At 35.5% G+C, this 72,089-nt stretch overlaps 2 protein-coding genes and 2 pseudogenes across 2 annotated transcripts; 3 read left to right on the top strand and 1 right to left on the bottom strand.

Moving 5' to 3' along the window:
- Positions 1 to 1,032: 1,032 nt before the first annotated feature.
- LOC142636913 (G-type lectin S-receptor-like serine/threonine-protein kinase RKS1) lies at positions 1,033 to 8,220 on the top strand. Its single transcript, XM_075811208.1, has 7 exons — positions 1,033 to 2,342; positions 4,037 to 4,165; positions 6,350 to 6,549; positions 6,733 to 6,943; positions 7,066 to 7,303; positions 7,558 to 7,708; positions 7,787 to 8,220. Exons 1-7 carry the CDS (start codon positions 1,064 to 1,066, stop codon positions 8,087 to 8,089), a joined length of 2,511 nt encoding a protein of 836 aa, XP_075667323.1. The 5' UTR covers positions 1,033 to 1,063; the 3' UTR covers positions 8,090 to 8,220.
- Positions 8,221 to 11,050: 2,830 nt separating this feature from the next.
- On the bottom strand, positions 11,051 to 11,746 carry LOC142635742 (RING-H2 finger protein ATL47-like; annotated as a pseudogene).
- A 16,681-nt stretch (positions 11,747 to 28,427) lies between these two features.
- Positions 28,428 to 30,305, top strand: LOC142635740 (G-type lectin S-receptor-like serine/threonine-protein kinase At1g11300; annotated as a pseudogene).
- A 10,667-nt stretch (positions 30,306 to 40,972) lies between these two features.
- Positions 40,973 to 42,474, top strand: LOC142633562 (U-box domain-containing protein 8). Its single transcript, XM_075807809.1, has one exon. The coding sequence runs from the start codon at positions 41,136 to 41,138 to the stop codon at positions 42,243 to 42,245; it is 1,110 nt and encodes a 369-aa protein (XP_075663924.1). The 5' UTR covers positions 40,973 to 41,135; the 3' UTR covers positions 42,246 to 42,474.
- Positions 42,475 to 72,089: the final 29,615 nt, after the last annotated feature.

Genomic DNA, 72,089 nt, shown 5'->3' with positions numbered 1-72,089 from the left:
GTAAATGAAAGGTTGAACAAAGTGAAACTGTAGAATTTAAGAAGATATAAAGGAAAAAAAATTAAAAATCTAAAAGGAACCAAATGAGAATTAAAAACACATTATTGGAGGGGATGAAAGATTGAACTAACAAGACAATGGTTGAAGAAGATGAAAAGTTGAACAAATTAAGAATTGCAAAAAAAAAAAAAAAAAAAAAAAAAAAAAAAAAAAAAAAAAAAAAAAAAAAACCTAAAAATAAGAAAAGATGCTAAAGATTTAATGCATAAAGAGCTTTATAAAATTTATTACAAAACTTCCATTATTATCTATGGTATAGATATGTATAGATATTGTTTTGTTTTTGGTTTTTTAGTTACAAAACTTTCATTATTTAGTTATAAACATCTAAATAAAGTAGATGAATATGTAAAAGCAAAATTATATGTAATATTAAAACCACCCAATATGAATGTGTAAAGTCAATAATCTATTTATATTTTTTTGTAAAAAAAAAAGAATAAAAAAAAATTCTAAATTAAAATAGATGAATATGTAAAGACAAAATTATAAGTAATGATAAATTTGCTTAAGATGAATGTGTAAAATCAATACTCTCTCTCTCTCTCTCTCTCTCTCTCTCTCTCTCTCTCTCTCTCTCTCTCTCTCTCTCTATATATATATATATATATATATATTTAAATATATTAATAAAAGATAAATAAAAATAATAATAATTATGTGCTCAATGACGTAGTGAGGAGGCGGTGCAATAAAAGCATAACAGTAATAAATGTTACACCTCAGCCTTTTGATATATATGTAAGGAGTTATGCTAGTGTCACATAGTGTGGCATAACTTGTGCGACAACTCGCCCACGTGGCGAGTTATGGTACAAGTAGTGCCACTTTATGTGGCACACGTATTATTCATATATAAATGAATATAAATATAGGAGTGGATCCCGATGGCGTGCCAGAATTCTATTAAACTAATAAATTGAAGTCACTCACATGAATAATTCATGACATGCCCCTCCTTTTGGACTTTCATGACTCCTGTAGTCTTCATTGGAAAAACCACATGAATCCTGCTAAACTGTTCTTGAATATAGTATTACTATTACTTTTCTCACTTGTTTTCCCAATTTGCATTTCCTTTAAAAACATTACTCAAAACCAACCCCTCAAGGATGGTCAAATTCTTGTCTCAGACCAAAAAACCTTTGCACTAGGGTTTTTCACTCCTGAAAATTCCAATCGCCGCTACGTTGGGATTTGGTATCACCAAATTATTGAAAAAACTATTGTGTGGGTTGCAAATAGAGACAATCCTCTTTATGATAAGTCCGGGGTCCTTTCCATCAACGGTCAAGGAAACCTTGTACTCCACACTCAAAACCAATCCATTCCCATTTGGTCCACTAATGTTTCTACTTTAACCTCACCAACAAACAATTCCATGGCTATGCTCTTAGAAGTAGGAAATCTTGTTTTGCTCCAACAAGACAATCAAAAGGTATGGCAAAGCTTTGATTATCCCACAGATACTATGCTTCCATTTATGAAGCTCGGGTTGGACCTGCGGACCGGGTTAAACCGGTACCTAACATCTTGGAAGTCCAAAGATGACCCGGGAACCGGCAACTACTCATATAGAGTTGTTACAACTGGGTATCCACAGTTGATCTTATACATGGGTCAAACTCCATTATGGCGTGCTGGATCTTGGACTGGCCTAAGATGGAGTGGTGTACCCAAAATGACACCAAATTACATCTTCAATGGTAGTTATGTGAGTAATCAAGAAGAAATCACCATTTCATACGGTTTAATTGACCACAAAGTATTCTCTAAAATGGTGGATGAATCAGGAACCATGCAACTATCTATATGGCACGAGACAGGATGGGACGAATACTGGTTTGCCCCACAAGAGACATGCGATAAATATTTGCGTTGTGGTCCAAATAGTTATTGTGACCCGTATAATGGGGACACGTTTGAGTGCACATGCTTACCCGGGTTAGAACCCAAGTCACCCCGCGATTGGTACTTGAGAGACGCATCGGGTGGGTGCGTGAGTAAGCAAGGAATGTCTACATGCAATAATGGAGAAGGGTTCGTGAAATTGGCACATGTGAAGGTACCAGATACTTCAATAGCACATGCAGATATGAGTTTGAGTCTGACAGAGTGTGAGCAACAATGTTTGAGGAATTGCTCTTGTATGGCTTATGCTAGTGCCAATGAGAGTGAGGGAGGGATTGGATGTTTGACATGGCTTGGGAACTTGGTGGACACAAGAACGTATTCTGATACAGGGCAAGATTTATACATACGTGTGGATGCAGTTGTACTAGGTACCCCCTTTGTCTTTTACAAAGTTTTATGTACTTATCTTTTACAAAGTTTTAACTTATACCATGCAATGAAAATTTCATCTACTTGTCTTTTTAACATATTATGTAATGTCTAATGCATAAGACAAAATATTTGTCCTTTGGAAATCAATTGTATATATGTTTCCCTATTTTTTTAACCAAAAACTCACATGTAATGAAGAATATATACAACCCATATTGTAAGTTATATTATTTGTGCTACAGAAATAGTTGAAACCCAAACCTATTGTGTTATCTTGGTCAAAGCTCAACCCTGTTGTATTATTCTACTCCAAATTATATTAGGAATCCTATTCCTAATTCAGCATGTTATTTTTGTTATAATACTAATTTTAATTTTGGTTTAGAGTCATATATTGTTAGAGAAATGATTCTTTGCATTCGAAATACATTAATATAGTTTTATAAACTTAAAGAAATATCTCATTCCATACATTTAAAATTTTAAATTACCTGGTCACTACAGAAACTAGAATAAAATATTAATCATAAAATCTCTCTCTCTCTCTCTCTCTCTCTCTCTCTCTCTCTCTCTCTCTCTCTCTCTCTCTCTCTCTCTCTCTCTCTCTCTCTCTCTCTCTCTCTCTCTCTCTCTCTCTCTGATATTATCTTATTCTAACATGGTACCAAAATTATGTATCAATATCTTTACTAAAATGGTATAAAATTACACCCTCATGACCTTTAATAGTCCAGAGAGTAATCCTTACCAATAGTGGCGGAGCCAAGAAGTTGTCATTGGGGGCTGAATAAAAATTATAATTTCCCTGAAGAACCCAAGCCTATTATATTATCTTGCACAAAATCCAAGTCCATTGTGTTATCATAGTCCAAATGTTATTGTGAATTCTAATCATAATTGTAATAGAAATCTTAACTTAATTGGGGTTAGTCTAACATATATACCATTCAATGGGTTTTATTGTAATACACGAAGTTCTATGGTAAAGATATAGGCATTTAGGGTATGTTTGTAGACTGTAGGCATTATAATGTAATAATTATTCCTTTGGTTTAGCTATTCAGTAGTTTGGTTATATTTTTATTACAGGGAATAGTCATTCCTTATGAATAGCCATTATTTAAAATAAAGAATAACTATTCACCTCTAAAAGGGTTATAATAATTATTCCTTACTAGGTGTATAAATTTCTAAAATTAATATATTTTCAAATAAAAAAACTTTTCAAATGCTCATAACAATTATCAAAATAAAAAATTATTAAAAAATAATTAATCTCTCTTTCAAATTTGAAAAATATTATTATTTAGGAAATATAATTATATGAGTAAGATATTTCCTAAAATACATCTTAGGTTTGATTTATAATGCTTTCATTCAATTGTCTTTAGAGTTCTATTATTGTATTACCACCAAATAAATGAATAGTAATAAGTATTACATTATAACGTATTGTATTCCTTGTAATACATATTTCTATTCCTATATAATTACCATTACAATCTACCAAATATGTCCTAAAAGTTTTCAATTGCGAACATAAGGTGTGCTAAGTTTCAACTGCATCTCTCTCTCTCTCTCTCTTAATATGTTTTTCTTTTTTAAATGTGATATCATAGATATGTCTCGCATTCTCTAAACTTAGTAATAGTTTAGCACATAACTTAGTAATACTTCTTTTTTACCTTAGCTCAATATGCTCAGAAAAATGGTCTTACTCGGAAAAAGAGGATGTTGACAATTCTGGGAGTTTTTGTTGCGGTAATGTTTCTTCTTGTGGTCTTGGTTGTATATTGGTTGGTAAGGAGAAAGAAAAAAGGTAAGCAAATATTTACTCACTCTTTTGTTTAAAGCAGCTTCTTTTTAACTTATTTCTTTATTTCTAAGGTTGGTGAACAAACGATATGTTTGAGAGTTGTTAACTTGTTCGAGGTATGAGAAATACCAACTTCAATTATGGTATTAATTTAGACCCCACATTTTAAATACAACTTAGTTAATTTCAGGCTAGTCTAATAATTAAGTCCAAATTTAAGTGATAACCCAATTAACATGAGCATGGATGATCAATAAGCATGGATAAACATATAAAATGAACAACCTACAAAAAATCGAAAGGAGAATAATACAGCCATAACACATGAATGTGTTATTGAAGAAGAAAACTCAAGTGTCAAGCATAAAAACCTCTTTGCAACCTCACCGCTGAAAACGATCCATTAGAGTAGATAGCTGTGATACATAATACATACAAAAGCCTCCAAGTATAGTAGTATCTATGTACTCAATCATGTTGGGTTGTAGATTGACCTCGGTTAATTAATTCAATTACCGAAATTAATTAAGTTGGTCAAATTACATGAAAATCATGGAGGCACACACAAATCACCAAATAAACTAAAGTACAACGGAAATTAAATTGACATGATGATTTGTTAACTAATGAGGAAAACCTCTCGCAAGGCAAAAACCCCCACCGAGTGATTTTTAAGTTACCATTCCCAAAAAAATCACTAATCACTAATCAATAATCAAGCGGTTACAAGTATAAGAAATCTTACTACTATCCTGACCTATACCAAAATATCAACCTATAATTGAACCTTCACTCTAATACTCAAATGGAATTAATCTTGTAGAGACTTCTTCCTTTTTGCACGGATCCTAGTGTCTAACTTCTCAAAAACTATTGTTTGTTTGTTGGATGCAAAGTTCTTCACTTTAAAACACGTTGAGAATCTAGAAGCACTTAGTTACAAAACTCTAAGGTGCATAAAAACGCAATAGCTTTTTTAAGAATATATGAGTTTTCTAATTTGAGTCTTTGTGTCATTGATAACTTTAAAATAAAGTTTTTATATCCTCTAGGAGTTTAGTGAATGAAACCCTAGCAATTTAAGTCATCATGGCTGAAATTCTAAATTGAGAATTCTGGATTTGTATAACTCGATAGATCGAGAGGTGTTGAGCTAGTGTCGAGATTTCTTCATTAAGTCTCGATAGATGCTAGTGTCGAGCTTATGTCAAGACTAGTGTCGAACTTCACTATTCTAGCTTTTCTTTACTTGTTTCTTGGTTCAATCTTCATGTCTTCATTGATTTCACTTGTCTGTACTTATCAACACACTTCTTGATATCCTAAACACATCTTAGATCTACCCAATTACAAGTAAAATGCATTTTGTTAAAGGATATGCCAACACATAACAAATATGACCCTAACAAATCCCTCCAAACTCCTATTCGCAACCGACTCCACGAGTCCTATGTCCACGCTAACTCTGATCTGCAATTGTCCTCCAATAGCAATCTTCAAGTTGGATGTACTGTGGTGGCCCCAATGCTTCCCAAATTTTCAAACAACACAAATTCTTTGAAGGATACTTATGTATGAAGGATTCAATCTCCTCTCATAGTGTTTGAATTTGTAGAGAGGGAGAAGGTAGAGAGAAATGGGTATATGAACTTGGGCTTATCTTGGCTCACTAACACTTCAATTTGGAATTTCTGGGTGTCAAATTTCGCGAAAAATGAAGCTTAAATAAATGGACAAAAGGTTGGCACAGTATAATTAAAATAAATAAATAAATAAAGAGAGTAACAAATTTCTCTCAAGTTTTGGCATTTTTGCTTGACAAAGTGTCAAGTTGTAGCATGCACTTTCAAGTTCAGCTTGAAGCCTCTTGGTCCTAATACAAAATACATCCCATTTCAGGTATTGACATACAAAACAAATGTTCAAAAAATACATGGAGAATTGTCATAGAATCAACCAACTATCTAAAGATCTTGACAAGGTCAATAAAAGAAACCCAAAGGGATTTTCTGTCAATGATAAGCTGAAAATTATAAACTCAAATTTTCCTCTTATATTCCTTTGTTTCTTTCTTTTATATTAGTGTATTTTCTCAGTTTTATTAACTTGGACTTTTGTGTGAGAATTCTTGAATCTTGGTTGGACAAATAAGTTAACTAGCATTATTTGTTACTTGCTTTATGATAGATAAGAGGCAAAACGCATATTCAAATAGTGTTGCCTCCAATTCACCATACTTTGAAGACTCCCCAAGTAGAAGGGACCTTGATGGAACTACAAGAAATTCAAATTCACCATTATTTGATCTAAGAACTATTATTGCAGCCACAAATAACTTCTCTGTTGCTAACAAGCTTGGTAAAGGTGGTTTTGGCTCAGTTTATAAGGTAGTCTCCTTGAACAAGCCTCAGAATTTGCATAAAAAATTCCGTCACAACTGGTTAAGAAAAGAAAATTCATTGAGCATAACTTTGTTAGATGAAATTGAGCTTGTCCAAATAATTCTCTAAGTTGACTTTCTCTCAACAATTGGGCACTATGACAAAATGAAATTTGGACTATAATTGCAGGGTTTGCTACAAAATGGAATGGAAATTGCTATAAAAAGACTATCAAAATGCTCTGGACAAGGAATAGAACAGTTCAAAAATGAAGTTGCACTAATTGCTAAGCTCCAACATAGGAATCTTGTGAAAATTTTAGGTTGTTGCATTCATGGAGAAGAGAAGATGTTGATCTATGAGTACTTGCCAAATAAAAGCTTGGACTCTTTCATTTTTGGTATATCTTCTTTTCACATCCTCCAATTACAAACATATCATATCCTAGAAGTGAGATTATATTATATACGTAGTGCAAGTAAGTAGAAATGCAATCTAATCCAAGTTCCCATTTCTTTTTAGATGAAACAAAAAGGTTAAGTTTAGATTGGGGAAAGCGATTTGAGATAATTTGTGGAATTGCTCGAGGACTCTTATATCTTCATCAAGACTCAAGATTAAGAATTATTCATAGAGATTTAAAGGCCAGCAATGTTCTACTTGACAATACATTAAATCCAAAAATTTCAGATTTTGGTATGGCTAGAATTGTTGGAGAGGACCAAATTGAAGCAAATACAAATTGCGTTGTTGGAACATAGTAAGTGTGCTAGAAAAAAAGTAGATATATTTATACTTTTCAACTGATTACTTGACTACCATTTTTTTTATCTAAGAAGAGGGTACAAGCTTCAAACTTTTGTAAGAAAAAATATTAAGGATATTTTCGTAATTTTCTCCCTATTGTGCTATTTCAATTGTTACATGCTATGTTAGTGCCCTAAGGCTATCTTTGATCATTTTTTTTTTAATAATGAAAGGCTTAATAGTTTCTTTTTCATTGTGCTATGACAGTGGTTATATGTCACCAGAGTATGCAATGCAAGGACTATTTTCAATAAAGTCTGATGTATATAGCTTCGGGGTCTTGCTACTAGAGATAATTATTGGTAAAAAGAACAGTGCTTATCATCATGATGGTCCTTCCTCAAATTTGATTGGACATGTAAGTACATGTGCAAACAATGACTTCAATATTAGGCCTATATTGCTGGGCCTGCTATGATGACTATGTTGTTTGCAGGTTTGGGACCTATGGAGAGAAGGCAATGCCACGAATATAGTCGACTTGTTACTAGGTGAGACATACCCTGCTAGTGAAGTTTCAAGATGCATTCAAATTGGGCTTTTATGTGTGCAAGAACATGCAATAGACCGACCTACCATGTCAACAATTGTTTTCATGTTGGGTAATGACACACCTCTTCCTTCTCCAAAACAACCTGCATTTATTTTGCAGGGTTCTTACAATAGTACAAATAGATCAACTAGCGAAGCATCTAATTCTGTAAATGAAATAACAATTTCTACACTTGATGGTCGCTAAAACCCCATACTATTTTCAGTGGTGTATTAATATTTGTTATAGACCATTACAACATAGGAATGAATTCCATAAGTCTACTCTACACAATTATTTTTCTTGTATAACATAGTATGTATAATGTAAAGTTGATTTTTAAAAATAAAAAATGCGTAATACCACTGCTATTAAAATGGTATAGTACAAAACTTGTAATGAAATCACCACTTTCTCAATAATGCTTAATGTGTGCTTTCATAAAATTTTGTAAACCAAGAGTTAAGTGCTTATGGTCAGTGATGATAACTTCATTGGTTTGCCAACTGAGATGTCCAAGTTTAAGTGCAACCAAGGAATCTGGAAAAAAGTAAAGGAATCTATAAATCTAATACACTGCTGGTAACTTTTAGTATCATTTTATAATGTCAGGGTATTATTTCCAAATGGAAAGTACACTTGAACTGTTGAACATAAACAAGAGTAATAAATAAGGTGGGAGATAAATATAGAACTTCAGGGTAGATATTATCTTCCTATAGCAAGGGAAAGTGAGACAGAACTCTGTCATAAAAACTAACAAAATTTTCTCCCTTTTGCCTGAAAGGTTGACAAACATTGTTCTTGTTTCTTATGCATGGTGAACAATGCTAATGCATTACATTACAACAACATGGCGTAGTCTAGCTTTTATGCTGCTTCTTATACACATGAACAAAATCTGCTTATTAGACCAGTTCTCTTGTTATAAAATGTGATTTTGGCAGACCCTAATGATTTTTATCAAGTTTTGGCGATCATAATTTCTGTACTCAGCCTTGTCATGCGGTTCCCTCTATTGTTTTGGTGGCCATAACTTGTAACATTTTGTTGTAAAATAGCATCCTTTGTTGTTCACAGATCTTTCCATTTCCTACAAAACTGCTATAGGTTGAATTTCTCTGATCTTAATGTAATATTTGCAAGAAATGTAAATAGGAGGGGGAATTAGGATTTCTGGACTTTCTTGCTTGCTAGATGTAACAACTCCTGTCTATCAAAAAAAAAAACTCCTACACTCGGATACTCATTGTGATATAGTTGAACAAAGAGAACCAAGGATGAGAAATAGAAGAATACTGGAAAAACCTCCTATAGTTACTGTTTGAAGCAGAGGCCCAGCATGAGAGAGAGAGAGAGAACAAAGCTATCATGACCATAAATCTTTCTTACCACTTTCAAGATCTCCCCCTCCCATATCTAGTACTAAAAGGAGGACTTTAGTTCAAAGGATGGGTTTTTTAGTCACAACGAAAAGGGAAAGAACTCCAAGCCTCAAAAGCATGATGGAAAAACAATTATCAATCATGATTTTTTTTTTTAGCACTTTCACCAAAAGGAAAAACTTTATACACACAACACAACAATACAAACATAATTCTGGCCTCCCTAAATAATTAACCATACCCAAATTTCAACCAATCTATATCTTCATGTTGCATTAGATTTTTATCATAAACGTATGAAAAAAGAAAACATTTAGGAAGGCATAGAAAGTTGCAGGTGCTAATAGTAAATAAGCCTGCTTTCAAAGGACTTCCTTGACTTTTCATTCTCGAAAAGTGAAAGTCTATGTTTAATTAATTGACAGGTTGCAATTAACACCATCTTAGCTAATCTGATTCATAGAATTGTCTTCGACTGAATGCTGCCTAGCAAGAAAAGACCACGGTAGAGTGGAGAGAAGTAATTATTCAGGTGAAGATCCAAAATGCTCGTCTCTTTTTGAGGGTCCAAAGACAATTCTAGCTTTAAGAAGGTCCAACGACATCCGAAATGTTAGTCCCCAGTTCCTACCAACCAACCTCTTGTGTGTAATTGACATGTTGTTAGCTTTAATAAAAGTAGGCCATATCTTTCGCAAGCTCATTTTTTTACATGCCCCAAAAAAATTTACATGAAAAAAAATCCGTCTTGTATGGGTCAAAATTTTTTTTAAGGAAGTATTACTTAAATTACCGACACAATTAATATATTATGGGCCAAGTGCTTAATCAAGTAAAAGATCCCAAAGGATTGAGACAACGCACATAACAGAACGAAGAACTTGATTAAGATCTGATTAACGAATATGTCCTTTGGATCCCAAGGATTGGTATGATAAATACAGCTTTTCACTCTCAATTGCTATTACACTTTGACACTTTTATCACTTGAATTTTTCTGGATCCCTTCTCGTGGGGGATTAGTCCCTATTTATATTGGAGGTTCTTCCTTCACCGTCCACTTCTAGGGTGGATGGTGAGCAGAGGAAATACTTGTCCCATCTCCTATTTCTCCCTTTTTTTTGAGATGAAAGTGGGTGGAAAAAATGATGTTGGATACTGTTTTAATTTTAATGGGCCATTCAGCAATAAATGCAGCACTGTTAGTGAGTGGATGTCATTAAAGGTGAAAGTAATGGTTACTTCACTAAGACGTTTCCTCCTTTGGACAGTCCTTGTCTAACTTCAAATGTAGCCGAGGACGAAGGGCTCCTCTAAAACTTGACGAGGAGGTGTTGGCCCTCAGATGGTTCCATAGAGTCATTGACGATCATGCTTCCTCCCTTTTCCTCCCCGGCTCCTTGGTATACCTTCGGGATATTTCAAGGTTGGGCTAGCTTTGCCTGAGTGGACAATACTTTCTTTCTCTGACTCTTCCTTTGTATCTTTGGGCTTACTATCACAGGCCCTTTTGTTACAATTGGGCCTTTCCCCCCACACTTCTCTAACAATCTTGAATTTCATTACTGCAACATAATGCACGCTATGGACCTATTAAAAAAAAAAATGCAGGCTATGGAACTTGTCCTTGAAACTTTTGGCAAAACATGAGAAATTTTTTAATAAGGGGTATATCTTCCCAATAAAACTAGAAATAAGAAAAACAGGACACAAAATTACTAGCTTATATGTGTGTGACTGATTAATCAAGAAAAAAATAAATAAAACCTTAGTCATACACCTTTTACAAAGCATGAGTTTCATCGTTATTAATCGGGATGCTTGCATTAAGGAAAGGTAACAAATCCATATGATTGTTCGAAGTACTTCGAAATCCGCTCTTCTTTGACCAAAGCCAGATCTTGGATACAGAGAAGCTCTCACCCTTTCGGCCACTGATTTTCTTTCCCTCCACATCCCCACTATCTGAAAAAATTGCAAGGTATCCTGTCTCATTGACATGCTTCACATTACTTCATCCATCACCAATACCACTACCATCAGACAATGCCACTTATAGATTTGAATCATCAACCACATACTGAAATGTACCCATTGAGATTGAATAACATCTTGTAGCATCCAAATTACAGCTACTTGTTTCCCCTTCTATCCTTCCACAACCTACTCCATCATGTAAGCTTCTGAACTTCCCAAGTCTCACAGAAAATCAAAATACTCTTTTTTCGCCAACAGCTTCCTCTATATTTATTGGCTTCTAACTACTAGAAGACCTATTCTCTCCATCATTAAAAAACCTACTTGATTGCTCCCTGGAAACAGCTAAATTAAGTGCTGGAATTTCCATAGGATTGCCAAAGCCCAATAGAGTCCCTCTACCTAGTGGGCATGTTGAGTTTGCAAGAAGCCATATATCTGTACACTCTATAGGAAAAGCATGACTACACGTAGGAAGCATCCCATCTTTATGAAAGACCATAGATGAAGAAGAGTTCTGCTAGAATACTATAAGCACAAGTACTGGACTAATTCTCTTGAAAGATCATGTAGGAGTTGCTTTGGTCTCATAGTTAGAACTAAAATATGGAGCACAGAGAGATGACTGAGAAGGTGGGTATACCATGAAGGGAATTAACACAAAATTCCCAAACATGTGAGAAAAAAAATAGAGAAAACACACACCAAAGAAAAATAATCACACGCACAAGATAATATTTACGTGGTTTGGCAATTTGCCTACATCCACAGAATTGCAGGGATTTCACTATTATCAGGAAAAAATACAAAATGTAGTAGTACAGTTTTTCACTCTCGAAAACAACAACAACAACAACAAGAAATTCTAATCACCAATCACCAAAACAGCGGTTTCTATATCCTACACACAGAATTCACAATGGGCTACAAAACATGCCAAAAATATCAGCCCAAGCTTCTGCTCCATGAACTATGCCTCAGAAAATCTCCCATTAAAAATTGCACTCTGACTGTCTCTATGTAGAATGCCCATCTCTTGCTTCTTACCTAATTCATCTGAGATGTCATGTAGCCAAATCATCTTCTTTCTAGCTTCAATTGCTATAACATACTCAGCTTCTGTAGTAGACAAAGTAACAATCTTTTGTAAATTTGAAGCCCAAGATATAGCTATACCACCCAGAGTAAATACAAACCCAGTAGTACTCTTTCTACTATCAATATCACCAGCAAAATCAGCATCTACATAACCCTGTAGTTTCAAACTTGCACCTGTGAAGCAAAGATATGTATTTGATGAACCTCTCAAATATCTCAGAATCCACTTGACTACCTCCCACTACTGCTTTCCTAGCCTATTCGTGTATCTGCTCACAACTCCCACTACATGTGCAATGTCTGGCCTTGTACACACCATAGCATACATCAAGCTACCAATAGCTGAGGCATAGGGCACCCTGCTCATATAGTCCCTTTCTTCTTCTGTTTTCGGTGACTGTTCTTTGCTTAGTTTGAAATGACTACCTAAGGGTGTGCTCACTGGTTTAGCTTCATTCATGTTGAATCCGCTGAGAATTTTCTTCACAAAATCTGACTGTGAAAGCTTCAATGTACCATTAGCCTTGTCTCTAATGATTCTCATACCAAGGATTTACTTTGCAGCTCCCAAATCCTTCATTGCAAACTATTTTGACAATTGCTACTTCAGATTATTAATTTCATCAATGCTAGACCCTACAATAAGCATATCATCCACATACAACAGTAAAATGATGTAAGAATTGTCAAAAGACTTAACATAGCAATAGTGATCAGCTTCACATCTTTTGAACCAAATTCTATGCATAAGACTGTCAAATTTCTTGTACCACTGTCTAGGAGCTTGTTTTAGGCCATACAAACTCTTTCTCAGTTTGCAGACTAGATTCTCTTGTCCCTGAACAATGACCATTTTGGCTAAATCATGTAAATGTCTTCCTCCAAGTCACCATGAACAAATGCCGTCTTCACATCTAATTGCTCAAGATGTAAGTTTTCCAGTAGCCACCATTCCCAATACTAGTCTAATTGTTGACATCTTCACAATTGGAGAAAATATCTCTAAGTAGTCAATGCTCTTCTTCTGCAAGAACCCTTTAACAACTAATCTGGCCTTGTAATGTTTGCTACCATCATACTCATTATTTATACCCACTTGTTGTACAAAGCCTTCTTTCCTACTGGCAATTTAGTCAGTTACCATGTTTGATTCCCCAACAAAGAATCCATCTCATCCTTCATGGCTAACTCCCACTTGCTTGAATTATCATCTTGCAAGGCTTCATCATAACACTCTAGCTCACCACCATCAGTTAACAGGAGATAATTTAAAGCGGGTAAATAACGCTGTGGAGATCTAATGGTCCTAGAAGATCTACACACTTCAACTACAGGTGTACTTTGATCTACCTGTGAATCTACATTCTCTTTATCTTCTTCACCTATTTTCTGGACAATACTTTAAGTCAATTCATCTAAGTTGACAAACTCAGATTTATTTTGATCTATCTCTATAACGTCTAGCACTACAGTTGACCTGCCCTTATACATAACCTGTTCATTAAATATCATGTTTCTATTTCTGATGATTTTCCAGTTTTATTCAACCTAAAACCTATAGCCAAATATCTCATCACCATAGCCAATGGAAAAACATATTTTAGACTTTGTATCGAGTTTACCACAAGCATCAAAATCAAAATGAACATAACAAACACAACCAAAAACTTTTAAATGGGAAAACTTTACCTCTTTACCACTCCAAACCTCATCAGGAAGTCTGAACTCCATGAAAACTGATGGTCCTCGGTTTATCAAGTACGCTACAGTGCTAACAGTATCAGCCCAGAAAGTTTTTGGTAGTTCAGCATGCAGCCTCATACTCTTAGCACGCTCATTAAGAGTTTTGTTTATGCGCTCAGCCACTCCATTCTGCTGTGGTGTTCTAGGAATGGTTTTCTCCATTCTAATTCCTTGTGCAACACAATATTCACTGAACTCTCTATCTATATACTCTCCTCCATTATCTGACCTCAAACATTTTACTTTCAAACATGTTTCTGTCTCAACCATGGCCTTCCACTTCTTAAAAGTTTCAAATACATCAAATTTATTTTTCAGAAAATAAACTCATACCTTTCTGCTTGAGTCATCAATGAAAGTGATGTAGTACCTTGAACCTCCAAGGGATGCAACCGGAGAAGGCCCCTACAAATCATTGTGTCTAACTCCAATTTTTTGACCTTCGGTGTTCTGCTAGTTTTCAAGAAGCTCACCCTTTTTTTGCTTTCCTAAGATGCAGCTTTCACACATGTCAAAATCAATGGACTTCAATTCTGACAATTTTCCTCTTGACGGCAACATCTTCATCCCTTTCTCACTCCTGTGACCAAGTCTGCGGTGACATAGGCTTGTATCAGTACTTGCTTTAGCAACTGCAATTGTGTCTCTTGGACTTGAGGCCATATATAGAGTACTAGTCTTCTTTCCACGAGCCAATACTCTAGCTCCCTTTGTAACCTTCCAAGTACCACCAAAAAATAGTATTGCATTCCTTTCATCATCAAGTTGTCTAACAGAAATCAAATTCCTCCTCAGGTCAGGAATATGTCAAACTTTCTCTAGTAACCAAGTAGACCCATTAGGCAACAATATCCAGACGTCTCCCATACCCACAACATCCAAGGCTGCACAATCAGCCAAATACACCTTACCAAAATCACCTGCAACATAATTCTGTATGATTTCTTGGTGTGGAGTGATATAAAATGTAGCTCCTGAGTCCAAAACTCAATCATCAAGTGGACTGTCTAATGCAAGAAGTAATGCATCATGTACCTCTTCTGTTACAGCATTAGTAAAATCATCTTCATTCTTTTTCTTAGGACTTTTGCATTGCCTTAAAAAATGACTTGTTTTTCCACAGTTCCAACATTGTACTTGTTGGCCTGATCTAGATTTACTTCTGTTTCGATTAGAATTTCTAAATTTTGAACAGCCTCGATTTTGAATTTCTATCATTACCTCTGCCTCTTGTCTCTTGTCTCAAGGTTTAGGGCAGAACCAGATCTGAGGTTTCACCTATATCGTACTTCAGCTTTTCTTTTCCTGTAGAATTGCTTATTGCTATCCTCATTGCCTCCCAACTGTTTGGCAAAGAGGCCAAAATGATCACTGCATGGATTTCATCATCAAAATCAATTTCTACAGACGACAATTGATTTGTGATAGTGTTAAATTCACTCAGATATTGTGCTACTAATGCGTTCTTTGCCATCTTCAGATAGAACAGTTTCTTCATCAAATGCACCATGTTGTTTGCCAACGGCTTTTCATACATACCAGACAAAGTTGTCATCAGATCTGCTATGGTTTTCTCCTTTACAACATTGTGTGCAACAGACCTAGACAGAGTTAACCTGATAACTCTCAGTACTTGTCTGTTAAGAAAAGCCTATTCCTCTTCTTTCATAGTCGCAGGTTTTTCCCCTAGAAGCCGTAGATGCAACTTCTTCCCATAAAGATAATCCTCAATTTGCATCCTCTAGAATCCAAAGTCTGTTCCATCAAACTTTTTTATTCCAGACGCCTTTCCTGCTTCCTCTGTCCTTACTCCCACTCAAACCTAACCCTAGGCTCTAATACCAGTTGAAGGGAATTAACATGAAATTCCCAAACCTATGAGAAAAAAAATAGAGAAAACACACGCCAAAGAAAAATAATCACACACACAAGATAGTATTTACATGATTTGGCAATTTGCCTACGTCCATGGAGTTGTAGGGATTTCACTATTATTAGGGAAAAATACAAAGAGCGGCCGTATAGTTTTTCACTCTCTCAAAAACAACAACAACAACAACAACAACAACAAGAAATCCTAAACACCAAAATAGCGGTTTCTATATCCTGCAAACAGGATTCACAATGGGTTATGGCTTAGGCCTATCGGTCCAAGCCTCCACTCCATGAACTAAGCCTCAAAAAATCTCTCATTAAAAACCATGCAACATTATTTTGGGTCTGGTCGGGTCGAGTCGTTAACCGAATCAAACACAACTAGGCTCCACAAAGCCCAACATACCAAACTACCATCTTTTTGCTTGGTTTCATATGATATTTTAAACATGTTTTTTTACAGATGGGTATGTCAAAATCAATTCTTTGTCATAAGTTTCTTGATCTTAGTCACTTAATATTTGAAAAGCACATTGCTTTCAACTCCAAGAGACATTCTTTCCAGCATTGAGATCATAGAAGAAAAAAGGGTGTGCAGGCTAGAAGATATTATAAGTCTAGAATTATGCTATGCTATTGATAACCATCAAATTCTCTCAGTTTTGTGACTAAAATAAATGCTTTCAGATGGGATTTTGTTGCTATTACAAGAAGTCTGAATGATGACGTTATCGATGTTGTTGTTAAGTATACAAAATCTAGGTTAATTTCAAATCACCTTGATCCATTGATGCAAAGATTCAGTGAATAGTAATTTTTTGTAGGATTGGTTTCTCTTTTTTGACCCTTTTGCTGTATAAGTTCAATTCCGTCAGATTCAGTTTTCGGGATGGAAAAAACTAAATACAAGACCAGTTTCCTAGTTCAATTCCTCAAGAGCCTTCATTCATGGTCATAATAGGTCCCCACACCCCAATCACGTGTAGCTTAGCTCTATTACTAGTTGAGTTTGTTGAAATATAGTTAGCAAAGTCTAGTCTTCTTACGCAACTTAATGAAAAATCAGTCCAAAAATCTCATGATAGTCAATAACGGGAAAACGCAACTATCAATACATCCAAGAGCTAGCACAATCAAGATTGCAACTTAGACCTCTTTTCTAAATAATTGAGTGAAAGAGTGGATAGCCTACTAGAATTCCCGAGACTACTTAAATATTTAACTAATACCTTGAAGCTACACACACGCATTCACATATCCTTCTTTCAGATTTCAAATGTAATATGTTCATTTGAAAAACCATGAATCCTGCTAAACACTTATTGAATACAGTATTACTATTACTTCTCTCCCTTGTTTTCCAAATTTGGATTTCTATTGACACCATAAAACTAAACCAAACCCTCAAGGATGAGTCTCAAACTAAAAGACCTTTGCACTTGGGTTTTTCAGCGTTGGAAATTCCAACAGTCGCTACCTTGGAATTTGGTATAACCAAATTATCGACCATAAAGTTGTGTGGGTTGCAAACAAAGACAATCCTCTCAATGATACCTTCGAAGTCCTCTCCATCAACCGTCAAGGAAACCTCGTACTCCACACCCAAAACAAAACCATTCTTATTTGGTCCACCAATGTTTCTGCTTCAATCAATTCTATGGCTCAACTATTGGATATAGGTGTCGGACAGTGAGTTGTGCCATTTCACCTCAAAACTAATTGGTGATGAGGAAGACATACACAAATCCTTTATGGCTTTCGACATCATACCACACGGGCCTGTTTTTAGAGTGGTTATAGGGAGTCAAATTGTGGTCCCCCCAACAATCCCTCCCTCACAATGACATTCCCGTGACTTGAACTCATAACGTTGGCTCTGATACCATTTTTCGGACCTTGAGTTGTGTCATTCCACCTTAAAACCAATTGGTAATGAGGAAGACATATTCAAATCTTTTATGGCTTTCGACATCACACCACGCGGGCCTGTTTTTAGAATGGCTATAAGGAGTCAAATTATGGTCCCCCCAACAATAGGAAATCTTGTTTCGGTTCAATAAGACAGCCAACGTGTTACATGGCAAAGTTTTGAAACTTGGGCTGATGTTGTGCTTCCGTTTATAAAACTTGGGCTGGACCGACGGATTGGGTTGAACCGGTTCCTAACATCTTGGAAGTCCAAAGATGACCCGAGAACCGAAAATTGCTCATTTGGGTTGGGCCCAAATGGGTATCCGCAATTTTTCTTGTACATGGGTTAGGTTCCATTATGGCGGACCAGACCTTGGAGTGGCCAATGATTGAGTGATGTACCTGAAATGAAATATAATTTCGTCTTCAATGTTAGTTTTGTGAATAATCAAGATGAGCCCACCATCATGTATGGTATAATTGACCCCCCAAGTTTTCTCTAGAAATAGATTGGTGCTAGATTAATCAAGAGTACTTGAAAGGTCCACGTGGCACAAGAGTAAATGGGTCGAGTTCCGATCTACCCCAAAAGAGTGATGTGGTAAGTATTTAGAGTGTGGTCCAAATAGTTACAGTGACTTGTACAATGCGGATAAGTTCAAATGCACATGCTTACTTAGGTTCAAACCCAAGTCGACTTGTGATTGATGCTTGAGAGATGGGTCAGGTGGGTGTGTGAGAAATGGAGGGGTGCCCACGTGTAGGAGTAGAGAAGGATTCATGAAGTTGGCACGTGTGTAGGTACCTAATACTTTAGTAGCACATGCGAATATGAGCTTGAGTTTGAAAGATTGTGAGCAAGAGTGATTGAGGAGCTGTTCTTGTATGGCTTATATGAGTCCAAATGAGAGTAGAGATGGAATTGGGTGCTTGTCATGGTATGGGGAGTTGATGGACACAAGAACATATTCCAAAGATGGAAAAGAATTATACCTACGTGTGGATGTAGATGTACTAGGTACTTTTTGATCTTTCTATAAGATGTTATCTATTGTTCATTTAGTCTATGATCCCACATTATGTTTCTAAATTTCTCAAACAGATGACTAATGCAAGTCATTAGAAGATAGGTGTTATTTTTGCTGTCATTAACAAGGTATACAGGACCTATACAATCCAAATTGAAAGCTATATTCCTTGCGTTGTGGTATTCCCATTTTATAGCTAGAAGCATAGAAAATCTTAGATTCTAAGCATGTTGCATAGAATTAATATGTAGATTTGTTAAAAAATCAAAACATTCAAATTTGCAGACATTCAGTGTGAGTTTGGATAGCACTGATAAATGGGGCATTTGGTGTTTGGCATTTTTTCCCCGGGTTGGTGCACTGTTCTTGGGACCCGCGAGTACGGAAAAACGTAAATTTTGCTTTAAAACTAGGTCCCACAGCACTATTCACATATTTAAAAATTATTTTACTACAATGTTTTCAGCAATAAGTTTTCAGTTTTCAGCAATAAGCGATATCCAAACAAACCCTCAATACCAAAAAATTTCCTACAACAATATTTAACAATTATGTCCTTTCTATGCAACATTTGTTCCATCTGTGGTTGATGTTCTGAAAACGGGTTCATGCATTCTTATCACCCTAATTTTTCCTGCATTTTGTACCAATGTTAATAATTTATGTACAATTATCTTCACAATTTTATGAAGTCAGTATGAATAAAATGTCCTTTTATCCTTAGCTCAATATGCTAAGAAAAGGTCTTATTTGAAAAAAAAAAAAAATGATGCCAGTGATTCTGGGAGTTTCTGTTGCTAGAGTGTTGCTTCTTGGGGGCTTCATTCTGTATTGGTTGGTATTAAGGAAGAAAAAAGGTAAGCAAATCCTTTCTCTCTTTTATTTGAACCAGTTTCTTTTCACATATTTTTTTATACTTAAGGGTGTTTTTTCTTTGCTAATTATATATTTAAGGGTGTTAACAAATGCTGCCAAGGTGCCACTAATGTGCTAAACCAAATAATCAGATATTGTAAAAGAATTACATCCATAATTAATTAGATAGCAGCTCAACTCATTTAATTAACACTTTTTAAACTGGTTAGATTTCTATAAAATTGACCCTGTGGGTTTCTTGTCAATGATAAACTCCAAAAATTATAAACCTGAATTCTTCCTCTTTAATTCTTCTGTTTCATTTTTTTTTCCTTTTAGTATTGGAATTCATAATTGAGTAAATATTGTGTTAGGGTCATAATTTATTATAATTGGCTAATCCTTTGACAAAATGAACTTTACTTATAATTAGGTAGATCTAAAATGGGTTTAGTACTTCAAGAAACATGTTGTTTAAGCCAAGTATTAAAGACATGAAGATTGGTCCAAGAAACAAGTGAAGAAAAGTTGTTCATTAAGTCTCGACAAATAGCTCGACAGATGTCTGCTATTGAGACTTAATGTGAAGCTCGATAGAGAGCTTGACAACAGCTTGATAGAGAGCTTGACAACAGCTCGATCTATTAAGATTTACAATTTTAAATTTTCCAAATCTGAAATTTGGCCAAGGCTTAAGTATTTGTTTAGGGTTTCTTTTCTCATAACCCTAGACATATATAAAGTTTATTTTAAAAGTCGTCACACATGGATACATAGAACAAGAGACTTATTTTCTCTGTGTAAAGTTACTACTTCTATATGCCATAGGGTTTCGCAACCAAGTGCATCCTAATCTTCATTGTTGATGAAGTGAAGAACTTTGCAACCAACAACATCTGTTCAAGTTGCTGGAGTTAGTCATGTATTGGGATTCATGCAAAGGGTTAGTCATAAATTGGAGGTTTATGCATCAGAGGAAAGAAGGCTACTACAAGATCAAGTCCAATTGGGTATTGGAGTAAAGGTTCAACTGTAGGTTAGTATCTCGAGATAGGCCAGGTTAGTTGGTAAAATTTCTTATACTTGTAACCGCTTGATTGTTAATTAATGGATTCTTGAGAGTGGTGACCTTAAAATTACCCGATGGGGTTTTTGCCTTGCGAGGTTTTTCCCATTTTTCAACAAATTACTGTGTTTAATTTATTTTCCGCTGCACTTAGTATTTTTGGTGATTTGTTGGTGACTTCATGATTTGCATGCAATTGAACCTAATTAATTAACTTGGGTAATGAAATTAATTAACCGCGGTCAAGCTATCTTAACCCAACATATTGTAACTAACATAATTTGCTACTGTGTTTGATGACAGGGAGGCAAAGCAAATATTCATATAGTATTGCCTCCAATTCAACTTTTTTTGAAGACTCCCCAATGGAGTTCAATGGAACAAAAAGGAATTCAGATTTACCATTTTTTTATCTAAGTACCATTGTTGCAGCCACAAATAACTTCCTTGTTGTTAACAAGCTTGGAGAAGGAGGTTTTGGCTCAGTTTATAAGGTAGTCTCCTTGAAATTGTCCCAAAATTGCATAATTTCATGAATTCATCCTTTTATATTTAGGGGAATTTATAGTGCAAGACTTCATTAGGTAAAATTGGGCTTGCCTAAATAATTCAAAGTTAAATTTTTCTTGGTAACTATCCACATTGACTAAATGGCAATTGGATTTTGATTTCAGGGATTACTTCATAATGGAATGGAAATAGCAATAAAAAGACTATCAAAATCCTCTGGTCAAGGAATAGAATAATTCATGCATGAAGTTGCACTAGTTGCTAAACTACAACATAGAAACTGATGATGTAGAAAATCAATAGTTGAGATCTTTATTTATGTGGATAAACAATGGTACTGGATTTGTCTAGGGACAAACCTGCAACAGATCTAAAATAGAGAAAAAGGAATACGCTAGTGTGGTGTTTGTCAAACACCCTCCAATAATTAAGTTAGAATAGGATTCAATTGAAGTATATTGCAAAAGAATTCAAATTAGGAGTAGTTTTTAGGGTGAGAAATGTGTGTACCTTTTGGTTCTGTTCTTCTCTGGCTTCATAGCCGCCTTTGTCTTTAATGAGCAACAAATCTCTGCATTCATCCTCATTTGTAATGGTTAAGGCATTATATACTGGTGCTTTGACTTGTGTAACGTCTTCTTTCCCGTTGCTCCATCTGTTACTCCTCGGTATAAATGCTTGCCATAAATGCATAACATATCTTGGGTTCATCAATTATTGAATGACAAAGCCGTTATTTTTTGGACTCATCAGTTGCCCCCTTATTCCTAGCTTCGTCTATGTGACAAAATAGGAATAAATGAAATTTCATCCCTTCATTTTTTGTGTACTTGCATTATTGTGAGATGACATTTCATCTGCCCCAGTGGCACGTGTAGGGCTGAGATTGCTTTGTAGGTGGGGGACTCTTGAGTTTGGTGCGTCCTTCATTCTTTTGTACATGTCTTTGTGCATGCATGTGTTTTCTATTTCTTGACCTTGAGAAAATTCTTCATATGTATGACAATTCTCCTATGTGGCAAATTGTGACTGATTACTGTTGAGGCTTTTTTTTTTTTTTTTTAAAGCCTACCAGCAGGAAGAAGCCCAACAATATAGGCAAAAAGAGAGTTCTCAGATTGATAAGAAGGAACCATTAACGGTAGGAATAATGGATCATAGGCCCATAAAATAAATAAATGGGTCTTGAGAAAGAGAAAAGGGGCCCAGAGGAGCCCAAAGGAGGAAGTAGTAAACCCATGGGCATTATGTAATGAAGAAAAGCAAGAATGGGCCACAGTAGGCCTGATGTAATGAAGTAAGAAAGAAATGGGTTGATGGAAAGCCCATGAGCCCCAAAGATGAAGGATAAAGTAATTGGGTCAGGGAAGCCCAAAAGAGTTAGCAAGGTGCCCATGGGAATGCAGAATTAGGAAATGGGCCGAGGATGCCCAAGGAAAGCAAATGGGTCGAGGATGCCCAAGGAGAAAGAAATGGGACAAAAGAGCCTGCAAGCAATGTAACGGATTGGGAAAGCAATGTAACATGAATGACCACACGGAGTCATTGAAAGAAGGCTGGCGGTAAGAGTGGGTATGTTCTGGCGGTGGGGAGAATGGGAAGCCTATCCTGGGGTTCCTGCTCAAGCACTTTTGGGAGAAATGTCCTGCTGGGATGACATACCACCCAAAAGAGGGAGGATGAGCTAGAACCACTAGGTGCATGCCATGAGGGGTAGGAAGGAAGAACACCCACACCGCGGCAAATGAGAGGGCCACAGTAAGCAAACAAATAAAATAACCTTCTTTGTCTAGTAATGGGGAGTGCCACAGCCAGCACAGGTAAGTGGTGGTGGTTGGGGCACTGACAAACCAATGGTGGTCGGCTGGCACACTAACAAACCAGTGGTGGTCGGCAAGGACACCCAGACCAAACAAATATTGTTAAGGGGTAAAATGGTAAAGAAACAATCGCAGCATGCAGTATATAAAGAGCTTTTGCCGTGCACAGTAAGAAAAAGGGGGGAACAGTAGCAATCATCACGAGAGTGATCACCATCACGTTGCACAAGAGAGCACTAAAAGAAAAGAGAGAAAACAAAAAATGGAGAGTTACGGAGAATTGAAATAGTAAAACAATGGAAGGAAACAGTGAGTTAAAAGAAAAGGAGCAAGGGAGATTAGAACGGCAGGCATGCACCAATGGGTTTTCTCCTTCTCTCCCTCTTAAAACCTAGCCTCTGCTAAGGAATACTCTTGGGCACAAGCCATTCAGGTCCGCTCCCTCAAAGTGTGTAATTTCCGCGGCAAGATGCTCCTGCGAGATTACCCACATCGAGGAAATGGTTCACTCCTTGGCTACAGTCCTATAACTAAGCTAGATGTGGCAAACTAATCATATTCTTCTTTGACTTTACTTATTATTGTTATATTTTCTCCTCTAGCCTTTATTATTATTCTTACAACTCGTTCCCTTCTTTTATTAAGAGATTGTTTATTCAGTTTTCCTAACAATAATGTATCTCGCTTATCATTATTTTGTTGCACCCATTCCGCCGCAACCTTCTTTTGTGGCAGTTTCGCCTGGCTTGGGCACGTGACTATAGTTTCGACAAACGGAGGCATAGTTTATTCGCAAGCCAGACCAAAGTGAGTTGCAGTTAAGCCGGTCCCAACTCTCTTATCTAGAATACTCGGGCCTAGTGCGACAGGAGGCAGTCCAGCCCAGAAACACAAAAAGGCCCACCACAATTACCTATCACTTTCACATAGACTATTAATGTCACTAACTGATAAGGATTAAGGCAATCACACCTTGACAATCATGCACACAATGTAGCATGAATACACATCTGTAGCATAAACCTTGGATGCGTACCCACACTCTAAGGTCAAGAGCACCCATGATCATGCGAGGGTTGCCCACATGGGTGCTCTTAACCTTGAGTACCCACACTCTATGTCTCTTAGAACAATGATCATGCGTACCCACACTCCAAGATTAGACATTGCTATACCCAAGAAATGTGGCCTAACCAAGGTACAGGAAAAAGAACCTAATCTAGAAAGTTATAGACATGGTTCTATGAGAAAGAGAGAGAGGACCCCACGAAAAGGCTAAGCCTCCTAATCTACTAATCATTCCCCATTTGGCTTGCCCTTTTTACTTGCATTTAGAATTTGCACTCACGCTTCATGCATACATGCAATAAACAAGGAAAACACAAAACTAGTAGACAAGCAAAAAAAGATAAACAAGCATACGAAACACTAAGTAAACAAGCAAGCAGAGGAAAGAAGACATGCTAACAAGCAAACTAGGAAAGAAAGCATGCAAAGGAGTAAACGTGCATGTTATCAAACAAGCAAGACAAGAAAGGGTGTCCTTCAAAGGACAAATATGGGTCTGGACATGATGTCCATAGTTCCATTAGATTAAAGTACGGACGATATTTGTGCCATCAAGCAAAGTTCCTAAAAGGGACATAGGATTTTGTGTATAAAGGCGGGTGTAAACCAACATGAAATCATACGTAAGAACTATGCTTGATGACATAAACAAGCAAGCAAGGACTCATGCATGAACATGTAAACAAAGATGCAAACAAAAGCCAGGAAACCACACTAGATTGCACAAAGTAAGCACAAAAGAAGTAAAGAAAGCTAAGCATGTTATCACACAAAGATAAGGCTAAACATGTTATAAGGCACATACAAGGCTAACATGAGAAACCCTAACATGCAAAGCTAAACAAAGAGGAGGGAAAGGCAAGTGGCAAGAAAGCCAACATCACTAAGATGTAATCTCACCCACACGGTTGCATCCAAACTAACCACAAAAGGAGGAAGGATGCAACCAAACAAACAAGAAGGCACCAAAGGTGCAAACACACAAACCCAAAGAGGGAAACAAAACAAGTGAAGCATGGCAAGGATGCAAGAAACAAGATCTAAGCATACAAGTCTGGATCTAAAGGTAAAAGCATGGAGAAGAGCAAACAAAGCATAAACATGCAAATAGGAACTAATGCAAACCCTTTTTTGTACTCGGGTGTATGGATGTAGGCCTAGACCACTAGAAAGAGACATAAGAAAGATATTTAAAGCTATAAATAGCATCTAAACAAAGCATTAAACACATAAACATGGCAAGAAGCACAAATAAGGTATTTAGACATATCCTAGCCCGAGAAGGTTAGGCCAACAACATCAAAGCGGTAAAACATGCTAAGAAAGCAATAAAACATGCTAGGAAGTTAAAAGAAAGCAATAAAAAGCTTTAAAGATAAATGAGTGTAAATTGTAGCTAAAAAGCTACATCTACACCCCTATACCTCAAATCCAAGGTCTAAGGACCCAGGGGAGGGAGATGAGAGCAAGAACACTACCTCTTGTTGTAAGGAAAAAAGGAGAATCAAAGGTTTATTTGTGTGTGTTTGGCAGACAATTTAGGAGAAAAGAAAAAGAGAGAAATGCTCCTGAAAATGCTCAAAATGACCTATTTTGTGTTTTTTCAATTCTGGGAGTTGTAGGGGTTAAATAGTTGCTTGGAACACTTCTCAAGACTTTGTGTTCAGTAAGTGCACGTACTGTATGGACGGCATGAACTTAGTGCACGTCGCTAACATCAGCAACTTTGTCTTTTCCTCCAGCTTCTTTTTTCAAACTTTGATTAATCATTTGGAGGTCTTATTCTCCTTTGATTTCCCTAATCTTGGTACCACTAGAAAGGTATGGAGTCTAGTTTCTAGAATACTTGACATTTTGAAAATCAATCGGTTTGATCAAAAGTTATGATCTCGGGAAATGAGCAGATGCACCTTAAAACGGTTTTCAAGATATTTTAACTGTTTTAATTCAGATTTCAACCCATGAATAGTCATTAGAAAGGGAATTCAATAATCTTCACAATAAAATTGGTTCCAACCCATTCTGATAGTTTGATCAAAATTAGGTTTTCAATCCCCCCCCCACCCCACCCCAAGAGTTAACTTTTAGGTCAAATTTGGTCAAAGTTGATAAAAATCTCCGATAACCTCGAGTTTGATGTAACAACATGAAAAATGTTCTTTTGGTGTGATTTTGACCTTCAATCAACTTGGGGTTGACCAAGGGCATTATGGTCATTTTCACCTAAAAAGGCACTTAGAATGCTCCGATGTCCAAACGGGTTGTACCATGACAATCTATACGTTCTTACAGTCCACCGTTAAAAAATTGATATTTTTGAAATTTTTGGAGTGCAGCACGCAAATCGAGGCTAGCAAAATTCAATATCCACATGGACCCATATCTTCTTCTCCACCACTCATAACCTACCACATAGAAAATTGTTGTTTTTTATGTGTGGTCCTAAATTTTTTGCACAGATAAATCTAAGCCACCTGTTTCTGTATAGTTGTCACTTTTTTGTACAGTACATATCGGTGTAGCATATGATTCATAAATATGATAAATATGTATCTACGGTACTTTTTTCCCTTGATATGATGTGCGCATGATACTAACAACTATGGGCTAAGCCACAAATACCTCACTTACTCTATCGTGACACCTCGACAGATTGGAGTGGCACCACTCTCTTCAACTACAAGCAACAAGCACTCAAAAACCCATCCTATTATTGACACCTGTGAATTATCATTATTGGCTAAATTCTTATGTAAAATAAAAAGAAGGTGATGTAAGGGTAAATGGCAGATTTTTTTTTTTTTTTTTTTTTTTGAGAATGAATTTTGTTGCGATTGAAATTCTGCAATAATTTGCTAATATTTTAATCGAGTTCATATAATGCATTTTTTTTTTGGGTTTTTAGGGGGTGTAGGAATTAATGTTGTAACTTAGGGGCAGACTCGACTAGAAAGTAGAACCAATCGAGTTCGCGTAGGTTCTCCTATCGGACATATCCCAATTGCCATTTTAATATTTTGGTGCTTTTCCTGTTGTTAGATTTGTTCGTTTATGAAAGTTGGTACCTGGAATTTCTTCTTGAAAATTTTCTATTAAATTGGATTTGTGTGTTTATGAAACCATTGGAATATACGTGGATTGACGTACAAAATGATCATACCAATATATGAAGGGAAATAGTACACATTGCAAGTTATAGACTTATAGCACGTACGCGGTACGTCGAATCATCAAGGGCTTCAATTCAATCACGGTTATAAAAGGTCCCCCCACCCCAATGTCACACGTAGCTTTAATTTGACCTTTGTTAAGCAGTTGTGCAAAGTGGAAGACACTTCGCTTATCAAAAAAAAGTGGAAGACACTTCATACAGTGTCCGGTCATCTTACGCTAGTTTTAAATTAAATCATCCTCCTTCACTTGTTAGGGAAAAATAAATTAATTTCCACAGTAGTCCCTACTTAAGTCTCAAATCAAAGCTTTTTTTTGTTTTTTGGGCCAAGAGGCCCAAGACCGAAGAGAAAAGAGAGAAATATAAGCAACTTGAAGTCTACGCTAGGGACGAAGACTTGACTTATTTTCTGCGATGTCAGACTCATGAAAGTCTGAAGTAGCATGTCTGTTAAACACATTTTTCATACGCCACTTTTGGATAGAAATATAAATTGAGATTCGGTGAGTATTAGCATGGTTTGTTATCTGATTTTGAACAATAATTTTTAATTTTTAATTTTAAATAATATTATAAGTATTTTTATATATTTTTTTACTTATTTATATTTTTAAAAAATACAAATAACATTATTAAAATAATATTACCAAATACTCTCTAAGATATTATAGCTGATGAGTGAATGATTGAAATTTAAAATTGTAAAAAATAATTTAAAATTTTAATTATTAAATATAAAAATGAATAAAAGTAAGGTAAAATAAATGTTGTCAGATAGTTGTGGTGAATTGTAACTTTGTGATGCAGAGAAGAAATAGAAGCATATTGACCATAAATAGTTAGATAAACAGGACCTCCCTGACCCTTGTACAGGTTGTACTGAATTCTCACACCAAGTCGGTTCAAACGAAGTTATGATACGTCTTAGCAAGAGTAGCTTGTTGTCTGTCCTTTGTTGCCTATGATTAAACATAGGCGTTGTTGCTGTAGACACCATCAGGTCTTCCCAATCCATCAAAGACAAAGACTCTGACTATATGATCTCCAATGGAAGTGTTTTCAAACTGGGAGTCTTCAGCCCACTAAATTCTACCAACCGCTACCTGGGGATATGGTATAGCAACATTTCTGCATTCACAGTCGTATGGGTAGCGAACAGACAGAAACCCCTCAAGGATTCTTCTGGAGTTCTTACTATATCTGAGGACGGCAACCTTGTAGCGTTAAATGGACAAAAGGAGATTCTTTGGTCATCGAATGTTACCAGCTCTGTTGCCAATTCAAGTGCCCAGCTTTTAGATTCGGGGAACCTTGTCTTAAAAGAAAACACTATAGGGTCAATCCTATGGGAGAGTTTCAAAAATCCTTCTCATACAAGCTTACCCGATATGAAAATTAGTACTAATGAAAGAACAGGTGAAAAAGAGCAGTTGACATCATGGAAAAGCCCTTCAGATCCATCCATTGGAAGCTACTCTACCCGAATTTCTCGTCAAAGTTTTACTCAGGCATTCATTTCGAAAGATAGTAGCCCATATTACCGCAGTGGAACATGGAATGGGCAGATGTTCATTGGAATACTAATAACTCCTGCATTGTTTGACAGATTTAGTCTTGTAGATAATCAAGATGGAACTTCTTATGTAACTGCATCTTTTGTCAATGATTCTTTGTCACACTTTGTCCTGACTACCCAAGGGAATGCAGAGACAAGACATTGGGATAATGAGGGGGAGGATTGGGAGGTTATGTGGAAAGCTATGCTCAGTGTGCGTGATGTTTATGGTACGTGTGGTGCATTTGGAAGCTGTAATTCAATTAGTTCCCCAATTTGCAGTTGTTGAGAGGGGTTTGAGCCAAAGAACGCAGAAGAATGGAATAGACAAAATTGGACTAGTGGATGTGTGAGGAGGACATCGTTGCAGTGTGGCAGGGTGAACGCCAGTGGTGAAGCTGGCAAAATGGATGGGTTTATGAAACTGAACATGATGAAGGTGCCAGACTTTGTAGAATGGTCAGCTGCTCAAGAAGATGATTGCAGGCAGCAATGTTTACAGAACTGTTCTTGTGTAGCTAATGAAATCCTTCTAAGATACAATTTATTTAACTCCCAAATAATAATAATAATAATAATAATAATTACGATTTTCTGATTTAGAGATACAAAGGGAGATGTGAGGAAAATTGTCACTATTACAGTGATAATAGAAACGATTTTTATTTCAATATTCACGTACTTATTGTGGAGGTGGATGGCTAAACACAAAGGTAACATTCGGAATAGAACTAAAACAATGCACTAGGAAATGTTGGCCAAAATGGGCAAATGCTCTTTTCACGCAAAAAAAAAAAAAAAAAAAAAAAAAAACAGCATTATGCCCTCTTTCCCAAACTAGTTAGGAAAATGCTCCTCTTTTGAAATTTGATTTTCTCAAAATCGAGTTAAGTCCTATAGCGACATTTTTAAGGAGCCTATAGTGACGTTTTTAAGGACTTATAGCGGCGTTTTATAAAAACGTCGCTATAGGTCCTTAAAAACATCACTATAAGCTCCTTAAAACGTCGCTATAGGGCTCCAGAAATTTTTTTTTTGAAACTTAATTTTGAGAAAATCAAATTTCAAAAGAGGAACATTTCCCTAATTAGTTTAGGAAATGGGGCATTTGCCCTTTTTTTTTTGCGTGAAATGGGCATTTGCCCATTTTCGCCAAGAAATGTTGCTATATATTAGAGTATACTTACATATGTAGTGGAAATCAGCAAGGAGAAAGAAAGCGAAGGGGATGTTAATGTTAAACAGAGAAGCACATAAAAAATTTTCAGGTGAAGACATGCTTGGAGACAATCTAAACCAAGTTAAAGTCCAAGAGCCAAAACTATTCGATTTTGTGAACCATTGTACACGGTTTAATTGACCGTAAAATATTTTCTAAAATGGTGGTGGATGAATTAGGAACCATGCAGTGATCTACATGGCACGGGATGAGATGAGTCGGATACTGGTTTCCCCCACAAGAGATACGAAAAATATTTGGGTTGCGGTCCAAATACTTATTGTGACTTGTATAAGGGACAAGTTTGAGTGCACATGCTTACCCTAGTTAGAACCTAAGTCATCTAGCGATTGGTACCCCCACACTCCATAAGTATTTGTACTTGTAAAACAACCATCGTTCCAAAGGTGCACGGTGGTAGGAATCCTATTCCTAATTCAACATATTATTTTTGTGATACTACTAATTTTAATTTTGGTTTAGGGTCATATTGTTAGAGAAAAGATTCTTTGCATTTGAAATAGAATAATTTTATAATTCAGATTAAATATTATAATCTTAAAGGAATATCTCATTCCACACATTTAAAATTTTAAATAACTTGATCACTATATATACTAGAAATAAAATATTAATCATAAAAATGATTCCATACCCTTTAAATAGGTTCATTGCAATACATAAAGTCTAATAGTAAAAAATTAGTTTCTTAGAGAAATACAATCTCTCTCATTGATTCCATACCCTTTAAATAGGTTCATTGCAATACATAAAGTCTTAATAGTAAAAATTTAGTTGCTCAGACAAATACTCTGTGTGTGTGTGTGTGTGTGTGTGTGTGTGTGTGTGTGTGTGTGTAATATTATCTTATTCTAACACGGTACCAAAATTATGTAATCAATATCTTTACTAAAATGGTATAAAATTACACCTCCATGACCTTTAATAATCCACAGAGTAATCCTTAATTCCTTACCAATAGTTGAGGAGCCAAGAATTTGTCATTGGGGGCCGAATAAAAAATGAGAAGATTGTTGAGGTCTAAAAAAAATCATGATAAAAGGGCCAAACAAATGGCACATCGGGCCAACCCATGCAGAGCAAAAGAATTGAGGAAAGAAAATCGGGCTTACAAATGAAAGAAAGTGATGGGCCTAAGACCCTGGATCCATGAAGTGGCAAGGCTTAGAGCCCATAAAACAAAAGGAAAAAGAAGTCAACTCGATCAGAAAAGAAGAAGAAACAAAAAAAAGAAGAAGGGGAAGCTAGGCTAGGACGCTGGAAGCTGCCTGGGATCTCTGGGTGTGCAGCACGGCTAAAGGAAGAGTAAGACAGCTCCAAGAGGGATCAAAAGGCATAAGGAACGAGAAGACAAATGGGCCTTTCTCGAAGCACCCAGCGATGCAGCACAAAGCCTGAGGACTTGGAGAGCAACGACTCAGGAGCAAGAAGCCGGTGCCTCAGGGAACCCAGAAAAGGAGATCCACGAAAGGAAATGGCTAGGGAAACCTTCGGATTGGCAGAAGAAGACTCTACTTACTAGGAAAAATGACAAAAGAAGGGGGGGGGGGCGGCTAAAAGGAAGTAAGCCCGAAAAGAGAAGACAGAGAAAGAAAGGATTGGAGAAAGAACGAAGTTAAAGGATCGGCTCCCCAAAAGGCACCTCAAAACAGAAGGTTAGCAAGACACTTTTGAAGAAAAGAACACCAAAAGAAGAGAACTATGAAAAATAAGAAAAGGATCAGTTGACAGGGGCTGAGACAAACAGGGGGCTCTAGTATCCAGGGAGCCAAGGGGGAAGAATCAATGGTACTTTGGAACCCTAATGTGACACTATAAAAGGAAGAAGCAGCCAACGTTAATGGGGGATTCAGCAAGAAAGAAATCGTAGAGAATCATTAAGAAAAAGCTCTGTAAAACTCAAAGAAAACAGGGAAATATCTCCCGGTATCCCAAAAACAGCCATTATAGCACATGCTTGGATTCAAAAGGATTCAAATTTTACAAGTCTTAAAGGCCTAAAGAGCCATCTAAGTCTATAATTTTTGAGCTTATTTGACCTTGTATTAAGTCTTAGTGAGCTCATTGCAATCAACAACTAACTACTGAAATAGTTCCTACTGATTTGAGGATCCCAAGCAATCATTTTGTGTTTTATTTATTACGTTTGTCTGCCTTTGCTGTTTCCTTCTTGATTAATACGTATATTCTTGCTTGTTAGTGTATGTGTATTGCAGGAGCCTCGTCCTGTGCATCACTTGGTCTTTAAACAGCCCATTTAGCTGCGGTAGACCAAGCCCAGTCCCTTCAAACTATAACTAGAGGGTCCGGAGTCCTTGTTCAAGGCTTGGGCCTAGATACTGTTCAAAAAAGGACCCTCACAAAGATAAAAAAAAAATCCCTGAAGAACCCAATCCTATTATATTATCCCATACAAAACCCAAGTCCATTGTGTTATCATTGTCCAAATGTTATTAAGAATTCTAATCATAATTGTAACAGAAATCTTAACTTAATTGGGGTCACTCTAACATATATACCATTCAACGGGTTTTATTGTAATACATAAAGTTCTGTAAATGAAGTAACAATTTCTTTAATTGATGGTCGCTAAAGCCCCAGGCTATTTTAACATTGTACTAAGATGCCATTTCAGCATCAAGATTAACTTCCTCTAAATCTACTTTGCACTATTTATTTTTGTTTTATGAATATAATGTACTATATATTAATTATTTTATAGAAAATAAAAAGCAATGTGTAATACTCCTGCTAATAAAATTGAATGGTCCAAGACTAGCAATAAAATCACTACGCCTCTCTGTGATGCTTGATGTGCTTTCATATCTTTTTGTACACAAGAGTTAAGTGCTTATGGGAAGTGATGATAACTTCATAGGTTTGCCAACTGAGATGTCCAAGTTTAAGTGCAAGTGTGCAACCATGGTGATAGGTCAAAAATGTATTGACCCCTTGTGATAAATTAACCAATTAATGAGCCAAATGAATTAATTAAATTCAATTACATACAATGAGCATGGCAACACAAACAAATCATCAAATAACTAAATATACAGCAGAAATTAAATGACACGGTGATTTGTTTACGAATGGGGAAAACCTACATAGCAAAAACCCCACCAAGTGATTTTAAGGTCACCACTTTCGAGAATCCACTATTATCAAAACAAGTGGTTACAAGTAAAAGAATCTCAGTACCTTATACCAACCTATAGTTGAACTCTTACCCCAATACTTAATTTGATTTGTTCTATAGTGACAATCTTTCCTTGTATTACACAGCTCCCAATATATGACTAACCAATAGATGCACGGATCCTAGTATGCAACTTGATCACTAACTTGAGAAGGATGTTAGCTGCAAAGTTCTTCTATTCTTCAACTGATGAAGATCACGAAGTTGCATGATCAAAAACCCCTACGGTGTACAAACACAATAACTTCTTCAGGAACTAGGGCAAACTAGGTTTTTTTTTTTTGTCACACTTGAAGAATTATGCTCTTGTGCAATTGTGCTCTTGGTTGTGCAGCTTCATACGACCCTTAAAATAATCCTTATATATGTTTAAAGTTGTGAGAAAAGAGAGCTCAAACACATACTCACAGTTTGGATGAAAAACAATCCTAAAAAACTGAGTTTCATAAACCTCGATAGATAACCATCTATCGAGCTAGCTGTCGAACCACGGGTTTCAGCAGCTTTTAAACCTCGATAGATACTCGCTGTCGAGCTTTAAAATCCAACACTTTCTCACTTGATTCTTGGACAGACTTGCATGGCTTTAACACTTGAATTTGAAACCTTGTTTCTTGAAGCATTAAACACATCCTAAATCTATCCAAATACAAGTAAAGTGTATTTTGTCAAAAGATTTGCTAATACATAAAATGTTGACATATGTTCCTAACATCCAATCGCATATGTCCTAACACATGAAATTGAAAAAAGTAAAGGAACATATAAATGTTATAGAGTGCAAATAAGTTTTAGTATCATTTTATAACGTTAGGGAAGAATCACCTTATGGATTGCGTTAAACATTTTGATCTGATCTCGTATGGCTAATATCTAAATGGAAAGAACACTTGAACCTAAACAAGAGTAACAAATAAGGTGAAAGATAAATATAACTAGAATGTAGATTACTCCCTATAGCAAAGGAAAGTGAGACAGAAATCTGTCATAAAAACTAACAATAAAAGTTTCTCCCGTTTTTACTGAAAGGTTAAAAAACATCCTTTTTGTTTCTTATTCATTCTATGATTGGCTGCAAAAACATCTTTGGTCTGTAATAATATGTATATTAGGTTATACATGGCCATCTATTTGCAAACCATAAATGATATCCAACTCACTTCCAGGCCCACACCACATGCAGATGGTATTGTCACTTTTGCTATGGGTACCATACCAATTCTAGCAACCCAAAAGTGTAATATTTGAAGCCCAAGGTTGCTCACTTGCTCTGATTGCCAATTTGTTGTCCGTTAAGTTTGAAGCTATATTACTACAGTTATACACAATAATTGCATTCTAGAAGGAATTTTTCAGCCAGAACTCGACCCTTAAGCTCTAGTTTTTAGCATTGAAATAACTACCATTTGTCTCAAAAAACATAAATTATTAAGAAAGTGAGAATTCAATGATTCAACCACTGTTCTTACAAAATGTTGTACACCATAACATCTATCACCAAACCCTTTACCAAATTCTCCCGTATTTATTTCCTCTATAGTCCTATCAACAAACCTTTTTTTTTTTTCCTATCAAGAACTCAATAGGTGAGGGAAATTTTAATTCTTTGCAACTCCAAGTTAATAATAAAATTATTTTCCTTCTTAACAATTATCGAAAATTTCAACATCAAAAATTGAGAGTGAAAACAAATTTTTTTTTTTTTTTCTTTTGTTTCCTATTATTCTTAGTCAGAATTGGACGTAAGGTCTATATCTGTCCAGCACAAAACCTTGACAATCAAAAATGGGCCACATCCAATGATTATAAATTATATTTTCACCTAGCCAAATGTACCTGTATAAACGGCCCCAACGGCCATACACATGGCAATCCTCATGGATCACGTTTCATCTTTATGACAAAGAAACTACCCCACCTCTTGTTTTTATAATTTAGAGCACGTCATTTCAACTCTTTTATTTATTTATTTATTTATTTATTTTTACTCTCATGGCTGAACCAGAGGTTGAGAATTTTGAACCAGTCTCATCAACCCCTTCATTTTCTTTCACTTCACTTTCTCACAAATAAATCTAAGCCATCTCTTTCTGCACAGCTGTCACTTGATGACCTTACAGGCTCTTCGTTATCATCTAAGGAAGGTTTTCTCTTCGTTATCATCTTAAGACTTCTAACATTTTATGGACACGACACGCATGAGTATCCACCTATATATTTAAGTTTATAATATTTCTCTTAACTTTCTATGGACACATATTAATATCCATATATATTATTAACCACCAAATCAAAATCATATGACTTATTTAAATGATTTAGTAAGTGATTTTTATTAAAATGTTTGTTAATAATCTTATGAACTGTCATGTAACAACTTTCAGAAGATTCTTCCAATCTAAATTGAAGGAAGATTTTGTCTCATATAATATATTTATTAGGTTCTTAATAAACTCTTCCCAATTTCAAGATGAAATAATGGTCTCAAATTTATGATTTTATGTTAATCTAAAAAAACAAACAACCAAACAAAAAATCATGGTATATCTTTGTTGAGTTAGATGTATACCCGGAGACCAATGAACTTCAATCCTAGTTTTAAAACCAAGATCATTCATAAACACATTCTTTAGGTAGGCAAAAACCTTTTAAAAGCTTAATTTGAAAAGAAAAATATGTTGCATGCGTAATTTTATTTAAATAAATAGACCTTTTCTTCACTTTGTGGACCAATCGAATTGATGGATTTCACTTTCTTTCAATGTTAAGGTAGTTGTTGTTTTAGGTTGCCGAAAATCCTTAGTGGTTGAAAACCATTCAAAAGCACCGATTGAAATTGAAAGAAATTTGAACGTTATATGTATATTTTATTTTCTTTGACAAACCTACTTTCTGATCAACCCGTTGTCTTTTTGGTTTCGTTTATTTTAATCTTTAATGTGACAACGTTAATGTGATAATCAAATTTATCAATTTGACAAAAGAGAGAAAAGAGTAATAAAAATCAAATTTACAAAAGTAATGTTGATAATGCCTAACCTACTCAACCAATCTTTGTTAATTTTATAATTTTCTTAATGGAGGTCAAACTAAATTATAGATACCTGCGTTGGAGGTTTGTTGATCAATTAGATAGGGCCAATTTCCCACTCTTGTCTTTCTAGCTTAATGGCCCAGGCGTTAGACGTAGATGGTTACACTGTTACAGGCCTTCTCCCATTTTGTAATTATGTCTTTATTTCAATAAAGTGGTTATTTAGCACAAAAAAAATTTATAGGTACCTAATCTTAACAATAACGAAGGATGAGGAAAGAAAGTTGGGAAAATTTATTCATCATCCGAACTTAGATTGTACTGAACTAGTGATTACAGTACACAAGTCCAATCTTGTTTCGGCTAAATTAGTGACATTATCGAAAGAAAGATACACCAGTCCAATCTGGTTTTTTTGGCTAAAACAGTCCAATCTGGTATTATTGCCAAAAATGTAAATTTGCATTATTGGGGCCTCCCTATAGTACTCAGACAGCTAAGCAATTAAAATTTGTACATTTTTTTTTGGGGGGGAGGGTAAAATATTTGTACAGTTTCAATTATATCCATCCATCTCTATTGGAAATGTCATGTCCATTTGTACGACATTTTTGTCATCATTAATATCATGGGCTTTCCCAATTCTGTAACTTAACACAAATGGAACTGTTTAGAGTTCTATTACTAGATACCTGGGGCTCCAAAAATTTATAATGACAATATAGAGATTGTTGCCCACATTGGACAAGCTACTGAAGGTTCTATAACCTTTAATTTTTACTTGTTCTATACATGACTTAAATTGTTAGGCAAATTATAGATTGAATCCCACTTCATATTTATTGAAAGGAAACATGGAAAGATCTGTTTCGAAATTAGAAAATTCGGTTAAATATAAGAGTGGCTCTTATACATGAAAATATGAGAAAGTCGTTTGAGATGTGTTTAAGATAATTTTAATTTTGCCCGCTTGATGTGATTACATGTGGATCAATGACCTTTATTAGGCTGCGATATTGTTTGTGATAGACTTGATCTGATTATTTGACTTCGTTTTGAAAAAGGGCATGTTTTCGTGATGCCTTAATTGAGAAGATTTTTTAAAGACCCATGAAGATAATGCTAGTTACATTAAGGAAATCAAATAACTAAAAGTCTAAGTTATCAAGGTGTGGCTTATTTGGAGTATTTTTTTAACTGGACATGTGCTTTTGTTTTAAATATACAATGATAAGTGGTAGTGAATTTTAATCTTCACATTTTATTTCGTTAGTGAATAGTGTGGTAGTTTCTCATTACAACAAAAAGAAATTTCATTTAAAAAAATACTAGAAGTAAATCAAACCTAAATTATCAACTAATATAATTTCATTTTAAGTGAGATTCAATGCTATTAACTATTAAGTACCATGAATAATTCAAAGTTGGTTTCATTAGATTGATAAACTTGGAAACTTCAAGTTTATAATCGATAAACTCACAATTCAAATACTCTTATTAGGTTTTATTTTTAAATATATATATATATATATATATATATATATATATATATATATATATATATATATATATATATATATAAAAGTAATGTCTTAAGTCTTTGACGTGACTATTACACTTGTGTCAACTAAGAACCTTGTAATAAAAATTATACTTCTTAACATTTTCAATAAAAATGTTCATAATTCAAATTCCCACTCTCTCATTTATCAAATTACTTATTTGTTTCTCAAAAAAAAAATTATTTATTTATTTACATTCTAGTCATTTATTTGCATTCTCCCAATTGATAAATCCTCTTAATTTTCATTTATGTGCATTTAAGACCCAAAAAAAAAAAATTATTTATTTATTCATTTTGTGGAATGTCACACCAAAGAAAGTCTACAGAGCAAACACGTGTCAAGATATAAGTTCTCTTAAACAGTGTTAAGTTGGCACATAAATTTAGACTTTTGGTACAATTCCACTATTTGAAACGGCAATTTAGTCATTATAAACCTTAGAAAAAACAAGCTCGTGATTCCAGATCTTCGGTAACTGTAGACTTTTTCCCGTGATTGCAACGCCTCCGTTCTTGCCCTTTTCCTCTCAACAATTTAATGCCAAAAGAACCGTTTTAAATACGTAGGAAAACAAATTTGAAATTCCCAAAATGCCCTTCCAAAGCATATTGCTGAAAACATAGCTTTTTTCTTTGTCATTAATGAAAAAGTTAAGAGAATGATGACTTTCCTCCCTTTGAAAAAGGAACCCTCCATCACCCATTCCCTTTGTTTCCGGCAAAGTAACCGACAAAACCTTACAAGATTGCAAAAGAACATTACTCCATCCATCCAAATTATCTACATTACCCTTCTTAATTTCCAAAGACTTAGTCAAGAAAATTTTAGTCAATTACTTGGGTATTATTGTCAAATTGTAAAAAGCCTAGACCAATTCACCAAAACCATATAGAAATCATTAAATATAAACCAATTCATTTCATACTTCACGCGTTTTGAGAACTATGATATATGAGAGGCCAAACCGCCAAAGTACATATTAAAATAAATAAATAAAATAATTAAAACAAAAAAATTGTAAATTAAGGGCAAGATTCTTATAGCTCAATGCCATCGGCATCACCTCTTAAACTTTATGAGATTTTGAATTCTTTTTTCCTTTATTATGGTAAGTATTGAATTATTAAAAAAAAAGTGATACTAAAAAAATATTGCAAATTTTATTATATAAAATTTATCAATTAATATATCACTAAGAGTAGAAAATCAATTATCATATTCGTTAATTATCTTGTTGAATTGGCACAAATTACACGTAAGTGATATTGTGAAAAACTGAAAATAGCACACACAATAATCTTTCTGATATAACATAAATTAAATTCTTTTTAGTAGTGAACCTTGAATCCATAAGGAGTTACCCAAAATCCATAAGGTCTTTATTCTAGAATCCACCAAAGGAAATAGAATAAAGCTAAGTTTTGTATGAATTCAAAAATAATAGTCTGACCACCTCTAGAGGCTACATAGCATATGAATGTGAAAAGACAAAACCCTAGAATAACTAGGAAAATGTTTAAAACCCTCATTTGTGCTAATCACAAGATTAGGTTTGCAAAATACTGATTTTTGTTAAAAATAAAAAATTTGAATTAAATGCAAAATCATAAAATACAAGGGTCATTTCAAAACAAGAGGGACCTTATTTTAACTTTTGAGCAAAAAATCATTAGAGAAAAAATACTACTAAAAATGGCAATTCACTGTTTTCAGTGCCTTAATAGAGAAATTTTCCAAAATTAAGATGCACCTTGTGACAAAATGACGAATTTTAAATAGAGAACTGTTTCCCTTTAGCCATCCAAATTTCATGAAATACTACACCATTGCCCTAATGAGTTCTACTAGCACCCCTTGGTCTTGGGCTGTGATTTCAAGTGCTCTCACTACTTTAGAAAGGTCTATAATGTTTGTTCTACGTCAGAAGGTTTTTCCTCCTCAGTTGCCAACAAAATGAAACTCGCTAATTGGGATAAATCCCAACCAAATGATTGGAGTTAATGTTCGACATCTTCAAGGTGACGCGTGTATGCCACACGTCTAACAAAGCGTTTAAAAAGAGGATTTGTTACATAAAAAGAAGATTTAGCATTTCCTAATACATAACTCTATTTTAGATATTAGATTAAGATGCTTTAATAGTTAAATTGATTAAATTAGATTTTATCAAATCATCGACATTTAAAGAAATATGGATTAATCTAATTTTAGAATCTACCTAGATTATATATGATATAACTAAATCTAATCATTCATTTCATAAATAAATAGATAAGGCTTTGTCATATTATTTCTTTAACTTGTTTGTTTATGTATACAATTCAAATCTTGTTTTCATCATAACCTTATTCATTGTTTGTTTGTTTATTAATGTGTCACAAATAGTAAAAAAGTAATTCACATATTCATTAGTTATCTTGTTAAATTGACACAAATCACATGTAAGTTTGTTTTCCTTGATCGCCTAAGATAAATCCCAATTAAACGATTGGAGTTGATGTCCTAAATCTTCAAGATGACGCGTGTATGCCACACTCCTGACAAAGCAGTTAAAGAAAAAAAGGTTAAGTTGATTTGTAAATATTTTATAGTAATAATTTTAATATCTTCATAATATGGAACTCTACTTTAGATTTTAGTTTAAGATCTTCTAATAGTTAATTTCATTAGAATAGATTTTGTCAAGTCGTCAAGATAATAAACAGATAATGGATAATATGAAAAAAAAATCTAATCATTCATTTTATAATAGAAAGATAAGACTTGGTCATAATATTTCTTGAATTTTTGTATCCATCTCAAAATCTTGTTTTAATCATCATAATCTTATTTTGTTTTTCTTTGTTTACGTGTCTACTTTTAAGCAAATAATCCAAACTCCAAAAGCTAATAAGACCTCTTCAACACAAAGTCATGGAAAAGGACCAAAACGCCCCTATAAATTTCGACACCACCCCTTTAATGAAATTCAAGTCAACTTTGAGGCCATCAGCAATTTGGTGACTCATTTTTTCCAAGGCTCACAAGCTGAGGTGACCAAATCAGTCCCACTGGACTTAAAAACCTCATAAAAACCCTCCCACCAAAAAAAAAAAAAGAAGAAAAAAATAATCAAAAACAAAAACACAAAAAAACACAGTCCAAAACCAAAAAAAATGGCTACTAATCATCAGTTTCCGGACGATTTCAAGTGCCCGATTTCGCTTGAAATAATGTCCGACCCGGTTATCCTCTCATCGGGTCACACCTTCGATCGTGTCTCGATCCAACGGTGGTTAGACGCCGGTCACCGCACTTGTCCAATTACCAAACTACCCCTCCCGGAAAACCCATCTCTCATCCCCAACCACGCTCTCCGCAGCCTCATTTCCAATTTTGCCCTCGTATCCCCGCCGAAACCACGGCCTTACCCCGAGCCCCAAGCCTTAATCTCCAGGCTCACCTCGGTTTCTTCGTCTCTTGACTCGAGGCTCAACTCGCTCGACCAGCTCACTAAACTGTCAAAGCGCGACTCAGCGTTTCGCCGAAAAATCACCGAGTCGGGAGCCGTATCGGCCGTTTTGAACTGTATCGGCTCGTCCGAAAACCCGATTCTGCAGGAGAAATCGCTCTCTCTGCTTCTCAATCTGAGTCTCGACGACGACAACAAGGTGGGTCTCGTCGCGGAGGGCGCGATCGGCCGGGTCGTGGAGTCTTTGCAAACCGGTTCGGCCGATTCGCGCGCAGTGGCGGCGACGATCTTGACGAGCCTGGCGGTTGTGGAGGTGAACAAAGCGACGATCGGCGAGTTCCCGTACGCGATAAGCGCGTTGGTGTCGCTTCTGCGCGAGGGCAAAGTGCGTGAGAAGAAAGAGGCGGCGACTGCGCTCTACGCGCTCTGCTCGTACCCCGACAATCGGCGCCGCGCGGCGCAATGCGGGGCGGTGCCGATTCTCGTGGGAATTGCCGATTCGGGAATCGAGAGGGCAATTGAGGTGTTGGGTCTTTTGGGAAAGAGCAAAGAAGGGAGGGAGGCGATGGAAAGAGTTAATGGGTTGGTGAGGGTTTTAGTGAGGGTTTTGAAGAATGGGAGCTCGAGAGGGGTGGAGTATGCGTTGTTAACATTTAGTTCTTTGTGTTGTTATAGCGAAGAAATGTGTGTGGAGGCAAGGAGAGAAGGGGTTTTGGAGATTTGTATGGGTTTGGTGGAGGATGAGAATGAGAATGAGAAGATTAAGCGAAAAGCTTCGAGTTTGGTTGAGGTTTTGCGTGGAAATCACTCTTAGCAGTGATTTTTTTAAAGCAAAAAAAAAAAAAAAAAACGTAAGAATTGAGAAAGATGGGATTTTTGGCTTTGGATTGAGTTAAGGTGAGTTGGGGTTTTTTTTTTTTTTTGGTGTTAAATTGTTGTACAAAGAAAAAAAAATGTATGTTGTACATTGTGAAATAAAGGGTGAAAATGATGAGAGCTAGTGCTCTTTGTTTAGCTGTTTTAATGGGTAATTGTTGCATATTGAGAATTATCTGAATTGTTGTTGAATCCGGGCAATGCTGATTGATTCTATTTTTAGTAATTCTATGCTTCATTGTAGGAGTAGTTGACTGATTGTGTGAATTGTTTGTAACTATATTATGGCTGCTGATATAATTAGCATGTTGTGCTAGGAATGTGGAAACTAAATCTGTGGTCTTTGACTTGGGATGCAAGCTTTGTTATCTTTGTTTTGTGAAAAATAAGATAGGATAGTGTGAGGTAAACAACATGATCAACACTGGTTTGGCTTGTGGTTTATTGAACTTTATCCCTTCTACTAAGTATCTAGGATGTTCTTATTTTATTTTATTTTATTTTTTTTGCTGAAAATCTAGGATGTTCTTATTATACAGATTTATCTTGTAACACTAATTTTTGGTGTTGCGGGTCTTTGTGTCGGAGAGATTTCTTTCCCTTTAGTTTGTCAGTTATTTTTGACTTAGAAGGCCCCTTCTGGTTTGTGTCACTGACATGATATTCCTTTAAAAGTAGGATTTGATTTTAAGATGGGCATCAGATCCAATTCTTTTGCTTCCATGCTGGGCAGCTTTTCTTTTTCTTGGTGCCTGTGTTTCCAATTTCAAGATGACCATTTTGTTTGAATTGATTATATTCAACAAAAATTGGATATTGTTGTAGGATGTGTGCTTTTCATATTGGAGTGCTTATACTCTAGCAATTATGAACAATTACCCTCACTTCATTACTCTAGCAGCACAATGTGCTTTACTTTCTTTACGTTACAGTGAGCACTCTATACAATATCATTGCAATGATGTATTGGACAGCACAGCTTTGTTAGCATACTTTGTAGCTTGTTGCATCTGACTCCTCACACTTGATATTTTACAAAACAATAGTGCAGACATCTATTTATTTAGAATGCTATATGATATACTCCCATGAGAGTGAGGCCCTCTGAATACCACTTGCCAAAAGCGTTATTCTCTCAACCTTTCCTTGAAACTCTTGGGCAGTTCTTGTTAAGGCATTCTGTATTTGGTTATCACTGATCCAAACTGCAATGGCTGTAATCTCTTTATTACAGAATTTTACTGTTGCTTGTCACTTGTATGTTGAAGTTAGATCAAATGGTGTTACCTAGTGTTTTTAGCAGAGATATTTAGGTGTTGAAATCTCCCCTCATCCGCTTCGAGTGTATCTAAATGGTGAAGCTAATACCTCTTGAATGACTTGGCACTTTGCAATTTTGACCAACTATCCTCATTAGTAATACTCTCAATGCCATTTCTATGCAATTGAAGAATGGTGTTTTAGCCCTCTTAAGCTTAGTAAAATGCCGTCTGCTCATGTGCTGGTGCATATCATAGATGTGTGAATATCTAGTCAGTTATCATTTGCAAGGCTTGAATTCCTTTTATTTTTTGGGTAACATGAAGTAATGATTTACTTCACTTGAAAATTGTATGCCATGGGTTTGCTGGTATAGAATCTGAGTGCTCTCAATTTGATTATGCGCATGCATTTCTGTCTTCAGCAGTTCAGCCTGCAATTAGGTGCACCACCCAGAATGCATAAACGTGTTTTGCATACATATTGTGTTTATATTTGTTTGATGCACAGGTAAAACTTCGAGTTGGTGTCTGTTGTTCCTAGTTTATTTTCCCAGAATGCATATGCATGTTTCGCATGTATAATATGTTTATATTTGTTTGATGCACAAGTGAGAGTTGTGTTTGTTATTTTCATTAGCTTATTTGTATGGTGTTTATAAAAAAAATATAATTTTTGATAATTTTTATGTTAAAATGTGTGAGAAAATGCTAAAAGTTAGCTTATTTATACCCAAAAATAAAAAATTCAAAATCTGAGAAAAAAAGTAAAAAAGTTTTAGCAGATAAGAAAAAGCCGACTATCTGACATGATATTCTTTGGTCAGTCCTCAATTTGGTTAATAAGTTTTTTAAAGGATTTGATTCTTCTGCCCTTGGAAGAAGTAATGAAGCTTCATGAACTTGAATACTAATATTTCCTTTCACGTGTGGGAATTCTTTAGTGGCCAAGGTTGACTTGGATTTCTGTATCTTGAGGGCCCCCATTCTATTAAAATGGTTTGTTTGATACTGTTTCAAGTAGTAGAAGCCATCTAATGTCAGTGGCATTACTATATCATATATATGCTCAATAAAACTGGGATCATGTTTGGTGCAGCCTTTTTTATATTAAGTCTAATGTTTTAATAAGCATGGAGCAATTTACATCAGGGTATGTGAATAATGCCATGTGAATGCTATTTTTAATCAAAAACGTACTATATCAACCAAAAAACTGTACCAGACTTGTAACACCATGCCAAATTTTATAAATCTTGCAATGGTTTATGAGGATGGAAGGGCAAGACAGCAACTCGTGGGGATTGAGAAAATTGAATTACTGGTGTGAGAGGTTGAACTGCATGGGCAGTCTTTGATGAAACGAATCCAACCGCCCAATTTTGCTGTCCATGGCCATGACGGAGAAATCAAGTGATGTGTTAACTTCGTGGATGAATCTAGTGAGGTTTGGCTTGATTATTTCTAATACGTTAGAGGTGAGATGAGAGAAGAAAAGAATTGGGGAAGATCTGAGAAGAATCAAGAGAGAGTTGCACTGAAATGAATTGTGGAAGAAATATGTGAGTTTATGGTTTGTAATTTGTGTTTTTGTGATACGTGAATTTGGAATTGTGAATTCTTTCTATGAAAAAAAACAATAGCTATTGGCTTGTGAATTCTTTCTATCACTATGGAAAAGAACAATAGATTATGGCGAAATGTGTTGAAGAGATGAAAAAATTCATTTTATTTTGATATCTAGGCAATAAAAAAAATATTAAAAACAATATATTTAGATATGAAAAATTTTAGAATTACAAATTTTTGACAAACTGTTGATGCGATGAATAATTATTAATAAGAAAAAAAATGATGTCAATGGTGGAACCAATAAGAATTTTCCATCTCAACCATTTGAAAAAAAAGAATTTATAAAAAAGTTTGTGGTTGTAGTATTTCAATTTAGATATACTTGAAAAATAATTAGAGAGTCTAGCATAGGTGCAAGTGAATGAGGAGTGAGGTTTTAAGTTAAAATTTGGTTTAGAATTTACTTGCCAGCCTATCTGTGATTGCTCTTCGAGGTTTAATTGATATCTTGGAGAATTGTTTATTTACACAACAACAACAACTACAACAACATCAATAATAATTTGTGGTTATAGCATTACTTATTAAATATAATTAAAAAATAATTAGAGACAATGTAGGTGAATGAGAAGATTTTAAGTTAGAATTTAGTTAAAACTTTACTAGCCTATATGTGAATTTTTTAAAGAATTAATAAAATATAAACATGACTATCAATAATATTTAAATTATATATAAGAATTATATTATGCATCTTATTGTATATTTTTAAGTGAATTCATACATATGCATGAGGTTACAAACTAATTCAATATAACACATGACAACATTTAATTCGACTACTTATGTCACTTTAAGTTAAATTATTACGTGTCAATGTGTGATTGACTGTTGGATAACTTTTGTAATTTCTATTCAACAACTCTTGTAATAATTACTGCACACCTTTGGTGTGAGGGGTAAGGGTCAGAGTTTAAGTCTTTACGATGAAATTTTACACGTATATACACTTAGATTAAATTAGAGTAAAATTTTTATTTTATATCTAAAAAAAAAATACACTTGTAATATTTTTATTGATCATTGAATAATAACAATGAGACCCACTAAATAGTACATGACACTCTATAATTGCCCGATTTGAATGTACTACATGGATTTAATGGTATGACGTGGCAAATTGTGATTGTTCTTTAATTTTTCTCTAATAGAAACCAAGGAATAGTTTTTCAAACGCAGGGAACCCAAACCCAACCCCTTAAGTTTCATCAACAGTTCAACTTCAACCCCCTTTCCCATCAGGCCTTTGCGAGCAGACATCAACCTCATCAAAGAGTGAAAAGACACTGAAGGGGAAGTGTACTTCATGCACTCTAGGACATTAAACACCTCACAGTGCAATCATTGCAATGACATCAAGGGCCAAACCTGGACGGGAATGGTTATAGCAACATCGGGCTAGTGACCTGTTCAACACGCACTTTCTAAGTATAACATGCTAGTTTAACCATTCCAGTTCTTGGTTTGTTCATTTGGACCTACAGTTTCAAGTTTGCTATCTTCGTTTGGCTCATGGTTAATTAATTTGTTGAATTGGCCGATCTAGTCTTATTTTTAAAGTCATGGTTGAATTGCATATATTTATCCTTGTAAATTGAGGAATTTACATAGAGTTGCAAATTGATTTATTTTAGACAATATATATATATATATATTTCCTTAAAATTTTATATTAAATCGTTCTCACAAAATAAAAGTTATAAGGAAACTAGTTATAATTTAAAAAATTAAAATACCTATTTTTTTTTTTCTAGTTACAGTATAGAAAATGAAAGCATATTGATAAGATACTTTAACCTACATCTCCAAACATAAGTCACAGACGAGAAAGTATTAGGTGTTAGAATTAATAATGATTAAGTAATTAAATTCACCATTTCCTATCAATATAAAGTTATTGGATGATCAACAATTTGACCTTACTTATTTAGAGGGAGTATTCTCTCTAAATTATACATGGTATTAGTTTACACTTTTTTTTAAACCATTACATATTTTAGAAATATATAGTTTAAAAAAATTGTAAACTAATACCATGTATAATTTGAACTTCTTCTAAAAACTTTAATTGTACTCGTACATATATACTAGGCTACACACTAGTTAATATAATGGTTGTCAATTTCTACAAGTACTCACTTGAATTTAAACTCACATAAAAATTACAAAATAAATTTAAAAAACAAGTACTGACTTTTACTTGTATATTTTTGTGCAATAATTGTGAATGATAAATTTTAATTAAGCATTACATCTTAGGATATTAATACTTGGATTGAACGAAATGGATACCTAATGGAGATTTAATCCTTGAATTGAACAAAATGGACACCTAATTTATTTATTTTTTGATAGGGAAAGATTTATAAATTTCATTCAACATGGGTAAGACCCAAGGAAATTACATCAGAATGAATCTGAGATACAATGCGAGGGGGTGTATCTTCCACCCATATCAAACAGTCTACAATGTTTTTAGCATGCCTAGCCATTAGATGAGCTACCTTGTTGCAATCTTGTTGAGCGAAGATTGCTTTCCATGATCTGAAGGTATGCAGCCAGGTCCGAGCACCTGAGATGATTTGTTGTATTGGCAGGGGGTAGTGGTCCCTCGGTTGAGTGCATGGATTACCACCTAAGAGTCCCCTTCCACAATGACTTGTTTGAGTTCCAGCTCCCATGCGAAAATGATCCCACATTCCACAGCCTTGGTCTCTGCTTCCATTGCTCCTAGCGAGTACGAAAGCATTTTTGAAAGCGATTCGATGAGTTGCCCACTGTCATTACAGATCATGACCTCAAGGCCACACTGTCCTGCTTTAGTGAACACCACGACATTACCATTTATTTTGTACTATTTGGGGGAGGAATTTCCAAAATTTGTGAGAGGGTACTGCTTGCCTGGGTGTGGGGTGGCTTGGCGCTTTTCAATACTCAGCAATGTATCAGTGGGCATCATTGATGATTCTTGAAGTAGTTTTTGAAGTGGCTCCCTGCTTGATATTGTTCCTATTGTTCCAAATGCCCCTTGTCGTGGTAATGAGGATTTCCATGCCAACATGGGAGTGATTTTCCCGGACTAGCTAGAGTATATCTATGAAGTCTTGAGGCTCCCATGACTGGTTGGGTGGGTGAATCTTGAGGGTAGTCCATACCTCTTTAGTTAAGTTGCATTTCCAGAAGACATGCCCCTTGGTTCAACCTCCTTACACAGATCGCAGTCCACTTCAATTGGAACATGGCGGTCTCGAAGTCGGGTCTTCGTTGGAAGTATGTTCTTGCAAGCATGCCAAGCAAAGTTACGGATTTTACTTGGGCATTTCAGTCCTTATATCAGCTTCCATAAGGCTTTCATTGTTGAGTTGTTTGAGCACTGCCCTTCATCTTGGCTGTCAAGAAGCTTCTTGGCCATGTGGTAGGCACTGTGAATAGAGAAGGCCCCATTTGGTGTTACGGCCCAGATTAGCCCATCCTTAGTGGGGAGGGAGCTAAGTGGGATGCCTAATATTACTTAAGCTTCATGTGGCAAGAAGGTGCGGTGTATAGCATTTGCTTTCCACACATGTAGCTTGTGGTCAATAAGGCATGAAACATAATCTCCATTACTCAGGGTCATTCGAGGGCTCGCCACTTTGTAGGATGACGGGGTTGGCATCCATTTGTCATCCCAGATTTGGACTTTCGTGCCATTGCCAATGTTCCACCAAGTGCCTTCAAGAATAACATCTTTTGCAGCCATAATACTTCGTCATGCGAAGGAGGGCCACTTGCCAAGTTGTGCATCCAAAAATGTACCATTTGCAAAGTACTTGGCCTTAAAGACTTGGTGGAACAGGGAGTTTTAGTTCTGCATGAGGCACTAGCCCTATTTTGCCAAGAGAGTAAGGTTAAAAGCCTTTAAATCCCTAAAGCCCATGCCCCCTTCAACCTTCGGCTTGCAAAGCTTATCCCAAGCAATCCAAGGGATTTTCCTCTCTTCATTTTTCTGCCCCTACCAAAACCGACTAATCATGGAGCCAAGTTCTCTACATAGTGATTTCGACAATTTAAAACAACTCATTATATAGGTTGGAGCTGCATGGGCAACGACTTTAATGAGTGTTTCTCGACCTGCATTTGAGAGGAGCTTCCCCTTCCATCCCGCGATCTTTTTCCCCACCTGTTCTTTTAGTTTATTGACAACTTTCTTTTTACATTTTCCAATTAGAGAGGGGAGTCCCAAGTATTGGTCATGCTGCTTGATAATTTGGGCTCCAAAGAGGCTTTTGATGGAGTTTTGGATTGCCATGCTTATTTTTTCGTTGAAAAATAGCGAAGTTTTTTCTTTGTTCATCCGCTGACTTGAGGTTGCCTCGTAGTATCTTAACTCCTTCCAAACTTTGTTACACTCACTCATATTGTCCTTGCAGAATATTAGATTGTCATCCACGAATAGGAGGTGCGAGATGGGTGGCACTTTGCGGCAGATCGAGACACCTTTGATGTGGCCTTTGAGCTCTTCCTTTTTAAGCATGGCCGAGAGTCCCTTGGCACATAATAGAAATAGGTAGGCAGATATTGGATCGCCTTGGTGGATCCCTCTGGTTGGCCTGATCATTCCTCTAGGTTCACCGTTTAGTAAAACTGAGTGTGATACTGTTGTAACACACATCATCATCAAAGAAATCCAATAGTCATGGAAGCTGAGTTTCCTCATGATCCTCATCAAGCATGGCCACTCAACTCTGTCAAAAGCCTTACTCATGTCGAGCTTAATGGCCAAAAAGCCAATCTTCCTCTTCCGCCTTTGGTTGATATGGTGCATTGTTTCAAACGCCACCAATACGTTGTCTGCGATCAACTTGTCAGAGAGAAAAGCACTTTGGGAGGTGCTAATGACACCAGGCAGAATCAATTTTAAGCGGTTACCCAAGACTTTAGAGATGATGCGGAAAAAACGTTATTGAGGCTAATGGGGCGGTAATCCGTGATTTTGTGGATCAGACTTTTTTAGGATTAAGCATATATGTGTGGCATTTACATCAGAGGGCATGATACCAAAGTTTAAAGTACTAAGAACACATTTTGTAACATTTGACCTAACAATATTCCAAAATTTCTAATAAAAGACAGGTGGCGTACCGTCAGGTCTTGGGGATTTGAGCGGGTGCATTTGTTGGAGAGCATTTCTGACTTCATCAGGGTGGAACTCATTGAGTAAAGTGGCATTCATTTCTAGAGTAACCTTTGGTTCAAGAACTTTCTCTACTACTTCGTAAGCGGATGGCATATCTGATTGGAAGATGGATGTGTAGTAATCCAACATAATAGTCTCTATATCCTCCGCATTGTCTCTCCAGCAACCAAAGTCATCTTGTAACCCCAGGATAGTGTTTTTTTGATGCCTTTGAGTTGCTGTGGAATGGAAAAACTTAGTGTTGCAGTCTCCTTCCTGCATCTATAGAGCTCATGATCTCTGGTGCCACATGTTATTTTCCTTATCCATTAGCTCATTGCTTTCTTTCCGAAGATAGTGAATATCCTTGGCATATTCATGTAGCATGTTGGGGGACTCAAGTTGTTGAAGTTTTTCCTGCTTCTCCTTAAGCTGCTTATTAATGTGCCCAAAAACATTTTTGTTCCACCATTGTAGCTGATCCTGACAATTATTAACTTTAGTTTGGATGGTGTTGTTCTCATTAGTAGTGCTCATTCCAAGCTAATTCCACGACTTCCTTGTATGCTAGGTCCCGCTGCCACATCGTTTCAAAACGCTGCCACATCATTTCAAAACCGAAACGAGGCTTTTGTTTCCAAGCTTTGCATCCATGGGTTAAGTGCAGCAATATGGAGCAGTGGTCAGAGGTCGCCATGGATCAATGTTGCACTTTTGCTCAACGGAATATAGTTCGCCATGCAGAGTTTGCCACCATTTTGTCAAAGCGAATTAACATACGTTGCTGCCTAAGTCTTCCATTGCACCACGTGTAATTTGGGCCACTGAAGCCCTGTCTTGGAGGTTGCAAAAGTCAAGGGCAGTTCTGAATGCTATCATTTGTTCAACACTCCTGTCATAGACACCTAATTATAAGCTGATAGGAAATGATGAATTTAATCACTTAGCCATTATTTTAACACTCCACCTCACATGTAAACTCAAACTCCCTCTAAATAAGTAAGGTCATATTGTTGATCATCCAATAACTTTATATTGATAGCAAATAGTGAATTTAATTACTTAATCAATATTAATTCTAATAGCTAATACTTTCTCATCTTGTGACTTAGGTTTGGAGATGTAGGTTAAAGTATCTTATCAGTATGTTTTCATTTTTTGAATTGTAACTAGAAAAAAAAAAGTTAGGGTATTTTAATTTTTTAAATTATTTTTGATGAGAATACTTAACATTTTTTAGACATATTAGTTAAAGCCCATATATATTTGTATATATACTTTAATGGTTTAATCAACTTCTCAATCATTAACCCAATATTGTAGCCCAAGCCCAATACATACGTATCAATACATCTATACTGATTATCTATGAAAATAATTATATATATATATATATATATATAAAACCGAAGCCTCTGAAACTCCCACAATTTTTCACGTCAGCAGTATATTAAAAAAAAAAAAAAACGTAATTGAACTTTTCTAAAACCCGACTCTGCCTTTACTTAGCCCAAGTCCCCACAAAACAAAACCCCCAATCAAAAAATCTCTTTCTAACGCACTCCATCTCCTTCTTCTTCTTCAACTATCTCACTAAAAGCAACTCCATCTCCTTTTCTTAGCTCTCCATCTAGTCAACATCAAAACTCCTCCTTTGTTTTGTGTGCTCCTCCTTTTTTCTATTTCTTTGTTTCTTCTCTACCTCAAGTTTGTTTCTTCTCTACCTCAAGTTTGTTTCTCTCTACCTCAAGTTCGAGAAAATGAGATCTCTCTGTTTCTTTTGTGTGTACTGTGTAGTGTGTTTCTTTTGTTTTTAACTTTGTTTGCTGTGTCTTTTTGTTAAGTATGCTGTGTGCGTACAGCTATTTGACATGCCCAATTGATTTGATGGCACAGTTAAGCTTTAATTAAAATTTTGTAGAGTACCACTGTGAGAATATGCCAAACATGAAAATAAGTGTTTTTGTCATCATCATCATCATTATTATTATTATTATTATTATTATACTAATAGAAACATGTGGAGGAGTTTAAAAGAAGGAAAATAAATAAAAATAAAAAACTCTAAAAGGTGGAGAGAATAAGTGGGTGAGAATAAAATAAGGTAACCCTTAATACCCGTTTGGATACGACCTAAAATCCCAACGTTTGGCGTTTGTTTTTGTTTTTCAAGAAGTCAGTTTTTATGTGATTATGCACTATTCAGTGGGTCTCGTGCACTGTTCATGGGACTCACAAATCTTTTTTTCAACAAAACTTTCATTAAAAATTGATCCTAGGGCACTATTCACATATTTAAAAATTATTTTGCTATAATGTTTTCAGTTTTTAGCAAAATAAACAGTATCCAAACAAGCTCTTAGTAGGATATTTATTTAGAGTAAAAAGATATAAATGATCTTGATACAACCAATTTCACTATTCAACCTCAAGAAATTAATGTTGTCAATTATAATTTCTTTTCTTTAAATTTGTTTATTATTTATTATATTATTGTTATTTACCAATCACAATTATTAGCACATTAATTTACAAATTGTTATGTTATAAAGTTTGTAGTATCTTTAGCATTTTGTAGAACATTTAGAATATATATATTGACTCCTTGCAATGTACAAAATGCATGTGTCCCACAAAATGTCTTACTTATGCATTAGTTTAAGTCAACTTTGTTCCTCAGGGTTTAGTTTCCACATTTTTTTTTCATATGCATTTAGGCATATTGGGCCGTTAACATAATTGGTATTTTTAGTATATTAGAAGTTTCATCATTAAACCCCAAATTTCAACATTAGAATAGTATTCTTATTTTCTCAAAAAAGGAATAGTAGTCTTCTTATAATGGAAATTTTTTATGAATTATATGTTTTGTATTAATATGCGTTTGCAAAGACAAATCAAACTACGGAGAAAATTATAAATTTTATAACATTTAAACATTAAGGTATAGGACCATTACTAAGGGAGAGATAGAGTGAAAAAATTCGTTGGAAAATATTAGTACTATTTTTTAAAATCTCTAAGTAGTTTTCTCATGCTTTGCACGGGTTAGCGATTAGTTAATAAAATTTACAATACCAATCACATGTGTTTGGAGCTAAAAATGCAATAAAAAATTGAAGAGATGATACTGTAAATGTTGATACTATAACAAAACTTATGAGAAGTTGTAGTTGGTTTGTATGCACAAGGAAAAAGTCATTGTAGCAGAAATTAAAGGAGCTTCAAAGTAATTTGAATCAACATGAGGAGAAAGAATTAGAGAAAAGAGAAGTTGTGTAACTTATAGAGAGAGCGAAAATGGAAATTGTAGTTGGTTTGTACGCATAAGGAAAATGTCACTGTTAGGACATATGTGAATTATGTTAGGAACATATATCAATATCTTATGTAATTGGCCAATCCTTTGACAAAACGCACTTTACTTGTAATATGGTAGATCTAGGATGTGTTTAATACTTCAAAGAACAAGGTTTCAAGTTCAAGTGTTAAAGCTATGCAAGTCTGTCTAAGAAACAAGCGAAGAAGTGTTGTTCATTAAAACTCGACAGCTAGTATCTATCGAGGCTTAAAAGGTTGTTTTAGCCCGTGGCTCGACAGCTGCTCGATAGATAGGGCATCTGTTGAGATTTATCTCATTCCAATTTATGAATGTATGTTTGGGCCTTCTTTTCTCACAACCCTAAACATATATAAGAATTGTTTTAAAGGCCGTCACAAGTTGCTCAAGTTGCACAAGTGTGAAGCAAAGAGTTGTTCATGCAAATTGTGACCGGAAATCTAGTTTGTCCTAGTTCATCTTGAAGAAACTGTAGTGTTTGTACACCATAGGATTTTGTGACCAAGCAACTTCGTGATTTTCATCGTGTGATGAACTGAAAAACTTTGCAGCCTACATCCTTCTCAAGTTGGTGATTAAGTCGCGTACTGGGATCCGCACATTTATTGGTTAGTCACGTACTGAGATCCGTACATTAAAAGAAGAGATTGTCACTATAGAATAAGTCCAATTGGGTATTAGGGTAAGAGTTCAACTGTAGGTTTGTACAAGGTACTAAGATTCCCTTATTTGTAATCGCTTGTTGTGATAATAGTGAATTCTCGAGAGTGGTGACCTTGAAATCACCTGATGGGATTTTTGCTTTGGAGGTTTTCCTCATTCGTAAAAAAATCACCGTGTCAACTTTATTTTCCACTGCATTATATTTTAGTTGGTGATTTATTTGTGCTACCACGTACACTACATGCTAATTTGATTAATTAATAAAATTGGGTAATTAATCAATTAATTTATCATAAAAGGTCAATACATTTTTTGCCTATCAAGTAGTATCCGAGCAGACACACTCTGATTAGGTTTTAATATTTATTGTGTGATCCATTGACCCCTGTTGTCTTGACAGTTGTTAGCAAGAAAAAATCTTTTGTTTCAAATACATCTTGTTTTTCTAATCTCTATTTGATTGAGTGTCTCAAAAAATGCAAGGCTAAAAGTTATTAGAAAGCTATCATGATGATGATTGAAAAAGATCTTAACATGACAAAGAAGAAACTAAACTGCCTCAGAATGAAAACGTGCAAAGGAGTTCATCTAAGAAAAGTGAAGGTTAAAGGCTTTGTCCGTAAGTGGCAGATGAAAGAGAACACCATTCCTACAGATCTGTCATCAAAGCATGAGGTGTGCTTTATGATGAAATCTGTATTCAACGTAATGAACACATGTTTGTGGTACCTTGACAGTGGATGCTCATGACACATGGCTAGAGACCATTCTCACTTTAAAGTCTTTGAGTCTAAGAAAGATGGTGATATCACCTTCAATGATGGGAGCAAATCACAGATTAAAGAAAAGGGAACCATCTCTCTACCTGGACTACTAGACATTGCAAATGTACTATATGTAGAAGGTCTGAGAGTGAACCTATTAAGCATAAGTCAGATATGTGATCAAGACTTTATGGTGCTATTCTCTAAAGGAAAGTGCCTTGTGCTGGACGAGTTTGGGAAGAAACTTATACATGGTGTTCGCACTCTAGACAATTGTTATGGTCTGGTTCTTGATGCTAATATTGTGTGCAGGTGGGGAAATAGACAAAAGCTAAACATCCGAGCACTCAGACATCTGCGACATCTAGACCATTGGAGCTACTACATCTGGATCTCATGGGTCCAACTCAATTCGAGTCTTTTGGTGGGAATAGAGACTTCATGGTTATGGTAGATTACTTCACTAGGTACTCTTGGGTCATTCTTTTAAGATCCAAGTCAGATGCTCTTGAGCACATCGAAGCCTTGTGCATAAGATTGCAAAATGAGAAGAGTTTAAAAATTGATCGAATTCGAAGTGATCATGGTAAAGAATTCTAAAACTCATACATGGAGTCCATCAGGATTCTCCTAGCCCTAGCATGCCATTTGAAGTTTAAGCTTTACCAAATTGATGTCAAGATTGCTTTTTTAAATGGGTTCCTTAAAGAAGATGTCTATGTGGCTCAACCGAAAGGATTCATTGATCCCCATTTTTCGGATCATGTGTCTTACCTTAAGAAGGCACTCTATGGTTTAAAGTAAGCTCCTAGAGCTTGGTATGGTCGGCTCACACAATACTTAATATCACATGGGTTCACAAGAGGAAAGGCTAATCAAACTCTCTTCATCAAAAGGGAAGACGACGAGTTGATAGTTAATCAAGTTTATGTTGATGATATCATCTTTAGGTCAACAAAGGATGAACTTGCTCATGGTTTCTCTAAACTCATGCAGGCTAAGTTTGAGATGAGCATGATTGGAGAGTTAAATCACTTCCTTGGATTGTAAATCTATCAGCAAGAGATAGGTATATTCATATCTCAATCTAAATATACTAGAAATCTTGTTAAAAAGTTTGGTTTGGAATTTTCTAGTTTCATTAGAACCCCTATGACTCCAAATGTTAAACTCACTGTTGATGTCTTGGGAAAAAGTGTTTGATCTGTCTTTCTATAGAAGCGTGATAGGTAGCCTTCTTTACCACTGCTAATAGACCTAGTATTAGTTATAGTGTGGGAGTGTGTGCTAGATATCGGCTAATCCCAAAGAGTCCCATATGACTGCTTTGAAAATAATCATAAAGTATGTCAAAATTATTGCCGACTTTGGTGTGTGGTACAGCAAGGACACATATGATGTTTTGGCTGGGTATTCAGATGTTGATTGGGCTGGGAATGTTGATGATAGGAGGAGTACTTCGGTATGTGGTTAATAATCTTGTCTCTTGGATGAGCAAAAAACAGAATTTCATCTCATTATCCACTGTAGAAGTTGAATACGTCGTTGCTGGTAGCTATTGCACCCAACTTCTATGGATGCAAAAACTCCTCCTTGACTATGGTATTCGTCAAGAACACCTCACTATCTATTCTGACAATACTAGTGCCATCAATATCTCTAAGAATCTGGTTCAACACTCTCGAACTAAACACATAAAGATTCAACATTACTTCATTCGTGAGCATGTTAAAGATGGTACCCTTACTCTTGAATTAATTCACATTGATGATTAGAAGGTTGATTTGTTCACCAAACATCTTGATAGCAAATGGTTTGAATTCCTTCATCAAAACATCAGTGGTATCCCCTTGGAGTGATCTTTTCTTCTCCTCCTCCTTCCTCATGCATTTGCATCTAGTTTTTATGCATTGCTTTGCTTAACATATTTTTGTTTGTTTGTTTTCAGTTTTGTTTCATTTTGTTTTTCCTCCATAAAAATAAAAAATAAAAAATAAAAAATAAAAAATCAGAAAAATACAAAAATAGTGTGTGTTTGTGTACATTGGTACTTTTGTACCTTGAATGGCCAATGAAACAAAGTTTTCTAAACTTTGTATCTCTTGTAGCTTAGATGAGCATCTTTATGCACAACTAAGCAAGTGAGCTTTGTGGCTCGTGTTTGTGATAAGTAAGATTAAGTAATCTCTTGTACTTAACACTTGTATCACTCTTTTTGACAAGAAGGACTAAAAATTCCTAAGAGAAAGGCATAAATAACCATCTCACCACTGTTGCTTACCAATCATGAAATGATATCGGTATGCTTTGACATAGTAAAAGTGCAATGTCAAAAGTTTAACATAATTGAGTATTTCTTTTCTCTCCCTCTTATATGCCTATGCATGATATGCTTAATAAAAGAAAATATGCAAAGAAAAATTAAAGCAAAAAGAATCAAAATGCTTTGAAATATGATTGCAAACATGTATTCTACGAGATGTGGGAGTTATAGGATGCACCTCTAAGGTTATAGTCCCCATCAAGTAGTTATGATTGTGTGTGAGTTAAAGTGATTTGCTTATATCTCAAATCGTCATAACATATAGACAGTTATGCAATCTTGTGATGTTTTTCACACACAACACACAATATTCTTTTTTACTTTTGATACATATACAGGTACAATGTCATTTGGCTATCACGAGGTATACTTGTGTTAGTGTATGGCTACTAAACTGTCTTGACTTGTTTTTTAAATATAAAATTGGTTAGACATGTTAATGTGTGTGTGTGTGTGTGTGTGTGTTTTGGATCTAAATGCATGAAATTTTTTATCGAGAGATTTATTTTAGAGTTAAAATTGTTGTTTGGATCTTTGGTTGAGTTGCATGTTTGATTGCATTCATGTTCGTGTTTTTCCTTTCTTGAAAAATTGTTTTTAAAGCAATCTTGACAGCTTCTCGATACCTCTCTACAGCTAGGCTCTCTATCGAGCTCTTCAACTTCTTTTTATCGCAATCTCGATACCTTCTTGATAGCTCCTTGATCCATCAAGAAAGTTTCTATCTCCTTGATAGATGCTCTATAGCTTCTCGATCCATCGAGCTCTTTTGCTGTGAATACCTCTGGATAACTACTTGATAGCTATATTTGGTGAACTTTAAATCTCGACACCTCTCAATCTGTCGAGAATTATGAGATTCTATATAAAAGATCCGTACAATTCCAACTTCATTTTTCTTAATTTCTCTTGATACTTTCTGACTTCTAAACTTCCCAAACAGCTTTCTCTCACTCTAAACTTCATTCCCAGTTGATTTTCTGCCTAGATCAAGTGCTTCTTCTCTGGTAAGGGTCCTAAATCCTTCATTCTTCATGCATTTGACCTAACTTTTGGGGGTTTTTGAAAAAGTTTGGGGTTTTTCAAAATTAATGAAGGTTTTGTGCAATTTTTGGGATGGTTCTTGTTTAAATGGTTTTTAAATCATCATGCATTGCATCTCATTTGCATTATAACAATATTTTATGCATTTTAGATGTGTGTTTACTTTGTTGCAAATTTGTGTGCTGATAGGTTTGAATTGGGCTGATCCCATGATGTTTTTAAGTTTGCGTGTCACATGTTCATGCATTTTCATGCATACATACCTTCAATTCTTTATATTCTTATGTATTGATTTGTTTGGTGCTTTTCTGCGTCTCTCTCTCTCTCTCTCTTTCTCCTTGTTTCGGTTAGTTGCTCTATGGCACCTAAATGGAAATCTACTCTATCTCAGAACCCTCTTCATTTCGGGGCATTTTCTTCTGATTCTATCCCTTCCCACATTCGGTTTCGTGATAATTTACCCCCTCCCACATTTGGCTATATCCTCCATATCATCCACCCATTGGTTCTGGACATTTCTAATCCCTTGAATATGTTTATGCCTCCGCCGCTGAGATGCTTTAGAGTGAAATAATTTTGTATTCTTATCCCCATACTTTAACGAAGAAATTTTAAATCTCTGTGCCCAATACATCTCTTGCTTAAGTAGAAGTTCATCTAGCCATTTACTTGCACCAAAAAATTCTGCTCCTTTTTTAGTTATAACATCTTCTGCAATCAGCCCCTCAATCCGTTTCCGTAGGCTTTTAATCTCCTCTACATTTGGGTAAGTTTTAGCTGAACCCCAAGCTAAGAGTTCATCACCACAACACCTTATTTTTTCATTAATTGAACCCAAACTAGCCTCTTCCACTCCAACCCGGTTCTAAGCTTCCTTAATCACATCTTCACAGTCCTCCCACAAAAGCCAAGACTCTTCAATTTTGAATTTTCGGACATTCCTACCTCTGTTCTGACCGAAGCTTCTAACTTGAAGAATAATTGGCAAGTGGTCCAATGCATGGGATGATAGATGTGTGATTGAACTTAACTGAAATTTCTCCCTCCATCCCTTAGTTGCCATTGCTCTATCAAGTCTGATTTTTGTGTTTGCCTCCCCAGGTCGCTTGTTGTTCCATGTGAAAGGATAACCCTTAAACCCCAAGTCCTCCAATTGACATAAATCCAAAGCCTCCCAGAATGCTTCACTTTGTCCATGATTAGGCGGACGTTTACTAAGCTTTTCTGATGAATAAAGGAATACATTAAAATCTCCAATGCAAAGCCACGGCCTCTCAATAAAATCTTTCAAATGAGAAAATAATTTCCATGACTTCTCTTTCTAACTTGCTTCTAGCCAACTGTAAAAACCTGTTAAGAACCATTCAAAGCCATCCACGTCCTTTACTTTAGCCAAGACATGGTTAGCTGTAAAGTTTATTACCTCCATCTGTATATCATTCTTCCAAATAAATGCCAATCCACCTCCAGAATCCAGGTGCTTCATAATAATCTGATTTGGAAAAGGTAAATCGTACAACTTCACAAAACCCTCATCCAATCGGGTTTCCATGAGAAAGCACATGCCGTGGGAACTTGTTCCCTAACAATCCTGCAAAGGTCATGACCTGTCCAAGGGTTCCCAAGCCCTTGGCAGTTCCAACTTAGGAGCCTCATTGTTTCTAGCAAGGGTGGTCCACCACCCTTGTCGCTGTGTCATCATCATTTTTACTGCTTCTGTCAACCCTTCCTCGCTTCACACTATGTTCTTCCTGAGCAAAATTCAATTCCGTATCCTTGTTTAGTTCAACTCCTCTTTTCCCAAGCATAGGTAAGTATAAGGTTTTAGTAATTCCACTTAAACCAAAATCCATCCGGTTTATACGTGTCCATTTAGCTTGTGACTTCACTAAGCTTGGCCCATCACAATCAGAAGCCCAATTAGCATAGGTATCCATATTGCCCACTTTAGTTAAATTTGTATCCCCATTAATCTCGCCCACAATACCCGTAAATACTCCACCACTCACGTTATCAATTACTCCTTTATTTACGAGACCATTCTACTGAGAATCAGGGAAAATTCCATGCAACACGACTTGTTGGGACTCAGAGACAATCCCTTGAATTGCGCTCAGCTCAGAATCAATAGTTATCCCTAAATTCACAGCCTTATCTCCATCCTGATTGCTGGGAAGAGCTGCAGCCACCACCTTTGCCGTCAAACGCTCCTCCACCACCAATGTCTGAGATGCAGTCTATGCTATATCATCATCAGACTCAGTCCTTTGGGTGTTATTTCATCTCGGAGGAGATCTAGTGCGACCACCTGACGACTTCAACCAGTCCCTATTAATACTGGTATTCCACTATCTCTCCAGTCTTCATCACTGTAAAGTGCTGCGCACAATGGTTCAAATCGTGTCCCAGTAGACCACAATAATGGCAAAAAATGGGAAGTTGCTCATACTTAAATTTCACCCATGAATGTATTCCATCTGTCCCAGCTATAAAACTACCCCTTCGAAGTGGCTTTTCAAGTGCTAAAGCCACTAGTACTCGCATGAAAAAATTTTGCTCCGCTTGTCTACAAATCCTTTCCACTTCCTCCACTACTCCCAACCTACTCCCCACCTCTGATGCAACCATATGGGAGACCATATCAAATGGGGCACCCCAAATTTGAACCCACAAAGAAGCTTGGCTCCATTTAATATTATTCCCAGACTCCCAGTCATCCCTTTCTACCACCGTTGGAGCATTAGAAGTTGATTATCAAACGTCCAAGGTCCACCCTTGATAACTCGATTCATCTCAAACTCCGATTGGAATTTGAATTGAAACAACTTTGACCCCACCTCTATAATCTGCATTCGATCATCCATTCTCCATGCTCGTCGTAAAGCCGTCTTGGCTGCCCTTATATTGAATGCTTTACACGTGAGGAATTTGCCAATAAGACTAAGATTATAGCTTTCTATGGCTTCCACACGTCCTTCATCTAAGATTGCTATAACCTCTTCTTCCTCAGTAGTTAATTTCATATTCTCCAAACCATCAATTACTTCCTCAGCCATGACAAGAATGATACTGTTATGATAAAAGTAAAGCAAAAATAAAAAACCTCAGGTCCGGCCTAAGGGAGGGAGGGACTCGTTGTTAGGCGAGAGGGAGAGCTCCTACGTGAGAGGAGAGAGAGAGAGAGCTAATTGGTTTACCTTTGATAATTTAATAACAAGAGTTTTTTTATTTATTTTTTTTTTTTTAGCAATGTCAGAATACTTGGTCAGTTGGTTGTTGTTAACATATTGTAGTTATATCAAATTAATAACAATTTGGTTCCAAAAAAAAATGAATATCAGTCCCTGTTATAATTTGTTTGGAAAAAAAAAAAAACCAATTGTAAATATAGCAACCACGGTCATAAACCAAAGAGGTTAGTGGCGTAATTTCCTTTTTGGGAATAAAAAGCCCCAATACGTAATGGTTAATGGGTTTAGGTTTTAGATAGCATACATAAACCAAAGTAGAAACTTGTTGTCATAAACAGACTTTTTTTTTCATGATTATTCCGACCTCAAGAGACAGAAATAGGTCGGAATAATCATGTAAAAATGTACGTACCCATTTGAGAGAATAAATCAGGCTTATACACAGATTTTCAGTCTTTATTATTATTTTATTTATTTATTGGAAAAAATAACGTCTTCATTGATAAACCAACATTTTTATTTTACAAGTTGGTATGCTTAGTCAAATTTATGTAACTTTATTATTTTGTTGTAGTCACAGAACCATCCAGCAACTTCCATGTCAATGTTAAATGCGTAGGAAAAAAATCATGTACAAGTTGAAGACAAGCAATGTAAAACGAGGGCAAATGAGTAAACATGATTCTCACATGCATCTTTTTGGGTCCAAGTCCATAACATCCCAGAGAAGATGATGGCGCAAGGAGCGAATACCTTCGGGTCAAAATATCCATCGATATTACAAAACCTCTTCCCCGCTGCTGTAAACTATGGTCTAAGGGTCAACATGTGGAATGGGCCCATCTCAGGTATGAACGTTTACCAAACTTTTGTTATTGGTGTTGCAGGGTTTCTCATACCGAAAGAAGCTGTGATATGTGATTACAAAACAAATTAAGGCCAGTTGAGCAAAGACAACCAACAGTTTGGGGAGTGGATGCGGGCCGAGTCCAGTCGACCAATAAGGAAATCTATGGCAGTTGTATCGGGCATGAAGCGAGGCCCGGCACCTTGGTGGCAAGGAAAGACTGGTCAGACGAGTAGCTCTCCAAGTCCGGTGACATTGGCACTGCCTACCATGGAACAGTGCATAGACTCTTTACCCAAGGAAACAGCGGTAATCCCGGAGCAAATCATGGAAGATGCGGAAATCCTTGAAATGACTCCCTCAAATCCTATCCCACTAATTATCCCTAGCCACCTTAGTCTCTTTTCTTTTGAGGCCCAACCTTTATGCGACCTGACCAATCGAGTTGCACAAACAGACCCGTTGGGCCACGGCAAAAAGTGGAAGAAATTGGCCAGGTTCCTTAAAAGATAAATTATAAGTTATTTGAAATATTAACAAAATTATTAATTATTGTTGTTTAGTTGTTTTGTTAATTTGTTTATCTTTTATAAACTAAAATTTGTTATATTGTTGTTTCATTAATTATAAAATTATTAATTGTTGTTTAGCTTAACGTAATTTAATTTGTTTGTCTTGTATAATGTATTGGTTAATTAAATTATTAAATATTGTTTATTAGTTGCTTTTTCCAATTAATTATTAGTTAATTAATATCCCAAACAAACAAAATTCACACTATGGTTGTTTGATACCTGGAATATCACACTATTACTTAACCAAAAAAAAAAAGTCAATAAATTGTGCAACACAAAAATATATAGGCCGTATAGCTTACGTCCAAGTCTAAAAAAGAGTGATTTATTACATATTTTATGACCATTAGTTGAACTAATCAACTAGCACATAGCACACAAGTACTATTGTCTTTGTCATAAGATCAAATCTCGGTTCGGGGAATCCCCAATAACATTGACTCTCTTCGGCTTTTACAAACTTCTCATTCAATGTAGGAGTGTAAGGCTTTAGAGGTTCTGGAGCATAAGGTAGTCCTTTGGTTTTGGCTCTGGCTCTGGCTTGAGCCATCTTTCTTACTTCCATCTCTAACAAATCATCATCAGTGGACTTATAGCCTAGCTCAAAAGGTGGTGTGGCTGTAGGGATCGTCGGGTCCTAAATAGTTAGCTTCTTTACAATTCTCCCAAAATTTATCCCTAGAAAGTAGTTCATTCTCCTCATCATTGCTACCACATTGTTGTTACCACAGGCCTTTCAATCATAAAGCCATTCAAGGTCAATGGCTCTTTCTCAAAATTAATGTCGAAAATAGGCTTAGGCATAATTAGAGTATCCTCATAGATGGTCACAATAGCTCCATCATGTGAAAATCGAACCTTTTGATATAGAGAAGAAGGTACGTCCTCTGTGTCATGGATCCAAGGTCGCCCAAGGAGCATATTGAAGTATGAGGCTATATTAAGGACCTAAAAATCCACCTTCTTGACCATTGGCCCTATGGTAAGCTCCAATGTTATGGTCCCCAAGACCTCTTTTCTACTGTTGTCATATGCCCTCACATGTTGATTAGTAGGCACAAAGTTTTCAATATTGAGGCCCAAGCAGCTTGTACTCTTCAAAGGACACACATTCAAAGCGCTTCCATCATCTATCAAAACCATTGGTATCCTCTTCCCCATGGAATCTACAGTGATATGCAAAGGGTTGTTGTGGTGCTTCCCCTTCTTAGTTAGATCCTTGTCAGAATAGGAGATGGTAAGTTCCCTATTTGTGAACCTAATCATAGCATTCAAATCCTAGGAGGTTGTGGTTGTAGGGACTTGGATTTTGTTGAACAGGTCTACTAGGTTTTGACGGTGTTTGTATGAGACCATGAGTAAACCCTATAGGGATATGTTGGCTTGTGTCTTCTGTAGTTGCTTGAGAACTTCATCTTTCTTGGCAGGTGTTTATTAGGTAGATCTATTCAAGGCTTCCACCAGGTTTTCGGTCTCTAAATGTGGGGGTTTGAAGTGTTTCCCCCCATTTATGGGTGTTTGATTATTTATTTGGGGTTTGAAGTGTCTCCCCCCATTTGTGGGTGCTTGGTTATTTATTTAGGATTTGAAGTGTCTCTTCCTGTTTGTGGGTGTTTGGTGATCCTTGAGTTGTGATACTTCATTCCATATGTCATATCCTATGGTGGTGGTAGATGTCCTATCCATTAATTCTTTTGATGTCATCATGAAGCATTCGGGTAGCAATTAATCCTTGGTCCTTTTGCAAAATTGTGATTGGGCAAGGGATTATTAGTGATGCTAGGCCTTGTAGGCTGCGTAATCACCTTGTTGTCTATTAGGTCTTGAATTGCATGACGAAGGGCAAAACAATGGTTGGTGTCATGACCAGAGTCTTGGTGGTAAACACATCTTTTACTAACATCAAACTTTAAGGGTAAGGGGTTTGGAATTGGTCTTGGATCTAAGGGTTTCAGCAACCCTTTTGCTTTCAGCTTGCCATACACTGGGCTTATGGGCATGTACAACTCATGGAATTCCCTCATAGGTTTAGGCCCTTGGAGCATTTGCATAGGTGCAATAGGTGTAATTAATTGATAAGGATCATTTTTATGAATGTTGGAAATTTCTGCAGCCTTAGATTCTACATTCTTTTTAAATCTTGGTAGGTCATTAGTCTTTAGCATCCTCAATTTGGGTTCCAGCTGCAAATAGAGCCTTAAAGTTGGGAAAGTATTGTGCAAACAAATATTTATGATACACAGGTAATATATTCTTTACAACCATGGCTAACTATTCTTCCTCACTCGGCCTACTCATCATTTGTGTGGCCTTAGCTTTCCACTTGGTAATGAAAGTGGAGAAGGATTCCTTCAACTCTTGCTTGGTAGTCTCGAGATCTCTTCTTGTGATGTCCACTTCCATATTGTACTTATATTGCTTGTGAAACCCTCGGCAGATGTCCTCCTAGCTTCTTGCTCTTGCACCATCCAAGTTGAGGAACTACCTAAGAGCGGCTCAGGTCAGTGTGCTTTGGAAAATTTGAGCAAGTACTTCTCTACGGCTGGTAGATCATGATCAGTCTTGTCCTCCTCTTGGTTACTTTTCAAACTCTAAAATTTTTGCATCATACGGTTCATGTCTTTCCTTAGTTGAATTTGACTAGCTACCATAGTGTTGATTAGCTCTTAGGTGTTCATGGGTTCCTTTATGTTTGAGTGTTCTTCCTCTGCCATAGTGTGGGGAGCTTCAAAATTCTTGTGGCTTAAACTATCTTGGAGGTCGAATATGGGGTTGTGATGTTGCAGCAGTGGAGAATCTTCTATGCTTTGATTGCATCAATATTGTGATGGGAGTGACGGGCTTGGAACTGGAGCTACTGGCTTGAGTGTTGGGCTTAGGTTCTCTTTGTAGCCTCCTTCAGATCTTGACCAAATACTCCCCTAATGACAGGCTTGGTCGGGTTAATCAAAGTGAAGACCCCATCAACATCCATCAATCAACCAAAACAAACTCACGCAACATGTAATGCAATTTTAACTGGGACCAACCTAGGGATAGGTTCTAAGTCATTACTTTGTAGGGTGAGTTTGTTGTTTCATTGTTTCCCATAGCTAGGATGTTACACCTCCCAACTTGTAATGTGATGAAGATTACGTTGGTCTGAACAGGATAGTTTGTCCTATACAGTCAATAGGAAATGATCTAGTGACCTTGGGCTATGAGTTGGTGAGTTCGTCACTGGGTACCTAAATCTAATGAAGACTGATGATCCATGGTTACTACTACCACAAATTTGTTGAAAAGGGTTGCATACATTGTTGTTTGGATGGCACACACTATGATAGTTAGGGAAAGATTTTAACAAACAATACACACAACAAATATCATACACCAAAATATCATACAACATCCCATTAAACAAAAGCAAACAACCAAACAACTATATCATGTAAGACCATGCAAAACAATATTACACATTTGGTCACTTAAATCTAATACCAAACTTAGCCCTTGACATCCCCAGCGGAGTCGCCACTGTGAAAGATCTCGAAGTTGGGTTGCTCTAAAAAAAGAGAGATTTTGTGGTATGCTTTTTAGGACACCTCTCTTTTTGGGTAAGTGGTATAGAGTCGTCACTTATTTTTTATGCACAAAAAATAAGAAAAACTAAATAAAAAAAATACATAATTGAATTGTTCATCTATCATTGATTGAATAAAGAAGATACAAGTTTGAAAATTTGAATATTACATGGCTTTAGGTCCTAGTTACAATCTACCAAAAATACATGGCTTTTTGTCCTATTTACAATTTATCAAAAATAAACACAAAGATGAAGCCTAGGTCTACCTATCCAAAGAAACTAAATTCCGAGGCTAGGTTACGAAATGAGAAGGTTTTAGGCACCCAATCTACCCAAACAGAGTCTGGTCTTCTAAACTGTTGTGACCAATGTACTATTTTATGCATGTCATGAATAATATGTTGAATATGTGAAATAAAATTTAATCACACAAATTTATTATGAATGAAGTCTCTTCTTTTGAAAAGAATCAAATCTGTTTTGGTTGGTAAAAAAAATTAATTTTGATTTGTCAAAATACCATATTTGTTTTGTAGTATGTAGAAAAAAGTGGTTTTAACTTTGTGAAAAATTAGATCTATTTTGTGATGATAAAAAATGATTTTTTTTTTTTTATAACAAAAAAATCAGATCTGTTTTTATATTGTAAAAGAATGAAATAGATTTTTTTTTGAGAAGAGAGTTTCACTCATAATTTAAATTTATGCAACATGAATCCAAATACAACAAACACAAACACAATCATGTTTTATCTTTTTCTTTATTTCAAAATTTTGTATATGTTAAAGAAAAATTAGATCTTTATCTAAGGAAGATACAAATCAGTTTTTAATTGAAAAAAAATTCAGATTTGCATCTAATGAAGATGTATATCCATTTTTATTTTAAGAAAGTCAGATCTATATTTAATGAAGATACAGATCTATTTTTTTTAAAAAGAAAAAGTTAGATCTATATCTAATGAAGATACAGATCTATTTTTATTTTTTTTTAAAAGTCAGATCTACATCTAATGAAGATATAGATCCGTTTTTATTTTAAGAAAAATTTAGATCTATATCTAATGAAGATACATATCTATTTTTTATTTTAAGAAAAAGTTAGATCTGCACCTAATGAAGATGTAGATCCATTTTTATGCAACAGGAATCCAAATAAAATAAACACAAACACAAACACAATCATGTTTTATCTTTTTCTTTATTTCAAAAATTTGCATATGTTAAAGAAAAATTAGATTTTTATCTAAGGAAGATACAAATCAGTTTTTAATTGAAAAAAATTTAAATTTGCATCTAATGAAGATGCAGATCCATTTTTATTTTAAGAAAGTCAGATCTATATCTAATGAAGATATAGATCTATTTTTTTTTTTTTAAAAGTCAGATCTACATCTAATGAAGATGTAGATCCATTTTTTATTATAAGAAAAATTCAGTTCTATATCTAATGAAGATACAGATCTATTTTTTATTTTAAGAAAAATTTAGATCTACATCTAATGAAGATGTAGATCCGTTTTTATTTTAAGAAAAAGAGCTGTTCACATGCAGATTATTAGCATTCAAAAAAGAGATTACAACAATCAAATAGAAAACTAATCATGCTTTAAACAAAACAATGGTGAATTAAACATTCATCAATAAAAGAAGTATAAAAAGGATAGGGTGATAAAAACAACCTCTTGCATGAGCACTCTTTGTTCTTGAGAGGATGTTTTAGGGTTCAAAGAAACTTATTTAGGTATCTTTGAAACCTAAAAACCCTAATTTAAGCTGCAAATCTCAGAGAGGATCGGTAAATATCAGCAATTTGAGACCTAGCCTCTATTTATAGAGACTGGAGTGCTTAAAAAATAAGCAACAACGCTTAAAATGTGAATCGGGATGCATCTTTTTGCGAAAAGGTCGAAAAGGATATGACTTATCATCACCCAAAGGCTGTTGGGCCTAAGCCCAAAAGGGGGGAATTTGGCCCTTTTAGAGTGCTGTTCAGCACTCCAAAAGTGCTGAATTGGCTCTTGGACACCGAACGTTCTTTCGTGTTCAAATGCCATTTGGACTCCTTTTCTAGGGTTTTTCGACCAGTCCTTGCACCTAGACGTATTTTCATTCTTCGTCCATGATTTTTTGTCTCTTTTTTGGATAATTTAGGCTTTTAGAACAATTGTCTTGTAGATAAATATCCTAAAATAAATCTTGATAAAGTTCAGATTATCCACAATTTTATTGTTATCAATTCATCCATTTTATTTCTATGCATGCAACCCTACTTTAAACGCTAAATATCAACTATTCACAAAATTATTTAATTGATTTTAATTTTTTAACCAATCAGAATTAATTTAAATTAAACATGTGTGGTCAACTTTTCCTAGACACCATACATATGGACCGTGCAAACTTGATCATGTGATAGCTTTCGATCCGATGGTTCGATTTAGAAACTGGACACACCGTTGCGATCGTTAGAATCTCAAGATCATTGTTATGATATTAAAGGAATAGACTAATACATGCAATGCACGAACAAATTGATGTGTGTGATGCGAGAACAAAATGAAACATGTAATGCAAGAATGATTTTTTGGGTGCATAAATGGTCACTCCAATCATCTTCCTTGATTAAATCATGGGTGCAAAATTGAGTGTCTACAACTCCAACCAAATATCACATTAAGGTTTTGTGGTGCTATTGATGGTTAAGTGAGGTTCTAGAAAATGCCATTTTGTGAATAAATTAATGTTCCATAATAATTGACATAGCAAGGTATGTTTAGACCAATAATTACATGTGCCAAGTTTAGGTAGCATTTAATGGATAACTCACTGTCAAATATGGATGAAAGGGACTATTCCAATGATAACTAACATTAGGGTACGATTTTAATTTTTGAAACTTTAAGAAGCAAAATCAAAATTACTTCAAATTTCAAATTTAAGGATGCATCTCAAAATTTTTTTTTTTTTGTTGATACTTCGATAGTTACAATGGAAAAAAGGAGATCTAATCATGAACATCTCTTTAAAAAACACCAAAGAAACACCAATTGAGTCATGAGGCTTTTAATGATGTAGCATAAATTTAGGTCATCATGCAAATGTATAATAAACTATATGGTTCGTATAAATTTATTATTGGATTCATAGGAGATGATAATTGTTTTTCTCTTACTATCAAATAATATGAACTCCATAAAAACCAAATCCTCAATTTAGACAATCTGCTAGGTTTAGTAGCGCGAACTTATAGCCTATATAAGGACATTAAAGTGGTGGAACATTAAACTCTTTTTTTTTTTTTTTTTTTTTTTAAAAAAGGAAAATCTTAATGTTGTGGTGGTGCTACTTTTTTTCAAGAGCTAATTACAACATGCTGCAAATCCCGTAACTCAAACTCTTTCTCTCCTAGACCCCCAAGCACTTTGTGCATGGAGAGGTGCTAATTCAACTAGAAGACCTTTGGCATGGTGGTGCTATTTGAAATTCACAAAATCTCGAGTTATTTCAAATTAAATTCAAATGAAAAATAATGAGACTGAAAAAAAAAAAAGTTCTGGCATTTACTGCTATTGCACATGTAATTCTAATAACATTTTTATAAAATTAAATTTAAAAAAAAAAGAGGTGATTGGTATGATCCACACTCTAATCTTATATGTACTATCAAGCATCACAAAATCACGAACAAATAAAGGCATGTGAAGTTTGCACTCTATTAAATATAAAAAGAATTTTAAAAAAGTTTAATTATAAAATGGACTATTATATTCCATTACGTGGTCGTGGGTTCTAATTAGTTCAACTGGTAAAATTTTTGATAGTTAAATAAGAGATTTTGGGTTAAAACAATTGGTGTCTTGGTCTGATGATAAAGAGCTATCATCAAAAGCGGACGCCATAGGTTGAAACCCTCAAAAAAAAAAAAAAAATTCCATTATGTGCAGTCTTCCTTACATGCCAATTCTCCACAAGATGGATTCTTCCATGAATCTCCACAAGGTTACCATAGAAAAGTGGCCGATAAAACACCTAGCTAGCACCCTTTTAATTTGAGTGGTGCTATGTTGTAAGAATGAAGGGACTTGAGACTAGAAAATGCAATGCAACCATGCATGTGTAGCACTGTTCAAACCAACAGGCAGGAGTAGAAAGCATTTTATAATGCTATCTTCTCAAAGGCCAGCACCAACCCACGAAAGACCAACTCAAAGGCATAATGGTGGATTAAAAGTCTAAGGGTGGCCCTGCTCCAATCGAGGGACAAGGGAGCAATATCTGAGAAGACAGATTGTGTCCCCTCCTTAGCTAGTAGCAAACAACCTAGCTATTGACTATGATGGCAGTGGCCATTGTATTGTATACGTGAAGCAAAAGCTATTTCTCCTACTCATGACTTTCTTTGCCCATTTCAATGCCTTTTGTGGGTCCATTAGCCGGAAGAGAGACACTATCATGGTCACTACAACCTGGTTAGAGCATCCACAGCAGTGGAGCTAAAAAATTAGCTTTTTAGCTCCACCAAAAGTTATTTTATCTATTTTACCTATACATATCTATACACATGCTGCAGCAGTGGATCTATTTTAGCTTTCAACACAATAAAATAATATAAACATCACAATAAAATAATATATCCCACAACTCAAAAAACATTCACAACACCAATTACAATAAAATAATATTTTTTTTGTTTAGCTCTCATGAACAGTGCACATCTATCTATAGATGTGCACTGTTCATTAAAGCTAAAAAAAAATAGATTTAGCTCCACTGCTGGAGCATACTTTTTGGTGTTTGAAGAGCTAAAAAATACCAATATACCAATATACCACCACTGCTGTGAGTGCTCTTAGTGTTCATAGAATTGAAATAGGCGTGCATAGAAGATCAAACAATCAAAATTATAAGTTACCAAAAAATAGGGAGTGCACTTATTGAAAAGGTTACTTTACAAATTATAGTCAATTAACATTCATGATTCAACAGTTCACACAAACTAGATTATAAATTCAAAAAGAAATCAGAAAATCAGATTTGAAATGGCCTCTAAGTTAATGTCAAAATTATGGAGACGGTTTATGCTTTGCATTATTGTTAGTAGTTTTTTCCCATCCAAACTTACTTTCTTCACAAATTATTTCAAATCATTGCAAGTTTTCACATTAGTTGTGAGATGAGACATGTCTGCATTAATGTGACCCACATTAACAGAAATTTCGAACTAGAAGGTACCGGACATAAACACACTTCAAATACATACCTGAATAATTGTGAAAATCAAATCTGGCAGAAAATCAATGAAGACTAGTTGGACAGGGCTAGCAATGAAAAAAACTTTGGGAATCCAGTTTTGTTGAATTTAAATATAAAATAATAAAAAAAATTGCTATCATCAATGCGTAAATGGGATGACGAGTTGATA

This window comes from Castanea sativa, chromosome 5 (genome assembly GCF_040712315.1).
Source record: "Castanea sativa cultivar Marrone di Chiusa Pesio chromosome 5, ASM4071231v1".
NCBI lineage: Eukaryota > Viridiplantae > Streptophyta > Magnoliopsida > Fagales > Fagaceae > Castanea > Castanea sativa.
The sequence above is the reverse complement of the archived record's forward strand: the minus strand, read 5'-3'. Positions and strand labels throughout refer to the sequence as shown.

What these genes read in the sequence shown, in the direction of transcription:
- LOC142636913 (XM_075811208.1), top strand. Translation starts at nt 1,064, where the DNA reads ATGAATCCTGCTAAACTGTTCTTGAATATAGTATTACTATTACTTTTC. An exon ending in GTTTTGGCTCAGTTTATAAG is followed by an intron (nt 6,550 to 6,732) that starts GTAGTCTCCTTG and finishes CTATAATTGCAG; the next exon opens with GGTTTGCTACAAAATGGAAT. An exon ending in CCTCAAATTTGATTGGACAT is followed by an intron (nt 7,709 to 7,786) that starts GTAAGTACATGT and finishes TGTTGTTTGCAG; the next exon opens with GTTTGGGACCTATGGAGAGA.
- LOC142633562 (XM_075807809.1), top strand. Translation starts at nt 41,136, where the DNA reads ATGGCTACTAATCATCAGTTTCCGGACGATTTCAAGTGCCCGATTTCG.